Source organism: Lepisma saccharinum, chromosome 1, assembly GCF_977018435.1.
Source record: "Lepisma saccharinum chromosome 1, izLepSacc3.1, whole genome shotgun sequence".
NCBI lineage: Eukaryota > Metazoa > Arthropoda > Insecta > Zygentoma > Lepismatidae > Lepisma > Lepisma saccharinum.
Window position 1 is genome coordinate 22,036,820 of NC_139229.1, and position 72,089 is coordinate 22,108,908.

At 37.8% G+C, this 72,089-nt stretch overlaps 1 protein-coding gene across 2 annotated transcripts; it reads right to left on the bottom strand.

Annotated features, from left to right (window-relative positions):
* Positions 1-3,229: 3,229 nt before the first annotated feature.
* Positions 3,230-25,641, bottom strand: LOC145986926 (sodium channel protein Nach-like). 2 transcript variants are annotated; one of them, XM_083121451.1, is made up of 7 exons: positions 25,486-25,641; positions 23,389-23,488; positions 19,305-19,611; positions 17,377-17,430; positions 14,446-14,545; positions 13,058-13,149; positions 3,230-3,709 (listed from the first exon to the last, which is right to left on the bottom strand). In XM_083121451.1, the coding sequence occupies exons 1-7, from the start codon at positions 25,623-25,625 to the stop codon at positions 3,390-3,392; spliced, it is 1,113 nt and encodes a 370-aa protein (XP_082977577.1). In that variant the 5' UTR covers positions 25,626-25,641; the 3' UTR covers positions 3,230-3,389. The 2 variants fall into 2 exon arrangements, with proteins under 2 accessions (XP_082977577.1, XP_082977536.1); XM_083121410.1 differs by having other exon boundaries at positions 14,446-14,548.
* Positions 25,642-72,089: the final 46,448 nt, after the last annotated feature.

Sequence of the window (72,089 nt, forward strand, 5' to 3'; positions counted from 1 at the left end):
GTTGGTGTTAGTCCTGTTAAGAAACCATGGTCAGTGAAGTCAAGTCATAAGCTGTATGCATCAAGAAAACACAGAGAAATTACTGAAGCTGTGGGTGAGTTCATCAAAACAAAACTGACCAAACTATTCAAAGTAGAAATTTCATCTGCAGAAGGTTATGAACCAAAAGAAGCTTGTGCAACTTGCAGAGAATTTATATCAAACATCAATTCAGCCATTGAATCGTGTCAATCCTACAATGAAAAGGTGCAAGTTCTAACAATTATCTCAGTATCCCTTTCTAAGGTACAAATTTTGCACCACATTCCATCTGCAACAAAATACATGGTGGACAAAACAAGAAATGTGAGGTCTACAAGAGGAGTGTTTGGAAAACCGGATCCCTATTATGGTCATCCTGTGAATGAAGCACATGTTCAAATTGCACAGTCATTTTATCTGGAAGATAAATGGGACTGTTCTCGCCAGAGTGCCAACAAAAAAGACACTATCACTATAACAGTTCCATGAGAAAAAGTGGTGAAAGTGAAAAGAAACACGACCTGCAGTATTAATGAAACTTTTGCCATATATAAGAAGGAACATTCAGTATTCCACATTGGAAGATCAAAATTTTATGCACTATGACCTAAGTGGGTGGTTCCACTTGTGTGTGTACTGTGCTAATTTTGAACTATGCGTGGTAACTTTGAAGAACTTACTTGAAGGTGTGACATATGACACCTTAGTTGGACGTGTGATGTCGTCAGTAGTCTGTGATGTAGAGCGAGAGACCTGTTTGTTTCAGGAATGTGGTGACGGCTCTGGAAAGGGAGGACTTACCTTACAGACACTTGGTCTGGAAAACATAGCAGATGACTCTTCGGAAGTTACATATGCAACATGGGAGGAAAATAAACTCATTAACCTTCATTGACGAACTTTGGAAATAGACAGTGTAGGCAGTAACACACCAGCATCTGAAGAAATTGCGACAACAACACATTGCAGAAGTGAAGGGACGTGTAGAGGCTGAACAACTATGTTTAGTGTTTCACTGTGATTTTGCTGAGAACTGGTCTGTGATTCTGCCACAAGAAGTACAAGGGTATCACTTGAGTAATGACAAAGTTACAATTTTTGCAGGAGTCGCATATTTTCAAAACAAGACCACAAGTGTTGCAGTTATAAGTGATAACAGAGGACATGACTCAGCACATGCATTGTTGGCAATATGCAAAATTCAACAACAGCTGCAATCACAGGCAGAAAAAAATAATCATTATTTCTGATGGTGCCCTAGTCACTTCAAAAATCGGTACCAACTGTTTGAATTGACTAAGTCGCTTGTGCCAATGAAGTGGGTATACAGTGCTACTGGTGATGGGAAGGGGCCAAGCGATGGTGTAGGAAGTCTGTTGAAGCACCATGCTACAAAACATAATCTTTCCAGCCCAAGTACAGCTGCAATTCAGAATGCCGAGGATTTTACAAGAGTGGTGAAGTCATACACATCAACAGTCATCATCGTGTTGCCCAAAGAGGAAGTTGAAGAATTCCGCCAGCAGAAAATAGAGCAATGGTCCAACCAAACTATCGCTGTGAAAGGAATTCGGAAGACACATGTCTGGACTCACAGTGATGGGCGAACCTATATTGCACGAACTTTAAAGAGCAAGAAAGAAGAAATTTCATTTGTCCAACCAAGATCTCAGAAACGGCAGGAGAATATTCAGATTCACAACCTACAAAGAACGATGTTTGTGGCCTGTGTGTATGACTGTGACTGATGGATTGCAGAGGTTATAGATATCAGTTGTGAGTTAAATGAAATCGTCGTGAACTTTATGCTACCATATGGACCGGCTGCTGGATATAATTTCCAGCTGCAAGACAGCAACACCACCACCAGTGCTCACTTCCAATTCACGACGTTTTAAAGACTGTGGGTTCTCCAGTTCCTATTGGTTCAACAGGAAGGCATTACTCAATATCAAAGGAAGATACTGATGCAGTTAAACAAATTTTTAGTTCATTGAATTGCTAATTTCAGATCTAAGCAGAGAGCAGGGAAGTGGTATGCTTTGGAACCTGGTATATGTTTTGGAACTTGTACATATATTTTGGAAGCTTTAATATGTTCTGAAAGCGTGTCTGTTACTTATCTTTATGAAGAATTAAAATGCCATGTCAAATAAGACTAGATTTTGATTTTATGAGACCAATATGTGAGCATGTGGTAATGGAAACTGGTTTAATGTATGGCAAAATTTTCAATTATTTATAAAACCTGTTAAACTCAAAAGTGGAAGTCCTCCTTTTCAGGGAATGTAGTACTGATCAACAGTAAAAAAATATTTTTTTTTGGGAATGGCATTTTTGAAAAAACAACAAAAAAAAACAACATAAAAACCAAAAAAAAAACACAAGGCTACAGCAAGAGAACTTGGACATATATTTCCAAACGGAGGTTATGATTTTAATCAGAAAATTATTCTCTTTCAAATAATAATAATAAAAAAAAAAACTGCAACAAAATATCTTGAACCGTTCCAGAGATAGAGCATTTTAATATTTTGCAGAAAATCGCACGTGAGAAATGATGCCCGAGGTGCCATCTTTGGTGGTCTGTATCTCAGGCCAGGAATTTTTTTGGACAAAACAAAAAAATACGGGTTTCTTACTTTGTTCTGAATTTTAACATATGTTTAATTCAATAACATCTGAGACTATGAAGGTAAAATTTTATCTTTGCCTGCCTGAATTGATATGGACTAGGCCCTTAGTATATGGCAATGATTCATTCTACAAGCAACATATCACCAACATTTAAATTATAGAGTTTGTATATTCTGTTCAAAAGAAACACCTAAAGCTTCTTGCCCACGTAGAACCAACTGTGATGTATCATGTCATGATGTATTTACTTTACAGAAAATATTTTTGAGGTTTAATTTCAGAATTTTTGATGGGGCATTTTTGTATTTTTATTTACATGGCATGAGCGTATTAATATAACTTTGTACTATCTGAGCATTCAGGATTTGAGGCATTTCTTCTATGAGTGGTCCTACTCCATGTACTGTATATAACAAAATTCATCAGTCTTAAAATTATAATTTGAATGTTGCACGAACAAAAGTTATTGTCATCCTGAAGCCTATATTCTTCACAGACAAGTGAAGTCGATGGTAGTCAAAATTTAAATATTTGTAACAATTTTTTGTTAATGCTTTTCATGCATTCAGGCTATGACATCATGCTCTTTTTTTTTTTCCATTCGTTAGCAGACACCAGAAAGTTATTCATAATTCTATTCAAACAGTTCACTTCGAATACATACTTTAATCTAATTGTATGTCTAGAATCTTACAATTTATATGTGAATGCACCATTTGGAAAAAGAGTTTTTACATTTGTTGAAGGTAAGGATTGAACTCTGGAATCTGCATACTAGGCCACCAGTCTCTTCTCATTCCAATCGAGCGTCGTCTTGTGTTGTAGACCATTGGCATTTCTGGTTGTTGTGCATTATAGGGCATTGCTTGCACAGACCATGCAGTTTTTGGAAACTCCTTGCCCATCTCATAAGGTTCTACCTGGTTCTTGTTTTGTTTCTTTCTTTCCAGCCTTACAAGGCAGCATGCACGCATAGTAAAGTAGTAGATCATCTCAAAGCCATTAAGGAAGGTGAATCCAAGAAATAATCCAACAATACCACCAAATGCCACTGTGAATTAGAAAACAAAAAGTTTTTATTAGTTATTTTACTGTGTGTAGCTAGAACTTTGGCAATACCAGAGCTAGGGTGACCAACTTTCACATTGAATTTACGGAAGATTAGTTGCAACAAATTTTGCAAACTTTAGATGTGCAGCATCACTACAGTAGATGTTTATGGGATATATATATTAAGTTAGTCAAAAAGTAAATGCAATGTTTTTCTTTTCTTCCGTAAGTTGGCTGTACAGCTTTCTGCGCTCGCAAGCCGATATATAGTATCGTTGTCTTCGCCTGTGGCAGGTTACAGCATCATCACTTCAGTTCGCTCTGCAGTGTTGCCAAGTAAACATGGCTGCACCACTGTCCGTGTGCATCACAGAAGAACAGCATTCTGTAATCCATTTTTTGTGTTTTCTGAAGGTGTACCAGGAGCTGAAATCCATAGAAGACTTTCAGCATAATACGGTGACAATGTTTTACCGCTGCGAAGTGTTTACCAGTGGATTGAAAAGTTCAAAAGCAGTTGAACAAGTGTGAAGGACGAGAAAAGAGCAGGTCGTCCATCCACATCCACTACTGATGACTGTCTGTGAGCTGGTTCTGAATAACCGACGAGTAAATGTTGATGAAGTGGCAAATCATATGCACGTTAGTCATGGTTCTGCATATGAAATTATCCATAACAGGCTCAACTTTCATAAAGTGTGTGCGAGATGGATCCCTAAAGAACTCACTGACGAGAAGAAGCGAAATCGTGTGAGAATCTGTCAGCAATTATTGGACAGACGTGATAACGAAGGTGAATCCTTTTTGAACCTGAGAGCAAATGCCAGAGCATGGAATGGAAACACCCTGAATCTCGAGTGAAAAAAGTCAAGCGTCTCCACTCTGCAGGAAAAGTGATGCTCACACTTTTTTGGGACTCAGAAGGGGTAATTATGGAACATTATGTGGAAAAGGGGACAACAATAAACAGTGAACGATACAGTGATATGCTTTCGAACAAGTTAAAGCCTGCAATTCGAAGCAAATGACGAGGTCGATTGTCGGAAGGCATTCTTTTGATGCATGACAACGCTCGTCCCCATACCGCTTCCAACACGGCTCAAACTCTTCAGAATCTGGGCTTCAAGGTGTCAGAGCAGCATCCTGCATACAGTCCCGATCTCGCCCCATCAGATTACCATCTGTTCGGCCCACTTAAAGATTGTTTAAGAGGCCTTTGATTCGACACAGATCAACAGGCAAAGGAAGCGGTGCATATGTGGCTTGCTGCTCAACCGAAAACCTTTTTTCTCAGGGTATCAGAAAGCTTGTGGAACGTTGGACCAAGTGTATTGAAGTGCAGGGGGACTATGTTGGAAAATGATATCAATGTAAGTTTTCTATTGTTGCTGTGAAAAATAAAAGAAACATGATTGCATTTACTTTTTGACTGACCTAATAATATTAAACAAAATAATTCATATATATATTTTATATAATATACAGGTCACAATACAGAATAAATATTTAGAAATTTCCATGTTTCTTGGGCGTGACCTACATGTATTTATCCACTGATGCTGCAGAACCATGCATTTTTTAATCGTTTTGTGCCAATTTCAAAAACTCTTTGCAACTTCACTCATAAGTAATAGCTTTATTATATCTCATCAAACTCGTATTATATCAGGATGAATTTAAATTTTGTGATCTTGTTTGTTAATGAAATACAGTCTAAGGAAAAAATAGAATGTCAAGGAAGGATCCAAAAATAGATAGCCTTATTACATTATGGGAGTTCCCAGGAAATGCAGGTGAGTTGGTCACTAGCCAGGGCAGATGTTTTCGAATTTTCCTTCCTTTTGAAAAACCACTGAGATATTAGAAAATCTGAAAAATCTAGAGCAATCACGTGAATCTTCATGGTTTGATTTCACTGCTGCCTAGGTATTCTCAATAGTTTCATGGCTGCATAAGTCTATTGAGCTATTGATAATATCTAGACATCGTCAAAAGCAAGAATTCACATGAATGCTCTAGAAGGAATTCTAAGCACACATAATTTTTTAGATTTTGGAATATCATAGCTGTTTTTCAAAAGGAAAGGAAAGTACGAAAGCAGCTGCCCAGGTGTCAGTCAAATGTCCAGCCGAATAAAAGGTAACTGAAACATTTTGTTTTTAGTGATATTACACATTACAGAGTAGCATTTTTTGGGAATATATACTAGTTACAGACATAATCCTCCTCCTCTTACTATAACAGGGGGTGTCTACAGGCTGGGAATTTCATGAATTCCAATAATTATGGACCAACCTCCGTGGCAGAGGTCTTAGCACAGCACACTGTGATGCCAGGGCTTCTTGGTTTGAATCCCAGCTTAGGCGTGGGTGTTCTTTGTGAGTGTCACTTCATCATATCACCATTCATCCTCATTATCACAATTAGCCAAAAAGTGTTATAAAAGCGATGCTAAATAACAAAAATCAAATCAAATCAAACCAATAATGATGGGAGAATTTAATATTAGTAATGTCAATTAATAATATCACTTGTATTTGACTGCCTTAGGTTGCACCTGAAAAATTTAATTATACCTCAATGACATGGGTTTGGACACAGGATAGTTACAAATTTATCTGCAATAATACAAGATATAGCTGATAGTTTTAACCCTTAACGGGCGTGGCCTTCTTCTTGGGACCTTCGACTTAGAACAATGCTCTCATTCTCGGAAGCAATAACATGCACTTCCCTGTCCTTTTCGGTGGCTTCATATTTTGGTATATTACGTGATCCCCTGGCACCATTTCCTCATTGATTTTTAGTTTCAGAGCAATAGATACTCATGGGTCCCACGGACCACGCGATGCCCTTTGCGTAAGTGTTTCTGTACAGAACCTTGTGCGAGAATTTGAGTTGACGATCCATCTTCTATTGGAAATATCTTTGCCACACCTGAAAGTGATAATGAAGCACTTATTTCCAGTGACTACCGCTACGATCAATGAGCTTTTTTCCCTCATTTTGACATGTGCAGATTTTTTGTTCTGTGTGAATTTTTTATGTGATTTTGTTTTCTTTGGGTAACTGCATGTATCTTCTGTGATAATTGAACAACAAAGGCATTTTTGATACCTTACAGTCATATGAAAATAAATTTATAGATCCGTTTATGAGTATGTGACAGATTTGTGTACGTTAGATGAACTGAGTAATAATAACAGAAATAGTCGATGAAATATTTATCAATACCATGAAGAAAGTCCAAAACTCATGATAATTTGTGTAAAAGTTCCCTAATGTTCCGATAAATTTTGGAATTGGTAAATTCAATGATGGGAGAAACGTCGTGCCCTTTGAGTAAGGATCCATCATGATGCTTGTTATGGGTTAATAATAAACAACAAATGGATGATTCAAAAATCTGAGTAAGGTATTCTTATACAAAGGTTTTGTTCACTGGGTATATCAGATCAGCTTTTAGAATTGTTGACTAATTATATATCAACCTGCATGTAAACAGTTGTATTGAATAGTTTTTCATGTGCTGAAAGGGAGGTATCCTCTGGAGTGCCTCAAAGTTCTAACTTAGGTCTGTATTGGTTTTTATTGTTTGTAAATATTGAGCCCGCCAGAATACGAATGTAAAGTTGTATTACCAAATCAAGCCAGTAGAAGACCATATAAAACTGCAGGCTCATTTGATTGATTGGTTTGGTTTATTTTGCTTTTTTCATCGATTGATTTGGTTTATTTTACTTTGTGTCTGCTCCTTTTGGCTAATTGTAAAAATGAGAATAAAATTGATGAAATTGATGAAGGAACACTCACATGGAACATCCATGCTCAAACTAGGATTCAAACACAGGACGCCTGGCATTGTAGCCAAGTAGCAATTACTCCCCATGAAGTTTGGTACTGGCTGATTTGTATCACTTTGTTGAATGGGTCTAAACAAATAGGAATGGTCCTGAATGTAGATAAGTGTAAGATTGTATTAATTAGTAATAAGACGACAGTTGCTTTCTATTATTGGAACATAGATGATAAAATAGTTCAATGAACAATTATTCTAAGCATTACTTTTGCATCTAATTTATTATTAACAAATGATTGCTAAATAAAATCTGAAACTGTAATTTTTATTAGAAGATTTTTTTTTTTACATGTGGTGACTATTACTCTCACCAGGAAAATAGACGAGTCACGGTCATGCATTTTTGGAGCTTCCCCTTGCCTCCTCCACACCCCTGGCCCTCCAAGGTTGCCATGCTTCTAAGTTGCACAGTTGACAACATCGCGTGGTGCACGTATGTGGTTGATTTCATCCTCGCTGGTGTATTGTTTTGAATTCGAATTTGAATTGAAAAGTTTGGGTGCGTCAGCACTTAGGCTATTTTGCACCCGTCACAATATACGGTGTCCAGCCCCTTACCATAATTAAAATAGCATAATTGCAGTGTCGTGTTACTAAAATGTTAAAATATTCTGACTTTTGTTAAAAGCTTACTATCCGTGACAAAAATATTGAGCCCTCTGTTTGCGTGCTTGTAAAATTGTACTCCGTGGGTGGAAAAGAGTAAAATATACCTCATTGGAAAGCTTCAAGTATCTATTTTTTAATAAGCGTCATCTAAAAATTATTCTTCATTGCATTTTCGTATTATAATGAAAAATTCACTAAAAAGTGTAGTTTTTTCTACCAGTTTGCAAGAACAGGGAACTTAACATCATACAGTTCATAATCCACAATTGATATAATATTGAGATTTTTTTGTACGTGAAGACGGATTGTTTTTGCATCTCTGTGGAAGAAGTCAAATGCAGATCTTCATTAGATGCTTCAAAAATTGAAATTTTAGGCAAACATGCAAACTTGAAATGCGTAATTGCAAATTCAGTTAAATTGTAAGAAGCCGTTTATATGACACATTTGATCCAAATCCAGAAGTTTAACATGTGTATCTCAAGTATGACCACAGATATAAATTATTATTGACCACTCCTAATATGGTAAAAGTTGTGGATAACGTATGACGAGATGCGGCCAATCTCAGACTCGGCAGGCTGCAGGTGACTTGTACAGTGTTGCCGCTTCGCTGCAGCTACACGGTCTACGCTGCGGGAATACTGGAAGTGCATTCCGTTGGTCCAATCCAAAACATTGTGGCAGTGTAAAGTAATGAATAAACAATTTATCATATTATAAATGAAATACATTTTCTTTGTATACTTTAGTTGTTATTATATTTTCTAGCTTTTATCCAATTTTTATACGAACGTCGTTTTCTTTATATCATTTTATGTCGCTCATTTAAAGAGCGTATGTGCAACGATGAGCTTGATTTGGTGAAGGCAATGAAATATCTTACCAAATATTCGAACCCGTGACTGCTGGCTTCTCAGTCTCCTCTGTATAAAAAAATAACGTGCCTGCGATGTACAGCAACCAACTTCATAACAAAGGAACACAGGAAAGAAAAAAATGCATGTATGCCTTATGTATGTGTGCGAGTTCAGGCAATAATTCATGGTAGGAACACAAGAGTGATAAAATTTGCATTCGTCAATTACAGCATCTGAACAATGCTTCCCTGTGCATGACAATTCACTTTGTAACCAAAACTTTCAGCTTACTTTCCGTGTCAAAGCTGCTGGCTGAACGCAAAGTTTAAAGGGCTGCCGGCCGCTTGTGGCAACAAAGCACACTTCGTCGTAGCAACAAGATGAAAAACGAGCGAGCCAGTTGCCAAGAGAAACAATTCTGTCTGTCATTTTCAATTCGCAGAATATGAAAAGATAAGCCATAAAAAATTGATTTTTATTGTATGCTCATTATTTAGATATGCTTTGCATCTCCATTGGGCTGACCATTACCGAGATTGCAACACTGTTATTAAACATTAATATTAGCTGTTCCACAAGTGATAGCTACATTATATATGGCTGAGATATTTACACATAAGCAAACTTCAATTACAAGAAATTTCATATTTTTACGACTGGTTTTCAAGAAGCTACACACAATTGAATTGACTTACATAAAACACACACGAAAAAACTACATTTTTACGAACATTTTTGTTTGAATAGAGAACAGACAGAGCTAAAATCAATTTGTCTTGCTTTTTTCTAAAAGTAGACACTTGTAACTTTCCAATGAGGCATATTTGACTTTTTTCCTCCCACGGAGTACAATTTTACAAGCACATAAACAGAGGGTTCAATATTTCTGTCACGTATAGTAGGCTGTAAAGGGGTACTCAGCACACACAAGGACAAAAAACTGGACAACACACAAAATAATACTGGCCATAGTGCCAGTCGCCAGTGTCAGTTGCCCGACTGCAAATTGCAGTCCAGGGTGTTATGTGGAAGTGAAGTTGACAATTGGGTGTCTTATGTGGAAGGATCACCCCACTGGTGTATTGTGTAAGGATTATTTGTTGCTTATTGGCAACACACTGTAGGTGGGTGGCATGACCTTGACTGGACTACTTTCATGCCATTCGGTTTAGAATATACGCAGTGGAGGCTGAATCATCCAGAAAATATACCTGATAGTTCGTTGCTGTGCGATAGATGGCGGCAGAGAGGCAGCCGCAGATGTGAGGTCTGACCTGGATGTCCATTTGAAACAACGATGTGTGATTGAATTCCTTCACGTGGAAAAAGTTGCACCAATTGAAATCGATCGACACTTCCTGCAGTTTCATGGAGGCAAGACAGTGGATGTTAGCACAGTGAGGCGGTGGGTGGCACGTTTTAGCAATGGGGAAAGTGAAGTGAAAGACAAATTATGTTCTGGGTGGTCATGCACAGCTGTCACACCAGTAAATGAGATGCATCTTGATGAGCTTATCGGTTCGAATTGGTGAATAACGACCAGGGAACTGTGCATAGAGCTGAATATTGGCTTCATTACATTGAAAACAATGTTAAAGAGACTGGAATACTGCAAAGTTTGTGTGCGGTTGGTGCTGTGAATGCTCACACAGGACCAGAAGGAGATGATTTTGAATACCAAGGAACATATTGTCAAATTTGGCTGTAGTGTCCTTCCACATCCACCATAGAGTCCTGATTTGGCTCTGTCAGATTTCCATCTTTTCGGGCCAGTAGAAGATGCATTGCATGGGCAACATTTCCCAACAGATGATGCCGTCATCACAGTTGTGAAACAGTGGACTAAATCAGTTGGTGGTGATTTTTACAAGCATGGCATACAGGCTCTTGTTCATCGCTGGCAAGAATGTGTAGAGAAAGATGGTGATTACATAGGAAAATAGTGTCTTGCAGCTGAAACTGTGCTTTATTGAATGGTGTATTGTGATCTTTAGTATCTGATGTGGTTAGTCTGGGAAAAAAAACGGAGGTATTACATTCAGAGCCACCCTCGTAGTAATAACCGAAGTAACTCAAATCTTTTCTCCACATACCTTATTTTCGTCCTTTAGTACTGGCTTACTTGTGTGTAAAATTTTAACTTGATTGAAGCATATTTGGAGATCACCCCATTTTACACATTTTTCTTTCCTCTCAGGATAGATCGCATATTATTGTAGGAAAAATCAAAGTCATTCAAAACTTTTTTATATGCAGGTTATTTTTGTCTTCTAGTGCCAACTTACCTGTGTGTGTAAAAGTTTAACGTAATTGATGAATTCTTGGAGCTCCCACTATTTTAAACATCTTTATTTCTTGAGGATTTACTATGTCATCGTCTACTCTAAGATTTCATCAGCTAAATGCATCCGACGTTTCGAAAGTTAAAGCAAGTAGGTAAATTATTGCCACATGCTCTTGATGTCCAGCAAGGAAGGGATGATTATAAAGGAGTTCTGTTCCTCTATCTTTTGTTTCTTTGAAGAAGAAGTGGAAATGAGTCATTTCGAGCTGCTGGTGCAATTCAAAGTGCTCTGTGGATGAGTATGTTTGTATAAGTTTTTGTTTTAAGTCCATTTATGCATGCTGACCTCCATGGTGGAGTGGCTAGCACACCATGCTGTGACATCAGGGGTCCCATTTTCGAAAACTGGCCTGGGCATGGATGTTATTTTCCTTCATCAATTTCATCCCTCATCCTTATCCTCACAATTTGCCAATAGTGGCAGAAAAGTGTAGTAAAATAAACCAAACCAATCAATCAAAGTTATGCACACAAAGGCTAATTGTGACTGGACCTATAGTTTGAAATGGGATACAAACCACTCTGTGCCTCCACTGGGTATAGAATCCGGGACCCATTGAATTACAAGGTGACCATGTTACCACTACTCCATCAGGGAGGCCCCTTTGTGGATGAGCTAGGGTATCTATGTACAAAATGTATTCCTATTTCGACATCAATTGACCTTACTAGAAATCAGTAAGATAATTGACTTATCTTTGTTTGTGAGCTGGAATGAAACAATGGAATGAAGTTCCTTGTGCAATTTTAGCCCCCTTGAATGTCCTGACTGTTCTCACGACTTAAACAAATCAGATTATGTCAACCAAGATGTAACGATCATTTTGCAGACTTTGATTTCTTTCTGAACACCTGGTTGCACTTGCCCTTTTTGATGATCAAGTGACCACGGAAAATTAGAAAAATAATTCAGAATTTGCAAAGACCTAGATCTTCCATCCTGCTTGACGTCTGATGATCACAGATAAAGTGGATAATCAGTCTGTAGTTAATGAACCTTGTGATAGAAGGGCTCTCTTTATTATTTGATGTATTGATGAAGGAAGGCAAAGCAATATCTCAACATCACCCTAAACAATGCATGAACGATCCTGTTGTCAATTAACTTCATCATAAGGTCTCACGTATGAAAGTAGAGAACAGCACAGTGGAACGAGACATCATTCTAATCCAAAATTATAATGTAACTCTGATAAGAGATGAAGAACAGAAATAGTTTCTTCTTCTTATAGCAGCAAATCATAGGTACAAATTTTCAACTTAATCACAAGCAGATTTAATGTCGTAGGTTTCTAAATGTGCAGCTCTTAAATAAGAGATACAACTTAATTAGTTAAAAGTGTAAATTGGGGCAACCCCTAACTATTGTTCGTTTAAAAGGTAAAGTGTTCCCCTGTACATAGCACCATGCCATGAAGGCGTATAGGGGGTGTGGGGGTAACGCCCCACACTTTCTTGAAAATATCCATGTGGAGAATGGAAACACTCATATCTAGATTATTGGACCACCCTAATGTTCATGCTAATAAAATTGTTCATCTTTTAGAAAACAGTTTCAGTTCCTTCATAATGTTATATTGCTATAATGACTCATATTTAATATCTAAGTTTCACATTTGAAACTTTTCCATTAAGGCATCATTATGTTTATGTAAATGGGATAAATATTGAACTTACCTAAAAGGTCACTCCAGCTGAATATTACATCTCGCTTATATTGCATCATGGGTTTGCGGAGAAGTAGGGAAATTCCAGTGTGTGTTTTATTTCTGAAAATAAATGTGATGTAATCTAAACTTTCTAATGTTGTTTTTGTATTTATATTTTTGTTATTTAGCCAGTGGCATATCCTGAAAGTGTGACCTGGTTTATGGCAACAATTCTTATTTATTGTACCTAGGAATATACAGGGTGTCTCATAAGTAATAGCGCAAACTGACACAGGTGAAAGTACAAGATAATAGAAGCAAAAATTGCAGCACATCATGGACAATATTGTGTGCTGAACCAATACTAATATCCAAAATGATGATGGCTCCTTCACAGTAATACGCCTGTTTTACTTCACAAGCTCTACCACTGCAGTGATGTTTTAGTTTGTCACTATGTGGTGTGCCTAGCTCGGTCGCAGGGCATCCTCCACAGAAGTTATGCCACTTTTAAACTTTCTACACCACTCGTACACTTGCTGCAGGGCCACACACGAATCACCGTATTGCGCTTTCATCCTGCGATGAATTTCAACTTCACTACTCAAAAAATGCATCACAGATCGCTGCTCTAACACAGTGCATGTTGACAATGGGACAGCCATCTTTGCACTGACGCGGCTTCCTTCTTCAGTGTTGCAGCATCATGTTGCCACTTGTTGGTCATTCTTTCAACCACAAGGAGGGCCTCCCCGATGGTGCAGTGGTAGTGTCGTCGCCTTGTAATCAAGGGGTCCCGGGTTCGATACCCAGTGGAGGCACATAGTTGTTTGGATCCCACTTTAAACTGTAGGTCCAGTCCCGGTTAGCCTTACTGTGCATAATGTGCGTGCAAAATACCAAATCACTCAATCAATCAATTTCAACCACAAGGATAACTCCTGCGAACTTACAAATCAATCGTACAACTTTTTGGAATTTTATTGCACTTTTAAAGTTTTCATTTGAATCACCCTCGTAAAATCAGTGTAAAGACTATATCGATGTTCCTACAATAAATTATTGAAATCTTTAAAAACTACCCTATTTTCGTATGTTATTTCTTCACTAACTCCTTATCCCGTGACGAATGAGTATTATATCGAGGTATTCTCTAGAATCTAGTCCTTACATTGATTGTCAATACACATCATTTTTGTGTTTCTTATCTGCTGTCACTGTAATAAAAGTCACACCATTATGATCAATGCAGAAATTTTGACCACGTGAAAGTTTGTTGGAAAACACATTTGTGACACTGACTCTGGTGACATCATGCATAGCCAGTCCATTGAACATTTCATTTGCAACTTTCTCACAGTGAATAATTACAAACAATACAGAAATTATTATATTTACTATTATTAACATACTTACTCTTCAGTCTTTTCAACTTGGAATGCTGTGTTCTCACATGAATGAAGGCACATGCATGGGAGGCCAGTGGGAAGCATTTTATCCTTAAGCACTAGTAGGTCTGCTGGAAAGAAAGGAAAATAAATAGGCTAATGATTAAAAGTAGTCAGTGTAATCTAGGACAATCATGCATTTTTTTCCCAGTGGAGGCCCCTATCCCCTTCCCTTACACCTCTAAATCCAGGCCTGTGTGTGTGTGTAACTCATCTGTGGTTAATGCATTGAGTGCATCTAGGATTACTCAACGTTGGAGCAAACTGGGGTAGCAAGACACCTGGAGACATTACCCGGGTAATGTGAGGTTGCAATTGCTACTTCAGGCTGCAAGGATTTCATGCTCTACCTGTGGTCAACATAGTCATTTGCTAGTGGCAAGATGGCAGACAGGAACCATGACCAGAATAGCTTCAAGGTTATAGTACACAAAGAGATGACTTCTGATCAACATTTACATAATTGTAAATACCTTACATAACATTGTTCGTATAGTTATTGATATAAATGAATGAAAATAGTTTTCTTCTGACCCTTCAGTAAAGTTTGATGTCCAGTGTGAAAAGCACGGATCGTGAGATGATTGTCAATTGTTATCAGCTGTTGCTCCCTGCTACTCAACACTGCATCCAGGAAATGCCATAAAACAATCCCAACTTAGAAACCGTGCTTTGTTATCCAATCATAACTCACCCTCTTCATCCTCAGGATTAGCCAATAGTGGCATAAAATTGATGTAAGAAAAATACAAAATACAGTTCAACTTACGAGGGGCGATCAGGTTGCTCTGACCCTAACATAGAAGGAATGACGTTATGATTGATTTTTTATTTTGTTATTTTTAGTGATCCTTTATATGCTTTCATTCTGAATTGCAAGTTTGAGTAACGTACAGTTTTCTTTTTACAGGGGTTTAACTGAGTGAAGTTGTGTCAATGTGCCACAATGGAGAAAACTGAGGTGAGAGCGGTGATCAAATATTTTGTGAAGAAGAAATGGATGGTATCCGAAATTCATGAGGACTTGATGGATACACTAGGGGACACTGCTCCTTCATACAGTATGGTGAAGAGATGTGTCGTGAGTTTAATTGTGGGAGAGAGTCGTGTGAGGATGAACATGCAGGTGGAGCACCAAAAACTGCCATGACGACCGAAAACATTAACAAAGTCCACGATATCGTGCTGAAGGATCCATCATATTGCTGAGATGTGTGGGCTGTTATATGGCACTGTGCAAAACATAATTACCCAGGAATTGCAAATGAAAAAAATTGCTGCAAGATGTGTTCCTCGAAACCTCACCCCAGATCAGAAGCGCACCCGAGTGCTCATCAGTCAAGAACTACTTGACAAGTTTTGTGCTGATATAGACTATTTCATTGCCAGATTTGTAAGTATGGATGAAACATGGGTCCATGGGTCCAGAAACAAAATCACTAAGCATGTAGTGGAAACACCCACATTCTCCACCAACGAAGAAGTTCAAGGTGCAAACGTAAGCCAAGAAGATGATGGCCTCAATTTTCTGGGACTGCAAGGGTGTCCTTCTTGTGGACTATCTACAAAGAGGCAAAACCATCACTGGCACATATTACAGGGACCTCATCAAGAAAAAGAGGTGTGGGATGTTGACCCGTGGTGTGCTCCTTCACCAGGACAATGCACCTGTCCACACCTCACGCATTGCGAGGGCCGCTATCGCAGGTGCAAAGTTTGAATTGCTGCCCCACCCACCCTATTCCCCAGATTTGGCCCCCAGTGATTTCTATTTGTTCAAATATTTGAAGAATGACATTCGTGGGCAAAAATTTTCTGATGATTCTGAGGTGATAAGAGCTGTGGACTCATGGTTGGAGGACCAGTCAGAAGATTTTTTTTGCAAGGTATCCAGACGTTGGAGCAGCGATGGGAGAAGTGCATTGGAGTTGCAGGGGAGTATGTTGAAAAATAATAAAAAAAATTGAAACCCTGTTGTCGCTCTTTCTATGTTAGGGTCAGATCAACCTGATCGCCCCTCGTATTTATAGACTGATGTCAAAAGTGGAGTACACTTCAAAATTTACTGACTTAATCTTGACCTTTTCTACAGTCATGAACACTTGTGTTGTAACTATTGCATTGTATGTTAATTGGACTGAACAACCTACAAAAGTCGGTGACTGTAATTGTTATTAACCTTAGAAAGCTGACGCGTCCTGTGCCAAACATTAAAGCTAACCATTCGTCTGCTGGACTACTGATTACTTCCAAATCTTAACGTAGTATAAATATTTCAAAACATATTTCATGAACTACAAAAGTTAGTATTTACCTACAAAAGACATGAATAGCATGCAGGAATGCAAAATTGCATTTTTATAAGTCTTCCTTCCTTGTTGTTGAGCAACTGCATTAGTTTTTGCATTTCCACATTCAGGATGTTGGCAAAATCTTACCAAGGACACAAATAAAAACCCATTAAAAACACACTGAAGAAGTGCTTGTAAAAGGACACCACTAATTCCTCATCAGTCTTTTTGACCCAAATGAAGGTTAGATGAGACCGGAGACTACGAAACCCCACAGAAAAAAATCAAGCTAAGTAATGTCCATAGTAGTCTCCAGTGTACGAAACATGATTCCTTATCTACGACGTCTCATCCAGAATGTGATGCCAGTAATGCTCTACAACGCATGGACGGAGCTTGAATATAGATTGGACATCTGTCACGCAAATAATGATGTACATATCAAGGTAAATTAGGTGTGTATAAAAACGTTTTGAGTTACTCTATAGCTAGAAGAAAACTGTACGGAAATATCTTAATGAACTTACAAGTTATTATTGTTTGTTTTTTAATTATACTTCTAAGCCAGACACACTGTACATTGTATTAAGGGAAATAATGTTACTTACTTCTTTTTTCCACTATGCATTTCATACCATTTCCATCACACAATTTACGTTTTTCTGAAAACCATAAAAAGTATATTCTTAGAACATTTTTCATTTCATTATTTAAATTTAAAAAGGAATTGATATAACACTAATCATTGTGTTTAGTTTTACAAATAGGTTACCTAAGCATATTTAGTACAAAGTGGTCACAAAGTGGGTGTATCCCCTTTTATTTTCAACACTACAATGGATGTAGTTGAATCCTTGATATGGACACATACCTGATGGTTTAAGAGTCCATAACATTGGTGTGTAGACAGTCATTTTCGTAGCACAGTCAAATTCTGAGCCATGTTCTGGCAATGTTTTGTGGAGATAATCCGGGGTTATATACATTGAAGGCATCTTCCACAGCTGCTCGTAACTCTTGTATTGTGTGATAATTAGAGCTGAGCCAATATAAATGGTGATGTATCGGTATCGGAAAGTATCGGTTGAATTCATCTACTGATACCAGCTGATACTTTCTTTTACAGGGTCCACAAAACTGCTGAGTGAAATTTTTGCAGTCTTATTATCCTGAAAATTATGCAAAATTCAAACTTACTTTTTATGTTGCAGTATTTTTTTTAAATACATATATTTTAATATTCTGATGTAATTTGTGAATATTCTAAAGCAAATTTCTTGATATATTGATGATGCATATAATTGGAGAAGATTATTTACACCAATATTGATCAATATTTTGAACAAGTTTTAATTATTGCAATTTTCAAGTATCGGAATCGGAAAGAGTATCGGCATTGGTTCAAAGTGGAATCAGCTCAGCCCTAGTGACCATGGTTATTTCTGACTCTGTCATTGATGAACCCCCAGAGGTGAGGCTGAGGTAAGGGAGCTGGATAATCTTCAGAACCTCTTCCAATCCACTGTTCGGGAAGGGTCTTATTCAGGTACTGACACACTTGCAACACAAAGTGTGCCAGAATAAAGTGCAGAATTCAACTATGCTACGAAAATGACTGTCTCAATACCGATGTTCTGGGCTCTTAAACCATCAGGTATGCGTTCATAGCAAGCATTCAACCATAACCATCGTAGTGTTGAAAATAAAGGGAGTTACACCCACTTGGTGACCCCTCCCCCTGGATTTTCGTTATATATGTAACCTATGTACATGATGCACTGGAACTCAGAGGCTAGGTCAAATGCAACTCGACACTTACAGTAGAATGGAGTGTTGGAAGTGCAACTTTTCTGTGTCCTCTTGTATGAAGAGTTGACTCGACTTGACTGTTAGTTGAATATTGTACCATGTAGAAAGAGGTATGCTAAAGCATGTACCAGATCTTTTATTCATGTAATCACTGAAGTAACTAATTGTAATCCAGATTTATATTTATTTTACATATTGTATGCAGTAGTGGAAAGGAATACTTTTTCCACATGTCTTTGATACAAGTAGCCACAAACAGTGCAAAAGCATGTAACACATTAGTTATTTACAAACGTAATCACTATTTGATTCTCCCTCCACTCAAAAGTACGAGACTTTCTGCCCTGAGCAATGCCTTGTGGTAACAAAAGTTAACTAACAAATACTGTATCGAATGTTGTGTGAGACAAAAACTAGCAGGCAATTAAGTAAAGTCACGGACACTTCTGGTTTATAACGATCACATTGAAACTTAATGGGATTGTTACAACCCAGAAGTGTTCGTGACTGTACAACACCACTAGTGGAAGCCTATCTGGAAAATCCAGCAGGAGGTCTATCCTTGTCCAATTCAGCCTTAACATTTAACATTCTTAATTTGCATTAACAGTGGTCTTAATTTGAACTCATACTTGTGATACTGCTCATATCGACTGATAGGCTCACCCTAATAAAAACGTTTCTTTTTTTTTTTTTTCATTACGGTTAATAAGAAACCATTTCTCACCTGGATTTGGATAGAAATATGGAGAACATCCACATAATTTCTCTATATGTTGCAAACGACACTGCAGAAAGCAAGCATTATAGGTGTAGAAAGGAAAGATAAGATCTGAAGTTGTTCCATCGTCAAATATCTGAAACTTCTTTGTCTCACGTGCGTAGCGGCAGTTTCTCTGTTTTATTGACAACCATTTTACTGCACTTGTGGCATATGTTTCTACTCCAGTCAATATAATATCTTGTCCTATTTCTTTTAGCAAGGTCTTCTCAACAGTCAGCAAAGGAGTGTCGTCAATTTGATGTATTGCTACCTGTAAAGAAAGTTATTACTTTGATTCCACTTTAAAATTATAGTATTGAAACAATTGAGTGGTTTCTTAATAATTAAGAGAATGGACATTTCAGGCTATTTTTTCTTTATGCCTTGTGAAGAAACTTATTAAACTATTATACTGTTCACTATAAAAGACTTTCATAATGTGTTTACATAATTCCCAGTAAACATTTTTGTTGTTTTCAGTTACGTTAATAACATTTTGACTGATATATTCTGAATTCATTTACTAATGATAACTAATGGAATTGTTTTATTCTTTATTTTTAAAATTTGATTTGATTAATTTTACTTCGCTTTTTTTTTGTGCCATTTTTGGCTAATTTGCGAAGATGGGGATGAGTGATGATAAGATGAAATTGATGAATGGACACTCACAAACATCCATGCCCAGGTCGGGATTCAAACTTGGGACCCCTGACGCCATAGTGCGATTTGCCAACCACTCCGCTATGGGGGCCGGCTATTGGAATTGTATCTTGAAACCTATCATTGGGTGTGGATCTTTGATTAGGTCAAATGCATGAATATTTCTGGAGATACTAGTAGTTGAAACATCAACAAATGTGCAGAAAAGTCTTTCAAATATATTGTTGAAATATGAAAGCACAAAACTCGATGACAGCCCACTACCTTTCCAGGAAACTCTTACAACTATAAGGACCCAGATTCAGCCACGAGATTACATTAGTTCCTCTCTCAGGATCGTAGAAACACTTCTGTGCAAGTTTCGTCACATGCACGCTCATATGTTTTAGTTTGGTTTTTCAACATGTTATTTTTTCTTTTCTTTTGTCAATTGTGTAATACCAATCTTGAATTGTGGAGTAGAGCATGAGTTCTACTGATTTAAGACAAAACTGCTCTTAACTCGTCTTCAAACAATATACGGCATAGCTTTAAATCATGTTGATTCTACCTGTTTATTCACCTTGAAACAAAATTATTAAATTTATTTTTTGTTGTAATGCAAAATCACTTCCAGCAAATAACATGCTACTCCTAACTACAAGTAGATTCTCCAGTATGTAACACACCTCACCTAAGAAAACCTTTTCCTTTTGGCCATTACAAAATATTTTTATTTACTGTGCCTGGATTTTATAATTAATATACTGAAGAGTTATTTAACTTTTATTTAAAATAAGAGTGTGGAACAGTGGAGGCTGGTGACTGTGGACTTAAGTGAGGGGCTGGTAGGAAAAAATGTAATAATTTAAAACACACTGTTAAATATCCTTTTATATTTGTCTTTCCAATGATGAAATGGGATTTCAAACAAAACACTCACTAAATCCTTACCAGGATTCATATTTCTCTGAAAACTGCATGAAAGGAAACGACGCGGGTAACAATATGCATTCAGTTAGGGTGACCAGACACATACATTCCAAAAGAGGACAGAGCATGGTGAAAAAGGAGGAAAAAGTCATAAAAAAGAGGACGACGCAAAAAAATTGTGACTCATTTGCCATTAGTCATAATATCATTAATAAATAAAGTACCAACACTTTGCTGACATATAATTGTGAAGATTTTTTCAATAATTTGAAATTTCCTCTTGTCTTTAAGCAACAAAAGCAATCTCCTAATCTATTATTTAACACATGACAATCATAACTAAGATATCTATACTTTGAAGCACAGAATTTTACTCTTTTTCCAATTCTTGGATATTAGAATGCAATATACCCATAAGTGAATGCAAATGTAACAAGTAAGCTTCTCTTAAATGTATTTCCAAGAACCTAATTTACAATTTAGGTAGTTTAGATTGGGTCAAGAAATATGATTTTAATGCCACGAACATTTCTAGCACTCTTCAACAGCAGCGGAAACTGACAACCAGCCACCTTACACTTTACCTCTGGTGGAGGGTCCCAGAGGTCCCGGGTTCGAATCCCAGCCTGGGCATGGGTGTTCTTTGTGTTCCTTCATCAAAATCATCATATCATCGCTCATCCTCATCTTCGCGATTAGCCAAAAGTGTCAGAAATGCGAATTAAAATAAATCATATCAATCAACCGAAAAGGAACTGCTCAGATTACATGTGTTCCACAAGTTTCAGATTGCGAAGCAACGAGTTAATACGTACTAATGACTAGGGGTGTGCGGGACCGAACTTTGTTTGGTCGGGATGGGATATTGTTCGCAAATTCCCAATGAGGTCAGGAAATTTTCTGTATGGGAAAAAAAATTCCAACGCTGTGGGAATCACGAACTTTACACTTAATTTTGTCATAAGTTTTTTTTTAATATAATCTAACAGTTTAAATTTCCGAAGTGTCAAGACACTTACAATGCTGAAAACATCAAGAATGAACCACTTTTAAAAATTACCATTTGGAAGTTTCGGACTCCTCGGAATCCCGAAAAGTCTGGAAATCATTTCTAGAAGTCTGAATCGGGATGGTAGATTTTTTAAACCGATCCCGGTACCGACTTTTCTGGATCCCACACACCCTTACTAATGACTCGCTTATCAGTCGGGAAAGTGATTGTGTTCAGCTCCTACGCTAGGTGAGCATTGCGTGAATACTTAACGCGCCCCAAGTGATATGATGATCGTTATGTGTGGAAACATTCTCTGTGGAGCACATTTGTTACGGACGATTCTATACTCTTTCCAGAAAAGGAGGACATTTGATGGTTTCTAAAAAATCTGCTCAGACACCGGACAGACAATTAAAAAGGAGGACATGTCCGGATAAAAGAGGACGTCTGGTCACCCTACATTCAGTCCACTTCTCGAAGGCAAGTGCAGTAGGTTAGTTTGTCTTCTCGTAGCTCTGAAGCTCACAGCCCAAGCAGTGATGTCGTGGTAACCAACATAACACAGCTGCCGTGTGCATGTACCAGTCAAGAATGTCAAGAAATCAACAGGTAGGTCAAGAAAAGGTCAAGCAATTATGCTTTTGGACAAGATTTTTTAAAAAAATTTTATACAGTCGTGAACTTTCATTGTTATATACACATACTGGGATTTGATAAAATTGAATATTTGGATATCTAAAATGTTATTGAGTTGTGGTTAAGATTTGTTCACTTTATTATTTATATTATATTTATTATTTATACATTCTTGTATGCGTGAAGTTTTGTAAAATTATTAAATAATGTGGCCATTTTCCATCCACGATGAAGTTTGAAGCATTAATTTTTATGTGCATTAAAACAAGTCTAAATCTCGTGTTAAAGTACATCTTCAGTTTTAATCTTAACCAACCTTGTGGTAGGTTTTTTTTTTTTCATTGAATCAAATATCTATTTTCGGGGAGGTGGGGGATGAAATAAATGTTAAGAAAAAAGGGGAAAAAAGGTCAAGAAAAAGAAAGGTCTAGAAAAAGTCAAGAATTTTGGATTTGCTATTTTGGTAGAGACCCTGTGCAGAAACTGTTATCAAGAGCAGGCCGTAACATACTACAATGCAAATATACATATTTCTTTTAATACTATCATACATGATGATGATAGCTTAATAAAACCATTTTTGTAGATTAATATGTGAAGTGTGACTTCAACTACTTCACATGAATAGCTGCCAGCATTGTGGAGTTGTAGAACAACGTTAATTACCGGTACATGTTTTTCAGAGTCCTCTGGCTAAAAAAACTAAAATTCATTAACATTTAAAATGCAAGAAATTATATTTCTGCTAGGACTGAGAAATGTAAAATCCAGGAAAGTAAAAATTGGTATTCCAGTGCATTTATATTTATTAAAATTATGTTTAATAATTATTAATATATTTACCTTTGCATTAGTAGTCTTAAATCTAACATCCAGGTCTGTATTTTTATCCTTATACATAATATAATCCAAATCATCTTTGCTTCGGAGAACCGAAAAAGGCCTGTAGACATAAAACGTAATAGATGTAAATAGTGTGTATTTTTTTAGCATTGTCATATATACAAAGAAATAATGGAAAGGGTTAACATTCAGCACTCCAAGGACAGTAAAATTTTAATACCTGTATTACTAATAATAGTAACAGTTTTACTTGATGTTAATGTTTACAAAATATCTATTATTATTATTAAACAGTTTACAGTTAATCAATGGTATACTTCCTGTTAAACAAAATTACTATTCTTCATTATGTTTATTGTAGGAGTGCATTCATACTTCTATGAAATAGATACATGCTTATAATTCAACATAATCAACCTGTAGTTCAATGTTCAACAGTGGGAAACCAGGTATTGGATGTTAGAAAAAAATACCTTTTCTGGTCTCATGCACCACAGACCTAGCATCAGCACAATCAAATTTACCACTGTGTAAAGACTCTTACATTGACCCAAAGTGATTAAAACTAGGTCTAGCATGTAATGAGGGTGGTATGTAGATCAAATTTCATGTTTTGCAAAGATGTCATGATGGTATTTGTCATGAGGCCTGACATTGTCTTTGAACGGGACACTCCAATGTATGGTTTTGCAATAGGTAATAGTAGATTCAGCTGTTCACAGTTTGGCCCTTGAATAGATAATGATTACTAATTATCCCCCTTCTTGTTTCAAAAAAACTGTCAGTATCACATTTTCTGCATCTGCACTCTTTACAGCCTTGGGAAACCTGCATGGTCCAATTCCATATGGAGCTTTGATCACGGGTGTGAAACGGTGCACCTGGTTTTCACTACGACTCATGTATTGAGATATGCTAGTCCTTCAGTTTCATATCGATTCAGAAGCATCTGATAAGTAACCACACGATTTTCTTTCATCTTTGTTGTGAGAATCTGAGGCACTCGCCAGGCATGCACTTTTCAGTGGCTGATGCAGGACTCATGTTCATTGATGTAACCACTTCATCAAGAGTAAAACATAGTCTCTTCCAGGTCAGGCCCTCAATAACTTGAACCAGGGGTAGACAAAACTAAAAATGTTTCACTTGTCACCCCCATTTTCTCAGGAGCCAGCATTTTTTTAATACGCTAAGAAAGCCGTGAATCCAACTAAGATAAAGCTACACACTTTACAACGTGACCTTTTAACATTTAATGTATTAATTAACACAATACTGGATTAAAAGTAATTCATTCTTGCACTGAAATGTCCATCCTAAAGAAGGCTCTACCGGTAACAGTATAAATAACTGTACAATGCATTCTGATATATATGCCCAAATCTACCATATCTCTGCAGATTTTAATGTTCGGTTACCAACAGTGCAAAATTTATAATGCCATGTTTATTTCTCTGATTTAATTGTGCATGTGATACAGGACACACAAATATGAAAAAATAACATACCATACTGTTATTTAAAAAGATTAATGGAAATTTCCATAACTAAACTTGAATTATTAAAAAAAAATTAAGAACTAGATTTGAAAATTCAGAAGCCATGTATTTTTCTACACAAAGCTAACAGGTCAGTTAGGCCAGTCAGCATCTTCAAGGCACATGATGCTGTTTTTGAATTTTTCAACTCGCCCATACTCTGTTCCATGAGCATTATGATTCATTGCAGAAATTGAACAACTCCATGCAATTTAACTTTTGTGCAACACTCAGTTCGGCCTACCATGTTTGACACTCAATGGACAATGGACTTCTCAGAGGCGGTTGTCAAACCACATACCACAGTACCCACTAGATAGCAGAACACAATCTCCATGAAAACTATGTCTACTATTTGTTTTGTAGTAAACGTATAAGACATTTCAGTTTATTTTATGACTGTGCCTTGGATAAGCTACTTAAAGACCATGTGTACCAAAGCAAAACCTAACTGGTAATATTTGATCTACCACTTTTACATAACTAATGAAAATTCTCTGGTTATTTAATAGATTTTTGTAAACTAAATATACATATGGAACACATAAAATTAGCATACTTCATAATATTTCCAGACAGGAGGCTGTTGAATGTGAAGCACATCCCAATTTCAGTCAGTAATGGAAGGAATTTATCGCAGCATCTGAAATCTTCACCCTTCAAGGTGCACTCCGAAAACAAATCTTCACATTTCATCATTTTCTGTGAGGACAAAAGTAAGACACATAAATGTCATAGTAATAAAAGAAAAAAAGAACTGACATGATCATGATTTAATATAAGGAACTCTGCAACCATACAGTGAGGCAGCTGGATGGAAGTGGGAAGAACATTGCCAGCAAATGCCAAGTATCACTTGGTCCTGTACAAAATGTGTCCTGCTGGAAAATTCTGCTATTTTCAACTGTCTTCTACTGTGAACTAGGAATTGCACTCAGTGATTGATGAGAGCGTAAGGGGTGGCCTTCTGGTAAGGCACCCAAATGTCAACGTCAGTTCCATGTAGTACAACCTGTGGTAACTGCTTTTTGCAGGCCAATGAAGCTCTGGTGTCTGGACATAATCCTCTGTAGGGTTGTGTGTGTGTTGTCCTGTGTTTTGTCCTATGTGCTGAGTGCCCTTTTACAGCCTCAGCTTTAAAATCAGGTAGGGACATTTTATTCCACAGGCATGTGTTTAATTTATCTTGGCCCTGTATAATGTGACGGGTGCAAAATAGCCTAAGTGCTGGTGCACCCACAATTTTCAATTCAATCAGTCAGTGATGAATTCGATTTGTTAAATTACAAAGAAAAAGACCAATTTCGTAGATAAAATAAGTTTAATCAAACACTAAATTGTAATGAAACTTTTTATCATGTCAATAGGCTCAAAATTTTCCACACACTGTTGGATGAATACTATGCAATTTGCTTCAATGTCCATTTTTTGCCACCCTGGATAAGAATACAATCACATTGTACCCCTTGGTTCTTGCAGCAGATATACATAAAATAACTTATATGATAGTATATAATATGATATATGAACTCTTGCTTCAATATCTCATTAACCATCATGCAACATGAACAAGGAGAAGGGATTTTTTCAGTATATTAAGGATCAGAGTACATTGTATTTATATTTTGTATTTTTGTTATTTATTATCACTTCCCTGCGAGATTAGAATGTGACCCCATCCATTCCATTAAATCTCAATGTGAATAAAAATGCAAAATCTTCAGGCATACATCAGTAAATGTACTATCAAATTTGAATAATAATAAAAATTACTGATTATGATGATATTTAGTAATTTCCTGTGGTCTGAAACCCTTGGGTATAGTGGAACAGACCCACCACCTCTCAGTGGGGTATCCTGAAAATTTGACTTGTTTTACCGCAACAATTCTTATTTATTGTATGTATTAATTATACATCTCCCTATCTAGATGAATTAGATATAACAGAAATAAAACACCAATGCAGGCATGCAATTAAAACAAAAGCATATCTGACAACTTCAAAATTTTAATATTTTTCACAAAATTTCCTTTTTCACATGGATTTCCCTTCATATATAGTGGAACCACAAGCAAGAAAGCCTGCGCAGACCCGCGACTCCTGTGCACCGTACTCCCATGTCGAGGGGAGGGGCAAAGGGGAGAATGCTTCCTTATGGTCCAAGTTGAATGGGAGAAGGGGAAGGTGCACAGACACTTTTCGCCGAAGGTTCTTTTCCTTGTTGTCGCTCTATAGCAACACTTCGTCTGCCAAGCATGGCACAGAAATAGAAAGAAACGAGCTGTTTTCTCACGCCAACCCTGGCCACGCAGGTTGTGTGTCTGTCTGTAGCCACCCACCCACTTTTCCTCCAGCTCCCTTTCCCTCTTGACATACAATCTGGGAGAAAACCCCGTCATTAGATGGAGAACGTACATTCCCATATATCACCCATAGGCGTGCACACACGGAGGGGAGGAAGGGGGGCAAATGCCCCCCTAATCATGGACGTCTGCAGATTTTTGCCACGGAGGGACAAGCAAGGTATTTTTCCAATGGGCATATTACCCTGATAATAGTATTGCCCCTCAAAAAAACACCACTTGATTTTAAAACTATCGCATTAATGTAAATTGCTGTGACTGAAATCCAATTATACATGTGAAATATACACTTTTTAGGTTAACATTCGATTTCTAAGGGGGAGGTGTGGCCATCCTTGGCCCCCCCCTTCCAGGCATCCATATTCCTACATTATTATACTTTAACCTAGAAATTTAGTGTAGAGGAATCTTATCGTCGTTATTAAACGATATTATACTCTTAAAGAAAATTAAGTATTTTGAAGCCAATTAAAGTTCAAAGCACCTACGGAGCAAGGGGTGAGTGGCCCAACTGCAGTGGGGTAATGGGATTTGGCCCTCCCCAATCTTGGACGGAAATCAATTCTAGGGAGGACAAAGGGGGCAAACATTGAGGTAAAAGAAAGCAAGACAAGTGGAATCTAAGAGTAGCATGTCAAAAGGATACTCAAGATGGATTTAGTTTCCACGTATTTCTTGCATTATTTCTTCCAGATGGCCAGGAGCACCTGCAATAGGGCACAGAGGGACAAATGCCCACCTTGATATCAAATTTTATACAAATAAAAATACATTTCGTAAAATTTTCTTGCTAGCTTCGCTTGCAATTTTGGCTTTTCTTTCAGTCTTGTTAAATTCAGAGCTGTAGCTAGGGGGGCGGCAGGAGTTGCCCTGGATGCTGAACGATCTAAATGTAAAAAATTGTAAAAGAGAATGCCATTAGTTGTGCCATATTAAATCAATATTATTTTCAGTTTGCAAAAATTTGGATATGAAAGTTTTCTTGCTTGCTTCACTTGCAATTTTGTTGTTTTCTGCAATGCATTGTAAATTACCAGGGAGAGATGTTATAAGTGCTAAGTACTTCAGGCTCCTTCTGCTACAGTTTTGTGTTAAATGCATGAAGACAATTGTTTGGAGGGGAAAGGAGCGTGGCACATTTCAGAGACAATTTATTTATTCATTATGTTGCCTCTATGTTGCTGCATTATATATATACCAGCTGCGTAGTGCCCACGTAAGGCTTGTAAGTCCACCTTACAAGTTGAAATTATTGAAGAAAACGTATTTCATTTCCGTATTTATTGCTTGAACACACACAAAATTATCAGACTGCAAGTTAACAAAACAATTGAGGACTTGTTTTGATTCGAGTTGTTTCTCTGTAAGGCTTCTTCAGAGGACTTACGTGTAGGTGAATGGAAGAAATGATTTGGACTCGCCCATGGTGGGTGTGTTTGCTTACGTAGTATCTTCTGAGCCAATGACAGGGCACCCCGATTCTGAGCCAGATGTAAGGTGCATTACCAGTGGGTGCTAACTGGCGAGAATTTCTGTCTCCAGGCAGGCGAATCTTATGCTGGCATGGTTGCCGCTGCGTATGACTCATAGCTTGCCACGGTCGGAAGAGAACAAAGAAATTCGACTCCCACGTTGTTTCAACAATGCTTGACGGGAGGTGTAACAAAACGGGTGTCATTTTTAATGTGTAAACTAACTATTAAGTTCACAAACAAGATGGTTTAATGTTGGATATTACCTCCATTAGAAGCAGCGAAGTTAACGATAAAGGAGGAATGTCTGGCAATCCTAGATCCGGCAGCACCCGCAAAGTTTGGCGCGTGCATCCCAGTTGCCCGTAATGTTAAAGCATGCGCGTAATACTTAGCGTTATGATTTACAGAATTTTGTTTTACCTTTTCCTTTCACTAAGTAGCTTGATATGCTTTTCAAAATGTGCACAAATATTGTAACCGTGATAATGAGTAATATTCTGGAAAGCATTTGCATTTGCAAATTGTATTCTACGCATTTCCCACTTTCTAGTGAAAGGAAAAGACATATGACATGACCTTTTCAGAAGAAGAGTTTGTGTCCTTAACTAAGCTGTATGCAAAATTTTTCAATTGCTACCAGTTGAAAGTTGAGCTACAGGTAATTTATTCTGAAGCCGAATATCGAGTAAAGAGAGTGTTTGAACTTCATGAGTACTTCTGTACTACCCATTTGAATGAAGCTGTTGAACAAGTGTACAAACTAATAGAATTGTTCCTCACTGTTCCTGCCTCAAGCTCGTCGGTGGAAAGGTCGTTTTGTGCACTGAAGAGGATTCATACATTTCAACGCAGCACACAGACTCAGGCAAGGAAATCTAACTTGGGACTGATATCCATTGAAAATGAGCTGCTAAAGACATTGACCAGAAACTCCCGATTCTACGACGACGTGATTGAGGTGTTCAGACTAAAGTATCGTTACAGTATAAATGAGAATTTTCATTAAGTAATACATATACTATTATTGTTAACATAGAGTGTGTGCATTTTGTGTTTGAAATTGAGTATTCCCATACATGACTTAGATTCAAAGAGATTCTATTTAGTTAAAATGTTTTGGGGTTTTCTTTATCCAATATTCAGGTCAGGTTTATCTAAGGAAGCCTACACCTTTTATAGAATCACGCTACACCACTGATACACACACACACAAACACATCACTGCAATGAAACAAAAAACAGTGAGATAAAATGAGGTTTTTCTTTCCCGACTGAACTTTTGCCCCCCCCCCCCCTAATCTGGATATCCATAGGACATTATGCTGATATTTTTAGCACATACTTTGGATACGTAAAGAACATTCCTGGACAAGATTTACACATATCGAAGACCTCTGTTAAACATATGCTTATATCAAGTACTCCACTCTCACTCTCTCACACACACAAATTAACACACACACATCTGCACATCAGAAAAATGCTTTGTATTCGCATGCATATCAATGATATGCAGAGGTTATTTTTCACTTCCACAACCAAGCAAGGCAACATCCTCAATGCAAACTGGCATTATGTTCGAGACATAAAGAAAGCCTTGTGGCTAAGGAACTTTCGCCTGGCCTGGTGTGTATGCGTGACTTGCTGGAAAGACAATGGAATGCAGATGGTACAATTGTTTGGGAGATGTTTTTGAATTATGATTTATTACTGAACCACAGAGTTGAGTCCTAACATAATTAACTTCAGATTAGATACTATGAATGAATAATTACATAAAAAAAGGTAAAGCACCATGTGCTTAGCACCATGCCATGATGGCGTATAGGGGGTGTGGGGGTAACGCCCCACACTTTCTTGATCCGGTCATGAGTGGGGGTGATGTGATCAGCATCATGCCCCTGACCGCCTTTACCAGGTACCCATGTCATTCGACGCTGGGTGGGCACCGGGGCCGCTTCCAACATTAGAAAAGTTCCCAGATTTGAACCGGCCGGGGATCGAACCCGGGACCTTAAGCATGGTAGTCAGATGCGTTACCGACTGAGCCACCGTGGCCACTATGAATATTTACATGGATATCAAAATATTTATGTCAAATTCTTAAAAACACATGGACGTACCACATATCCCATGAATATCCAGGACAGGAGATCCTATGGATATCTAGATTGTGAGATTCTCTGAATATCCACAATATCCATGGACCTGAACCTGACATTCTGGATATCCTCTGGATGTCACTTGGAGATTTGTGCAGTATGTGCTGTTTGTGTTTAGGTTCTTTAAATAATTTACTTAAATTTGGGTTTAAATGCATGTTTTAATAGTTTGCATAATATATAATGAGAGATTTCCTATGTATTAAAGCTAAATGGATTACATATATACACGAGAAAAGTTATTTTACCAGGTGAAAGCATGGCATCTCCTATAAATTTGCACCTTGTAGGAGGACGACAAAAAAGATTGACTTAAAACACAGCCTATGTACTCTGCTAAAGTGTGAGAAAGCATATTAAAGAATTCAATGTTCTCTTTATTTACGTATTATACCTTTTCTAGTGTCAGCTTCAATTACCTGTGCAACAAGTTTATAATAATTTGCTCCCTTGGCGAAGTTTTTTCCATCATATTGCTTAAAAGGCTCAAGATTTTCCACTTCGTATGTTAAATTCACTAAGTCTCTGATCCATGTTTCCTTACTTACTGTAGTGCTGAAAAATTAAACATCAGTGAGATGTTGATATTTTGTTCACACTAGAGCAAATTTCTTAAAGGGAGTATATTATAAATACAAAAGTCAAAAGACTTGCACTTTATAGTAAAATAGTAATGAATTTTTATTGTAACATATAATGAATTTATTTTGGAACATTCAAAAGCATGCTATCATAAGTTTGACTTCCTTACATTTCTAGTACCATAAACATTTATAAAAAAATAAAAAAAATGATGTGGATCGGACTTGATAGAAATATTACCAACATTTATCCTGAGATATGAACCCAGTTATTGCAGACTCTGCTCATAACTCTCCAATTACATTAATATTTTACATTATTCTCTTTGTCATTAACATTAACAGAAAACTCGTCACATGAAAATTTGAAGAAAATGTTGAGATTTCCTTACTAACTGAACAGTTAAATTCAGAATAAAATTATGCAACCATATAGTGCTCAAATTGGAGATTCCGATCTGAGGAAAGGCTTGGCAGAGTTTGAAAATATTTGGTGGGGATGTGGATCAACATGGAGACAATGCACCGGATGGGGGAATCTAGCTGAGGGTTGGGTTGTTTTATGATTTTTTATCCTTAACTTGGGGATAACAACTCCCCCACTTCAAGTATTGTAACCATGAGAAAAACTCTCAGAAAAATTAAAAATATTTTGTGTATGTTAAGAGTATATTAGATAAATAACAATGTAAATACCATCATGACTTAGAACAATTCTTAAAATGCATCCTTATTATATTAAAGATCTTGTGTGTACATACTTTACATGTATTTGTAAATGTTGATTGATTGATTTTAAGTCCACTTTATACACAGTAAGGCTAATCGGGACTGGACATACAGTTTAAAGTGGGATCCGAAACACTATGTGCCTCCATTGGGTATCGAAGCCGGGACCCCTTAATTACAAGGAGACGACGCTACCACTGCACCATTGGGGAGGCCCTATTTGTAAATGTTGTTATTGGCATCTGAATAATTCATGACAAAGGTTGATTGTAAGAGCAACCCTAGAGGCTGAAACTTGCTTGCTCAATAAACAAAATGTCTAATCTAATTAATAAATTGTGATGGACATGTACAGAGTTTATACAGGAACACAAATATACATTATTGTACAGAGTGTCCGAAAAGTCACGCATCCCGGTGCTTACGACCGTATAATGGAATAGCGAAATGGAATGAGAAGAAACGCTTTCTGCCAAGAGAATGCCCTGTATATTGGGAAAATTTAAAGAGACAAAATATGTAAGAACATGCATGTTTTAATAACAAATAAGCAAAGTGTTGCCAAAGGCGGAAAAAAGTTTTTTTGCAAATCGTATGTATTGATGCACAGAACTCAGTGAGATGAATTATTGCAACATTTCACAATACCAACAAACAATTTGGATGGCCATCTATTGAATTTGACAGAAAAAAAACTTTGACGAAGTTTCAAAAACATTGCACAAGGGAACAAATGGGCTGTTCCAAAAATCGATGTTTTCACAATATTACGAGGGACACTGGCAACACTGTTGCTGTCACATGTCACTAACAGACGTGTTTCACCTAAGGCTATCACACTAAGGCACTTTTAACAACAAAGGAGAAAGTTGGTTAATCTCGAACAATAAATTACATACACCTTGCAACCCTGAAATGTGGGTATCCCTACAAATTAAAGTAAATGTTCGAAGTGTCCACCATTTTCTTGGATACATAAGTTGGTTCGCTTGATCATGTTCTCAGATACCTTCCTAAGGGTTGCAGCACCGATATTATCAATTTCCTGTGTAATGTTTCGTTTCAGCTCCTCCAATGTTCTGGGTCTCGTTTGGTATACTTTTCCCTTTAAGTAACCCCACAGAAAAAAAATTTGCAGATGTTAAATCGGGCGAGCGACTGGGCCATAAATCCTTGGATATTAGACGATCACCAAAAAATTCTCTCAGCATACGAAGAGATTCATTAGATGTATGACAAGTTGCTGCATGTTGTAGCCAAGCATCACGTTCGTCTTCTTTCAGGAGAGCAACAAATTGCATTATGAGATCCCCGTACACAGCGGTATCCACTATTTTCTCAAAGAATAACGGTCCCACAATACGACATCGCGATATTCCACACCATACACCGATTTTCGGAGAGTGCAAGGGTAGTTCACGCAACTGATGTGGATTTTCTGTCGCCCAATGCCTGGAATTTTGGTTGTTGACGTACCCATCCAATGGACATTTCCACTTTGACATGAAAAACGTTTTAAATCCATTCATTTTACAGATAATGACACAAACATGAGATGTGCAAAATATCTCGGCGATATTTGTTTCGGTTCTCGAGAAACACGCCTTCAAACACCGCTGAAATTCACCTACTACGTCACGGATTTGAAAACGTCCTCTCCACAGACAGGAGGTCTTCTGACGTCATCACTTAGAAATGCGTGGAGGCGGGGCTTCTGCTCGTCCCGTCAACTTAGCATGAGCCACGGAAGCGACAGTAAATTCACTTGCTACTGTGTAAAACAAGTATCTTACAACTTCCAGTGCAAAAATCCGTGCTCCATTTCTTGGAGATGAATTATGCCCTAGCAGTATAGTAGTATTTACTACTAATTCAGCCACTCGGTAAAGGGTTTTCCCATTAGGGTGACAAAGCAAACCTTGTAACAGTCAATGGCTGAACACGTGAACAGCCTTGTTCATTGTGAATACATAGGTTAGTTCTGACTGGCAATGTTATAGGAATGCCTTTTCTGGAATTACAAATATTTTCGTCATAATATTTTTTTCACAAATTTTAAGATAATACTTTTAGGACACACTGGTTTACACGCCAATTTCTGCAATATAAGAGGTGATACGGTATAAAAAGGTACAGTGAGTTTTTAAATTTCCTGCAGTAAATGAGTTTTCTTCAGTTAATATATATATATATATATATTGCAAATTTTTGTATTTAGCCTACTTTTACGTTGCTTTTCCGTTCACTTTGTTTAACCGCAACGATGAGAACGCATGGTTAATTTATTATGTATCATCTCTAACATCACATTTCTTCCCACTTTTGGCTAATCGCTACAATGAAGATGAATAACTACAAGCAGTATTCGAAGTCGGGGTGCAGGAATACACCCCCCCCCCCCAGACACACTACCACCAACTGCACAATCTAAGTATCACCCAACCTGCCATGATAAGAGACGAACTTTTTCTTCTGTCCCATCTCATTTCGAAATCATTCACTTGTCCCATCTCCTTTTATGAGACGAGACGGAACATGTCTCGTCTCGTGAGCAACACTAACATTAACAATAGCAGCATCCCCCTAGCTGTCCCCAGAGTCTCGAGCAAACATCCTCCCATGTAACAATTTCCAGTTCAATGAAATGTCACTCATAAGGAAACAGTCATGCCCAGGTCGAGAGTCAAACCTGGAACATGCGACTTCCTCAGATAAATCATGAATTTTGTGTATAATAATTACAACGCCAGTTCATTCCTGGTAATTCTGAATCTGCAGTTTGGTTTGCATATATAAGCAGGATAATATTTAGTTTTTGAGGACTGTACCGTCGAAACGAGGAGTCAAAAAAATAATAATAAAAAATATTAAGAAAGTTTTTTTTTGTATTTATAATGATAAGCCTTTGCATACGTTGTTAATTCTATATTTTTCTAGGCTTGAGACGAGAACGAGAATTGCCCTCCCAAACCGAGACGGATGTTTATAAATTGAGACGAGACTGTCAATGAGACATTTACAAATAAACACGAGACAGACATTTACAACTCTCAACGAGAACGAGACCAAGGCTGCCATGTCTCGTCTCGATAGGATCCTTAGTGGTGAAGTTGTGAACCAACCAATTAATGCGTTCGGGGTAACGAGATGAGGCGGCTTTTTTCGCAGTATAAAATTCAAAATAATTATATATCGTACCATTTCAGTATGGGATATTGTTATACACATGGGCGTATATATAGTTCACGGGGGGGGGAGGGATGGATCAACTTTTGGTATGATTAGGGTTGCTTTATTTCGTAAGTGAAAATCCAGGACACTGCTGGCCGGAAGCTTGTTGGGGAGCATGGGGGGAGGGGATGTTGGACTCGACAAAGTTGTGTGTTTGTAGTCACAAAGTATTGATACTTTTCTGTTCATCTTGTGTCACTACGTTTATAAGAACCAAATTTCTTTAATATGATTCGAGAGGGAAAAAATAACTGATTTGACAGTTTCAATGCAGTTTCTTATCGCAGAAATTCCGAAACTATCAGGAAATTGCAGATATTGGTCTGCAGTCCCATCTGGTGTGTAGAATTATGAAATTTCCTTCCCATCCGTATCCAGTCCTATACGTTTCTAATTTAAGAGAATGAAATAAGTCCGAAGGAATTTTTTATGAACAAGGGGATAGAACAAGCAAACTGGTAATTTTAGTGAACCAAAAAAAGAGGGGGTTGGACCGTTGAATCCCCCTTAAATACGCCCATGCTTATACACATTATTTCCTTGTAATAATTATACATAAACTAAGTATAGATATGTACTGTGCAACTAATGTAAACTTCTCAGTGTATTTTCTCTTATCTGCACAAAAATATTTGATCATAATTTGCGCAACAGAAATGGAACACAAACTGAAATTGCTTTATGGAAAAGAAAGTTAAATAGGCTTTATAAATAAAGTGAAGAATGTGAAAATTCCTATTTTGCACTACATAGGTTACGCTAAATATCGATAAATATAAGTTTAAAAAATATTTTTGAGTGTCTGGTCAGCAACCAATTTTATAAGCAATATTTTTCACATGGCCTGAGAACACACACGCAGCTGAACCCTTTCATTTATCTTGCACGTGAGCAGCACGGATATTTTATAGAAGAATGATCATTACAAAGCATAGCTTTCCTTTCTCCTATCGCTCCTTCTTCCATTATTTAAATCGGTACAGATTTGTAAAACTGCTGCACGTGTTCGCTCACTGTGGGCTACCCATCCGGAACTGGACGCTCGAAGCAGACGACAAACGAGCTCTCCCTAAGGAGTGACGTAGTAACATGGCGGCGGCGTGTTTTCAGCGCAACGCTAGCCCCGCAACTTTGAAAGTCTCGTTTCTGCCTTAAACTGGACGCAGAGAAACGCGAGAACTTGCAGGGGTCATTTTTCCAGGGTGTAGTTTTTAAAATTGTTGTAAAAAAAATTGAGTGGAAATGTCCATTGAAACCAGGCTTCGTCGATAAAAAAAAAAGACCTTTATTCAGTACATTGACACCATTTTGGCGAACGAATAATTGAAACCAATGACAGTAACGCAACCGTGCCAGGACATCCACCGCTTTCAACTCATGAACAACACGAACTCTATACGAGTAAAATATCAATTTCCGTATAGCCTTGTGAGCAGTTGACTTGCGTAAGTCTAATTCTGAGGCGAGCTTTCGAACAGACTTTAGTGGTGACGTTACCATTCTTTGTTCAACACGCTGCAGAACATCAGCTCTAACACAGAAGGGCGCCCTGAACGTTGCCTGTCATGTACTGACCCAGCTTGACGATGTTCGGATATATTCTTCAACAATAAACACTCTTTCCTGTGTAGATTATGGCATTTTGAAAACACACACACGACGTCAGCATAAGTAGACACAATTTGGAATGCCGTTCGTGGCAAACAGCAACCACCTAAGGCACAGAAAACATAACAATTGATACACGTTCTTCTGTAACCACATTTCAGGGTTGCAAGGTGTATGTAAATATTGCATATGTTCGAGAATAACCAACTTTCTCCTTTGTCGTTAAAAGTGCCTTAGTGTGATAGCCTGAGGTGAAACACGTCTGTTAGAGACACGTGACAGCAACAGCGTTGCCAGTGTCCCTCGTAATATTGTGAAAACGATTTTTGGAACAGCCCATTTATTCCCTTGTGCAATGTTTTTGAAACTTCGTCAAAGTTCGTTTTTCTGTCAAATTCAATAGATGGCCATCCAAATTTGTTCGTTGGTATTGTGAAGTGTTGTAATAATTTACAACAGTGAGTTCTGTGCATCAATACACACGATTTGAAAAAAAAATCCGTTTTTGGCAACACTTTGCTTATTTGTTATTAAAACATGCATGTTCTTACATATGTTTGTCTCTCTAAATTTTCTCAGTATACAGGGTATTGTCTTGGCAGAAAGCGTTTCTTCTCATTCCGTTTCGCTATTCCGTTATACGCTCGTAAACACCGGGTTGCGTGACTTTTCGGACACTGTATATTAAACTTGTACCCCCCCCCCCAACTTTCTCTCCGATTAGCTTTCCCGGGGTTCCTGCACAACCAAATGGTTGGCACTCTCACCTTTAGTGCGATTGGTCCCAGGTTCGATTCCCAGTGGGGGAGCAAACTTTCTGTATATACCAGGCGCGGTTGGCTGTATAGCGCAAATGTGCAGTGAACCCCCAGTAATATACAAAATAAACAATAACTGAGATGTTCATAAGCGTAGAGTGCCAAATGCTCTTAGTGAGAAGGAGAAACCGCAGGCCAGAGCCACTCAGCTCCCCTCTAGTTCCGTTTCGTGCAAAGCCTCCGCTGAACCTCCGCAAGCCAACCCCTACCATGCTAAAAGCTTAGGACGGCTAGCAGAAGCTCGACGCGTACATATGGCGAAAATACATGCAGTCTGATACTCCAGGAAGGTCGTCTCGTCAAAACGGACATGCGCAGTTCGTAGGATCACCAGCGAGCTGGAGTGAATCACGCTCTTCTCTCTTCCAGTGTTGCACTGTGTGTTTCAATTTGAATTTATTTGGTATTGTCTTTGTATTATTTATATTTTACAAGACTTATTAGATTAATGAAGAGGGTGTAATATAAATGTAGAGGTGACCCCAAACGAAAGCTAGAAGTAAAGATGATGGGACAAATAAGATAAATATGATAGAAAACAACTTGCCTACACATTCAGAGTTTTCTTCCTTAAGATGGAAACACTTCAGGTGGAAGGAGCCGAAAAGTCAAAAATAGCGCGGGGGCGAGTGGTCGCTTATCGGACAAGACTTAAACAACCTTTTGGTCTTCTTATGTCAGACTAAATGCTTTCGTTGACATGTTCGGCTTTTTAGGTTTAGTTGTCTTAGAATATATACACTGCAATTTTCGGGACTTTACCGTGCTTGACCAAAAATGTAGTATTTGCTATTTATTCAAGCCTAACCTAACAATGAAGGCATTTCGCACTTACGTCAGAAGACGACCAAAAAGTTGTTTTGGTTTCGTGCGATCAGTTATACGCTAGAACGAGAGTACTTTAAGGAGAGGGACGCGCGCGATTGACTTTGTTACGTGTCATTGTCTCCATACTTGTTAGTTTGTTTTGAAGTGCGTGGCTGGTGATTGAAATATATTTGGCGTGATGATACGTTGAGTGGAGGGAGGTGGATTGTGTACTGGAAGGAGTGTATTTGTTGCTGTGTGTGAAGTTAACATATTGCATAGATTAGAATCGAATCGCTTTGATTTAACGATATATTTTCGAATAGTTATATAAGAATTATCTTGTAATCAAGGGGTCTTGGGTTCGGTTACTGATACATACTCATTTTAGCAGGCAGAGATTTGTATTTTTAACTGTAGGTTCAGGATCCAGTTCCAATAATATAGTCTATTTGACAGTGGTGCGACCAGAAAAGAGTTGGCAAGAGTGGAAGAGGCAAAATTGAGGCGAGAATATTTTCTGAATTCAGATACCCCTAAATACAATACCATACGAAAATCTTAAATTAAAATGATCGCCCCCTACACACACACTTCTTGGTGCTGTCACTGTTATCTGAACATAAAGCAAATTAACTTTGTCAGTAATCTACCGGCCAAAATTTGATAATTTTCCCAGTACTATCTCTACGAACCAAAGCGTGTAGTGTCTCAAAAGGTTTAGATAAGTCCACTTTGCATAATTTTGGTGAACCCCCAGGAAAATTATGCACGAGCCGCGCCTGGTATATACAGCACCATGAGATCAATTGGGGAGTTACTTGAAATAGAAAAAGTAGTGGGCTCCAGTTTGGAAAGCCAGAAAACAGATACAATGAGACTTGATGCGCTGAACACTCGCCACCCAATGAGAAAAACCTCTCTGGTAAGCTATGGATCTTGGAGGGGTGTGGCACCATGGATTTTAGTTAGTTTTAATTAGGAGAGCACATGGCTTTGTGCGAAGGAGAATACATTGCTTCAACTTGTTCAAGAATTATACTACTGGAAATGAACTCACCTGTCGTCCTCACTTTCATTTATAGGTGCCAAAAATGGACAGACTGAAACAGCAGGATACACAGTTTCAAACACCTTGTATTCTGTGTCAACTGACGTTAGTGTTGGCCTTGTCTGAAATCTTTCCCAGAAGAGTGACACCAGATAAACAGATATTACGGTACCAGCAGCAACCAAAATAAACCACACTAATCTGAAAAGAAAATAAGTGGAAATTAATTGTCATTATTCTTAAAATTCATTTCTTTTAGAAGATAACTAGGTCCTATTTAGTACAGTGGTCACATCTTAGCTTGTATTTATGTAGAATAAAATAATGCATGCAAGATTCAAAACTAAAAAGCAACCTTATTAACAAGTTTCATTACTTATAAAGCAACAGCAATAATATTAAATTGTGTGATAGAAGAATTTATGATGTCTGCTAAACTTTATTCATGAACCATGAATGCAGACTGCTTATCATCATGAATGTTTGTTGTAATATTCAGTGCTCGAAGTGAGGGGGATCTGGAGGAATAAAAAAATTCCGCAACCCCCCCACCCTCCTCCTCCTGTAGCTGTTTCTCTGCCACTGCATTAAACCATAGGATCATCCTTCAAGCTAACACCAAAGCTCGACCAAACATTCTTCTAGCTAATATTTCCACTTCAAGCACTGGTAATATTAGACCCTGGATTATATTACTATGATATTTTGATTGATTGGGTTTAATTTACGTCGCTTTTCTGCCACATTTGACTAATCGTGAAGACGATGGTGAATGATTATGATGAAGGGACACACAAAGAACAACCATGCCACTTTCAACTAATCGCGAAGATGTGGATGATTGGTGATATGATGAAATTGATGAAGGAATACTCACAAAGAACAACTATGCCCAGGGCGGGATTCGAACCCCTAGCGTTGTAACGCACTGTACTAAGTACTCCACCATGGACCTTCCCGTTGGTGTAGTGTAGTGGTAACATCATCACCTTGTATTCAAGTTGTCCCAGGTTTGATACTCTGTGTGTACACATAGTGTTTCGGAGCCCACTTTAAACCAGAGATGGCCATTTGACTTCGGCCTCGCGAGGCCCGGCCTCCGAGCTGAAGGTCGGCCTCCTCCCTCACACAGCCTCAGCCTCCGAACTCGAACTCGGCATCCGGCCCCAGCCTTGCAAGGCTCCTGGAGGCTGAGGCTGAGGGCCGGCTTCCGGAGGTTGGGCATCTCTGGTGTGAACTGGCAAAAAGTTGGCCAATTTCTTCTAGAGTCCATGGGAAATCCTGTGTGTGCGTGTGTGTGTTAGTAGAAGGGGCTAATGATTACACAATATTAATAATCATGTTAGATTTATCATAGAATTTTTCGAGGTATGGAACATGTCTATTTTTTCACTCTTTTCAGAACATAAGCACCTCAGGTACTAGTCTGCTGTCCTCGCGTTTCCTAACAGGGGTGGTGAACAGGAGTATACTTTCCTTCTCAGGAGGTACGCTACAACGACTGTACAATTTATGGATGTGGTTTCTAGATAGTCCAAAGTTACTGACTTTCTATCCAGAATACACTCGACAACATCTGACAAAAGTAAAACCGAAAAGAAGGAACAGACTGCACCCTACGCCACAGAGAGCCAAGCGAGATGTCAAATAAAGGAATGCAACCTACCCTCGAGGCCAAAATCACTTCTGGTATGGCTCATACCGTGCGTTCATTTCGATCTTCAGCCGAGAGATCGGGAGAAGCGTGGCGGGCGGCGCTGACGGAGATGCCGACATTTGCGACCTGTAATGCCCGCTTATTTTTATGGACATATGCAGACATTTATATAAATATTGCAAAACGAGCACGAACCTGTGTTATATCGGGAGTAGTAGGATTGACTGTATTACTGGGACCACTTATAAGTGTAGAAAAGGAGAGGCTATTTGATTGAATAATCCGATTTGCCTATACTTAAAACAAAGGCAAAAGGGGCTTATACCCCAATTCTTTAGGTGTGATATGCTCTGAATTTTTAAGAATTTTGAATTCTAGTGTAGAAAGGGAAAAGCCTCTCAGATAGACTTGCCTACACTTAAAATAAAGGCAAAAGGGGCTTATACCCCAATTTTTTAGGTGTGATATGCTCTGAAGAAGTGTAGAAAAGATGAAGCCTCTCAGATAGATTTGCCTATACTTAAAACAAAGGCAAAAGGGGCTTATACCCCAATTTTTTAGGTGTGATATGCTCTGAAGAAGTATAGAAAAGATGAAGCCCCTCAGACAGATTTGCCTATACTTAAAACAATAGCAAGTTCCCATATCATCTTATTGTTCACAGTGTATTTTTCTGTCAAAATCCCAAGAATCTTGAATCCCCCCCCCCCCTCAGACAGATTCGGCCATGTGTGTAAAAGCTATATCTGTGTGATTGTTGTTCATAAACTTGTCAAAAATATGGCTTTTTTGTATGAAAACATGCAATCCTGAATACAATTCTGGTTTTGCCTTGTTCTGTTAATATAAACACAAGTGAGACTTACAGAATATTTATTGCACAGTTCAAAATCCAATTTTGAATTGTATTTAGTTGATATAGAGATGAGGTTTTAAACCTGGTGAAGTGTGTTGTACATCAGCATAATAGAGCAAAACTATCACCAAAACCTAGTTACTGCTGTTGTTTGGGTATAAAAGCACCAGCTCACCCACTAACTGCTGAACCCAACTGATATTTTGTATAGAATTTTGATTTGAACCCCAAGAAATTTTATATAATAAACAACAACAAAAATGCCAAAACAAAAATATTGCAATCAGTGTAATAAAAATATATCTAGTTCTCATTGGTCTAGGCACCGGCATATTTGTGACTCTAAGAAATGCAGAAAAGCTACTAAATTGTGCCCAAGATGCCATAAAATATTAAGCAAGGCATATTACAAATGGCATAAGTGTAATTCTTATGTACAGTCATCAACATTGCCCCCACAACCATCTACATCTGGTCTGAAAAGAAAGCATGAAGCACCTGTTAATGCTGGACCGGCAAAACAGCCACGCTATGAACCACCTATCCATAGCAGTTTTAATGGCCAATTAAGGGATTAACGGGTTTGTATCAGAGCCAAGATGTGGTATTAAGAATTTTTTGAACAGTATAAATCCTGATGTGCAGCCAATTCTAAATGCACAAAATGGCTCTTATAAGCTGTCCCTCAAATTGTTTGCACAATATAAGAAACCAAATGGCACAAAATTTACACAGCCCCACATAACAGAAACTGTACCTGTATATTCAAATGCAAATTCAGACAAAATAATAAGCAGTTTGATAGAACAATTGAATATTAAACACTCTGAATTTGCAGCAAAAGAGTCTGGATGGAGCCTATGCGGATCTCCACACAAGTTATATGTTAATATTTCTGAATTCAGCCCATTACAAGGATCTACATATCTGCCATTACCTGCCAATATTAAAAACAAAAAAGCCGTGGTTAATATAAAAAATAATGATGATAAATGCTTTTTGTGGTGTATTTTAGCTGCTTTGTATCCAGTTTCAAGGCATCCTGAGAGAATAACTTATTACAAACGACATGAGCACGATTTTGATGAAGCAATGAAGGGTTTAGAATATCCAATATCTGTTCAGAATATTGATAAATTTGAAAAAAAGGCCAGGGATATCAATGGTAAACAATTATCTATTAATGTATTTATTTGTTCCACTGGCCGTGGCAATTGCTTGATAGAACCTCTCAGAATCAGTACATTTGATGATGAATCTGCTGTTCCGATTGATTTGCTCTTAATTGAAGGGGATGGCACATATCATTACACTCTGATACATAATCTTGAAGCTTTAGTGAGAACACAACTAGACAAATCCAATACAATATTCAAGTTGTGCAGAAGATGTTTAACTGTATTTTATGGTCAAAAAATGGTGAATGGGGTTCGGGAAGAGAATGCAGAAATTGCCAAAAACAAGTTAATTGAGCATCTGAAATACTGTGGCAACTATAAACCTGTTCATATGGTGATGCCAATGCCAAGTGAAAATGCAGAATTCAAAAAGTTTGAAGCCTTGTCGGAACACCCAGCATATATAGTCTGTGATTTTGAATCAAATCTCAAACCTCTTGCATTTTGTAGCCCAGATCCTGAAAAATCTTCAATTACACCATACCAGTTACATGAACCTTCCAGCTTTTATTATGATGGTGTTGTTAGTAAAAAATATTCATACATGGGACCAGATGCCATCAAAGAATTTGCACATAAAATAGAAAATGAGTGCTGTGACATAGCATCTAATATCTTATTAAAATCAAAACCTATGTTGCCTTTAACAGAGAAACAGATTGAAGATTTCAACAATGCAGAAAAATGCCCGGTATGTAATTCTGAATTTTCAGATACAAAAATTAAGGTGAAACACCATTCTCATACAGATGGTAAATTCAAAATAGCCCTGTGTAATAGCTGTAATATTAAGATCCAGAGACCAAAATTTATCCCTATATTTTGCCATGGAGCATCCAATTATGATTTCCATCATCTGATCAGATACGAGGGGTTTGACAAGCAGAATTTAAATATTTTAGCTGAAAATGATGAGAAATATATTGCTATTAGCAAAATAATTAAAGTTAATGGTGTTCCTATTCACATAAGATTTCTTGATTCTTACAGAATTTTATCTGCTAGCCTGGCTACACTGGCCACTCAATTATCTGATGATCAATTCAAAATCACATGTGCCTTGTTTCCAAATCAGGACCTGAAATTAATTAGGCGAAAGGGTGTATATCCATATGATTATGTTACAGATTTTTCTAAATTTGATGAGTGTGCTCTGCCACCACAAGAAGAGTTTTACAGCAAAATCAGAGGATCTGGAATCACTGATGATGATTATCACCATGCCCAATTGATGTGGAACAATTTAAAATGCCAGACATTTGGTGATTATCACATGGCATATTTAAAACTTGATGTGACCCTCTTAGCTGATATATTGCAGGCATTCAGAAAATCTTCAATGCAAAATTATGAACTGGATCCAATATATTTTTACAGTGCCCCGGGCCTAGCATGGTCTGCAATGTTTTTAAACACTAACATGCATTTGGATCTTATTCAAGAACAAGATATGTATTTGTTTATGGAACAGTGTATAAGAGGGGGCATGGTGCAGTGCTCTCAGAGATATGCCAGAGCAAATAACAAATATATTCCTGATTATGATCCAGCACTGCAATCAAATTATATACTGTATGTGGATGCAAACAGCCTATATGCAGGGCTTGAATGGGTTGAAGATTTCAATATTGAAGATCTTCAGGACTTTGATGACAGTAACTATGGCCTCTTCTTAGAAGTTGATCTGACAATGCCAGATAATTTACACAACAAATTTTCTGATCTGCCCCCAATTCCCGAGGTTCAGTGCTCACCTGGCTCTAAACAGAAGAAATTGATGATGACTGGAGCCAAAACAGGGTTATGTCATATATTACAAAAATCTCCAGTTCCTGATGCATCATGGTGTTCAAGTGACCAAACTTGGCAAAGTTTTGAGGTTCAGGCACTCAGAATGGTTGAAGCCATATATTAATACAAACACAGAGCTTTGAACATCTGCAATAAGCCAATTTGATAAGGCCTTGTTTAAATTGATGGTCAATTCTGTGTATGGCAAAACTATTGAAAATGTCAGAAAACATACCGATGTTAAAATAATTACTGACCCCAGCCTGAGCAAAAAATTGGTTGCAAAGCCTAATTTCAATTATAGAAGAATTTATGATGAAAATATGGCACTTTTCAACATGAAAAAAACAAAAATTAAGTTTGATAAACCTATTTATGTAGGGGCTGTGATATTGGAATTGGCCAAATTACACATGTTAAAATTGTATAATGATGTGCTGAAACCTTTTTATAAGGATCATATAAAATTGATGTACATGGATACAGATAGTTTTGTTCTTGATATTCACACAGAAGATGTTTATCAAGATATGTCCCAGCCTGAATTGTTTAAATATTTTGATACCAGTGAACATACAAAGATTCAACACCACAACAAAAAGGTGCCTGGCAAGTTAAAAGATGAGACACTTGGTGATGTTATTGTGGCATTTGCTGGGTTAAGGGCCAAGATGTATAGTTTTGAGACATGTAGTGGTGCTGTTGCCAAAAAAGCCAAGGGCATTGACAAAGAGCTTGAATTTGAGGATTACAAAAATTGCCTCAAATCATGTAGCACAATCAGAACATCAGAATCCAGAATTCAGAGTGTGGATCACTTATTGACTAGCAATATTGTAAGAAAAGAGGCTCTGGACCCACATGATGATAAGAGATGCATTTTATCATGTGGCATACATACTTTACCATGGGGTCATTGTGATTTGAAAAGTGGGAATCAATGCCCAAGCACAGAGCATGATTTGAAATAAATAAACATGCCTATGAACTTATTTGGGTTCAAAAAACAGGCTATTATGGAGCTGCCAACATCACAACCCTCTTCTGATATAATATCTAAACTAAGTGCTTTGTTAATTATTCATCTGAACAGCATACTTACAGATATTGATGATAAAACAGGTAAAACATTGTACATATTTAACAATAATTTAAATCATTACCAATTACCTGTAGGTGGGCAATTGCAATTTATTACAACCCCTGAGGGTGATGTTAAAATTTCAATAGGGAAAAATATTTATAGAATTAAGCACTCAAACATGATTTCTGGCACTGTTTATACTGTTTCTGCTGGTGACTGTTTATATATTGAAGTCCCGGGATCATATGATAAGCTTATACCCTTTTTTATAGAATTAAGAATCAAATACTCTATAATAAATAACCACTAAATCAAAAATGCCTAATGATATATTTGGCCATACAAGGCATGAAGATCACAGTGATGAGATTTTGATGCTTGATGTCAGAGTCAAGAAATTAAGAAGTGATTTACAAGCTTTACAAACCACACTCAATGCCAGTCTTCAATTAGAAATTACAAATTTGCAATCACAATGCATGGACCCTCTTCTTAAAATTGATTCTGAACTCAAATTGCTGCTTCAGAAATATACTGATTTGGCCACATTGGATAATTTTCAAAGTTTAGAAGAAGCTGTAGCAGCTCTTCAAGCCAAATTTAAGACCCAGGCCACCAATTCTGAGCAATTGAAACAACAATTGGAAGAGCAAATAAATAATGTCCAGGCACAGCTCCAAACAATTGTCAAAAGCATAAAATCACAAGAAGATTTTGATCTAGTGATTTCCACTCTAAAAGAACAGATTCAGTCACTCCAAATACCTAATCTGGACCCTCTGAACAATGCCATAGCCGAGGTTAAAGAAAAAATTGAGACACTTGAAAATTTTATGAACAATTTGCCATCTTCTGATGCTTTGAATGCAATAACTCGGAGTGTTGCAAATATTAAGCTGCAACTTGAAACATATGAAGATTTTGGAAAAATTCAAAGTTCCATAACCCATCTTGAAGGTACAATAGCAGCAGTGCAAAGTGATTTGGCAAATGTACTAGAATCCCGATTGCCTGGGATTGTAGATACCCTTGTTAGTGTCCAGCAACAAATCACAAAGCTTGAAAACGTCAACACTGAATCTGAACAATCTCATTTTCATCACTTGATAGATGTTATCCAAACAAAACTTGAAATTTTACAACAATCAACACCCTCTCAGGCAGATATAGCCCTGCTCCAAAATGCTATGCAAAATGTGGCTGATGCTTCTGAATTAAACAATGTGAAATTGGCACTTGAATTTTTACAAAATACTGTGTCAAATCTGCCTACATCACACGAACTTAAAAATATTAAGAGAGCTGTGAATCGCATATTGAAATCAGAAGATATCAAGAATATCCAGACAGAGATCAAACAACTCACTCAGACAGTGAGCACTCTTCCAACCAATCAACATATTAATGAACTGCATGCCCTGTTTGAGGATATCAGAAGACAGGTCCATGATCTTACTGCTCAAAATTCAAAATTGGCAGTTGTTGAAAATTTACAGCAAATTGTTGCTAATATCAAGCAACAGCTAGGGACCATGGAATCCAATCAAGCAAATGCTCTGTCTGTTTTTGCCACCCAGCTTCAAGAAATTGTGCAACAATACAAGAAACTTGTTGTGGACATAAAAATCAAGCCAGGCCATGATGATGTTGTTAGGACCATCAATGAGCACCTTGAATCTGTAACAAGTAGATTGCTCACAGCAGAAAAAGAAATAACAGGCATAATCGAGAATCCAAAACATACAGTAATTCTTGAATTGTACAGCATCCCCAACAAAGAATATGATTCTCCATTTACACCAGGTGGCAAAATATATATGCTGTCCCCTGCACAATTTCATTACCAATTTTTTGTTGGGGGCACATTGAGACCAATCAAGATCAAATATTGGCTTCAACCACAGGCACACCACTACCCCACCTTATCAATAACAAATTCTGACAACAAAGCAAAAATCACCAGTGTAGAATTAGAGGATTTTACAGACCCCAATACATTAGAAACAGCATATGTTGAAGATGATGGCTCTCTGGAATTTAAAATACAAATAGGGGACAAATTATATTTAGAAAATCCTGCAGTATCAGCTGCTGAACACCCCATAGTTGCAATATTCTTGTTTACATATTATGTCTAGACAAATTATTGTTGATGAATTACACAGACAAGCCAGACATAATTTTAAGAGACTGCCAGTAGTCACAAAGGGCATAGATGATTTATGGCAGAGCGACTTGATTGAAATGGCAAGTGGACAGTTGAAAAACTTAGACAAAATCAACAAGGGCTACAAGTATCTACTCACTGTCATAGACACATTTTCAAAATTTGCCTGGGCTGTGCCACTCAAATCCAAGACTGGGGCATGTGTTACAGAAGCCATCAGGACAATCATCAATCAGAGTGGAAGATCACCGCGCTATTTGCAAACAGATAATGGCAAAGAATTTTATAATTCAGTGTTTCAACAATTTATTAAAAGCCAGTCAATAAAACATTACTCGAGTTACAGTGATCTCAAGGCCTCAATTGTAGAGAGATTCAACAAAACTCTAAAAAATCTTATGTATAAGCAATTTACACTTCAAGGTAATTATAAATGGATTAATATTCTTCCAGAACTTATACATAAAGATAACAACTCGGTCCATTCCACAATCAACATGAAACCCTCTGAAGTAACTTCATCTGATGAGCAAAAATTGATCAGCACTGTTTATTATCCTAAATATCAGCCAACAACAAGAAAGGCCAAATACAGGGTGGGTGATCAAGTAAGAATCAGTAAATATAAGCACTTATTCAAAAGAGGCTTTACAAGAAACTGGAGCACTGAATTATTTACAGTGGTTCAAGTTAAACCTGGGACCCTTAACACATATATAATAAAAGACCACCGAGGAGAAATTCTCAAAGGCAGGTTCTATGATGAAGAGCTCAGCAAAACTAAACAGCCTGACACATATCTCATAGAAAAAATCATCCGCAGAAAAGGCAACAAGTTATTTGTCAAATGGCTAGGACTCCCAGAACACAGCTGGATCGATGCAAACAAAATAATAATATGAGCACCTGGGATGTTATAAAGAGGCTGCCAGAACCTGAACAACAGAATAAGAGAAATGGGAAGTTGCTACCTGATAATATTAGATGTCTTATTGTTGGGCCATCTGCTTGTGGTAAAACTACACTAATAGTTGATAATTTTTTATTGGCACCCAACTGGTTAGACTGGAAAAACAGGCACTGTATATCTTCTCTAAGAGCTTGGAACAATTAAAATATCAGCAGCTGATGAAGCTATATGATGGATTGGATATAGCCACTTTTGAACCAGATGTTAAGCCACTTCATGAATGCCTCGATAATTCTGTTGTTGTGTTTGATGACATTATACTGGATAATCAAAACAAGGTTAGAAATTTCTTTACACAGGGCCGGCACAAAAACATTGATTGCTTCTACCTGGCACAGACTTTTTCAAAAATACCCAAGCAGCTGATCCGAGACAACAGCAATTTTATATGTGTGTTTCATCAAGACCATACGAACCTCAAACACATACATGATGAATATGTAGGTGGGGACTTGAGCTACAATGATTTTTCTAAGTTTTGCAGCAGGTGCTGGAATCAGGACAGTTATGGGTTTGTCACAATTGATATGACAAGAACACCCAATAGTGGCAAATACAGAAATAAAATCAACAATTTTCTAGACATTGAAACATATATAAATAAACATGAAAAGGCCAATCATTGATGATCTTAAATTAAGAGATTATCTTGTAAAAAGATTTAAGGGATGGAAATCAGAGAACCGTGGAATCTATGAAAAACACAAACAAACAGAACAGCCTGTAATTGATGCTATTAGTGAATTAGGTAAAAATATCAAAACTGTTACAGAGCAAAATCAAAATTTGATCACAGAGCTTGTACCTGTAGCTGCAAGGAACATATTAGATTATCCATTCACCCCACTTTCCAGTATTCATACACCTAGTCCTATTGCTCCTCGAAGAATTGAGGCTAGTCAGGATCCTATTGAATTGGGTCTTCTTCCTCAAAAATATTTAACCACACCTAAAGACAATAAAGATGAGGTTTTTGGCTTATATGCTGACACAGAGCGTGATGGTAGCATCATACATAGAATTGGCAATTTCAGAGTAACATTTATGGGAGATGATCTAATTGTTTATTCAGAATCTCATCTTGGAGAAAAAGGTGCTTTTGTTAAGTACACCTGGATTCTGGGAACTGATGACTAGGAAAAGGCCTGGCAGCTATACAGATCAAGATTATGAATATTACAAAGAAATATTAATAAAATCAGATGCTCTATACCAGAACAATGATCCCACACAAAAAAGAGTCAAGTCGAGCATTGGAGCAAAATACAATAATTTAATCAAGCCCATATGGTCACAGATCAAGACTGGCAGTGGAATCAAACAATACAACACCCTGCCTAAAGAATTTGTATGGGTTGATGATGTCAGGAAACTTGTAGATAGGTTATTGGTGATAGCTGGGGAGGAAAATGCTGGGAACCACAATTTTTACAATGAAAAGGTTGGGATTATGGACATGATAAGCACAAAATTGTCTAATTTTATAGTGAATGACACTAAGGGGATTGGATATCTTATAAAAATTATTAATACTCTACCCCCCAAATTTTGGAATATTTCTGAGGGTCGGGGCTTGGTTAATGACATTATAAACAAGCTGCCATTTGAACTACATATTCCAGGCTATCAGTATTGTGGTCCAGGCATAAAATTGGACCATAGATTAAACAGAGGTGATCCTGGTGTTAATCCCCTAGATGCTGCTTGTAGAGACCATGACATAGCATACAACACATATTCTGATCTTGACAAGAGACATGTTGCAGACAAGAAATTAGAAGAGGCTGCATTTGGTAGATTTGTAAGCAAAGATGCTTCTTTAAGTGAAAAAATAGCAGCATTGGGGACCACCATAGCTATGAACACTAAACAAAAACTGGGGTGGGGGTTGTGAATATATATATAATAAACCTACAATGAAGGCCAAGGGTTTTATGTATCAAATACCTTATGCAGGTCTTAAATCTCTTAAAACTATTGATAGCCTTTTGACCAAAAAGCAGCGCAAGAAAAAAAATTCTTGTCTTGCAAAGGGACATGGTATGAAATTGTTGCTTAGTACCCCCCAATTAAAAAAATTACAGCAATCAAGAAAAAAATCACATGTGGGGGGATTTATATTTACCATCCCCGCCATCTTAGCTGCTCTCGGGGCTGTTGGGAGCTTGGCCGGGGGATCAGCTGCCATAGCAAAAACAGTAATAGATGCCAAGAAAAATAAGGCAGAATTAGATGAATTGAAGCGCCATAACCTGGCCATTGAGAAACAAGGCAAAGGTATTAAGAGAGCCATGAATAAGTTTAAAAAAAACAAGAGCCCCTTACAAACCAAGATATTGAAGCTTTAATCAAGCCACTGGGCATCAAACATTTTAGAGGCGTGTACATGTCTGATTCTTTGCCAGAACAACCACTCAACAAAGAGTGTGGCATTGTTAATTTGGATAAGTACAAAAATCAGGGCACTCACTGGATCTGCTATCTTAAATATTTAAAAAATGAGGCATTTGTGTTTGATTCATTTGGAGGTGTTCCACCTGAAAATTTAATAAAATATCTAAATTCAGCTAATCTTTATTACAATAATGCCCGTGTTCAAAACTTCAAAGATGTTAATTGTGGACATTTGTGTTTATCTGTTCTTAGATATATGTCTCAAATAAATAAACCATCAATTGAAAATTTTCAAAAGGCCTTGTGGTATCTGAAACATCATGGGGGTATTCCATCTCACCAGCCAAAATTCAATATTGAAACTCAAATTACATGATGACATAGTGTATCCCAAAACAATAGCTCTCAGGGCATTTTATGGCATGTACTTGATCCCTAATATTACACACCACAACAACAAAATTGCAGTTGGTGATGAAAAAATTGTCATCACTCCAGGGCAATATAATCTGTCCACTCTAAATGCTCAATTACCCAGAGGTATAGTATTAACTCAAAATTCTGTCACTCACAGAGTAGAGATTGTATCTGCTACAGAAACAGTGGATCTGGGTACTATAGGAGAGCTGTTAGGCTTTGAGAACAACACAAAACTTGAACCGGCCATCAAACACACTGCTATGAATATACCTAAATTCTTAGCCATAGAGACTCTAAATATTCACTGTAATGTGGCAGAGGGTATGATCACCAAATCAAATGGCATAGGCACTCACAAACAAACTGGCATCATTGCAACATTCAAACCTAATTCTGAATTTATGGAGCCAATCATCTACAATCCATCCCCAACATTATATTTTCCTGTGTGCCATAATAGAATAGATTATATTGAATTGATGGTCACTAATGAAAAAGAAGAATTAGTTGATTTTGCTGGAGCCACAACAACTGCAATCATAGAGATTAATATTTAAATAAAAATACATACGAGAAAAAAAATGGAAAATATTGAGAGTTATGAGCTACAATCATTCCCTCCAAACAGGAGGACATTTGCAAATTTAAATCAATCCAACACAGAGATTGAGGTTGATCTTGATGTAGGGGATGGATTTATACACCCTCACAGAGCAGATCTATACATCAAATTTGATGTTGTAAAGCTCGATGGTACAGATTATCCGGCAAATTCAAATATAAGATTGGTGGACAATTTTGTGCCACATCTATTCTCTGAAATTGAGGTCAGAAAACATGGCGTTGTTATAAACAGAGTGGATTATCCCGGCATTACCTCCACAGCTTTGGCCACACTAAAATTATCCAAAACCGAGGCTTCTTACTACAAAATAGGTGGATTTGAGGCTGGTGATAAGATATTATCTAAAAACCACACAGTGCTGTTCCCCATGCGCCTGTTGCCAGGATTCTTCTCAGATTACAAATATATTATGTGGAAGGGTGGTTTAACACATTGACTGCCACCGTGTAACTGAAAATGTATCTCTTCTGGGCCAATCCGATTTTCTTGTTACTGACCGACTGTGAATGAAATGTGTATGCATAATATCTCAATACAATTGAAATTAATAGCATTGTTGAGGTTTTTGTGGTGTGTATGCATTTCTATACACACGGCGTAGGTTTTCAATTTGACGTTGTATGCCACGTGTATATGATTTCATACACGTAATTATTCGCTTTGTGATACCACATTTTGTCTTGTTCTTTCCGAATATCACGCTGTTTTAAAATTTTGTGGTGATCAAAGTACCAAAATTATCAGATTACTGGAGCACTAGTGCTTTGTTTGATTTTCCTCTTCCCCGAAGTATAATGAGTAGAAACAGATTTGAACTGCTTCTACGAATGTGGAATTTTGCAGACAATTCACGTGCTGTCCCTAATGATAGATTACATAAAATTACGAACATCACCAACAAACTCATTTCACAATTCCAAGAAATATACACACCAGGGGAAAGAAATTGTGTCGTCGAAAGTATGATACCATGGCGGGGAAGACTTTCATGTCGGCAGTACATCCCTTCCAAAAGGAATAAATACGGAGTGAAAGTTTTCAAGTTGTGTGTCAGCAGGGGCTATACATGGAACATTGATCTTTATGTTGGAAATATAAACGGCTGGTAACATGTCAGTTCCTGAAACTGTTGTGTTACAGCTTGTAAGAGATCTTCTCGGTGAAGGCCGGCGTCTTTACACAGATAATTATTACACCAGCGTTCCTCTTGCTTACCTTGCCATTGACAATAATACCCAGCTGATCGGTACAATTAGGTCTAACCGTAAATATTTGCCAGCAGATGTTGTTCAAGATAAATTGAGGAAAGGTGATATTGTAGGAATGGAAACTCAGGAAGGTGTGACTATTCTGAAGTGGAAAGATAAGAAAGATGTGTTAGTCCTATCTACAGTTCACTCTGCTGAAGAGGTAACTGTAACAGAAAGATGTGGTTCAGAAATTAGAAAGCCTACCGCAATTATTGATTACCCTACTAGCAAGTCCTTCATTGACGTAAGTGATCAATTCGCTTCATATGGGAATGCTCTGCGAAAGACTACAAAATGGTACAAGAAAGTTATTATTGAATTTATATGGGGAACGGCTCTCGTGAATGCCTACATTCTCTACAGTGACTGCATCCAGTCCAGTAACATACACATAAATGAATTCAGGAAACTTGTAATCCTAAATATTCTTTCTGTACAATTACCCCCTGGACAGCAAACTCACTTTACCTGTGCAACAAGGCAGAAAAACTCAAACTCATCACTTGATAAACAAAGTAGGGGATAATGGAAGAAAGAAGCAAGGACGCTGTGAACATTGCTACAAAATCTATGGCAGAAGTGGAAATTCTGACTCGACAGGGAGGAAGTTTGCCAGGTGGGTGAAGACAGTATTTGACAAATGTCCCAAAAATCCTTTTATGTGCCGGGAGTGTTTCAACAAAAATCATTGAACTTCCAAAGTGTTCGGTATAAAATATGTCATCCTTATATCTATCTATATATCTACAAGGAACATAAGTTTACAAAACAATATTATATAACGAATCGTTTTTTTAAGAATTATGATGTACTAGCAATGTATTCCATAATGTATAATCGTTTGCTGTGAATTCCAACCAGAAAAAAAATGTATTTACACATTTACCCTTCTTTTTTAGTTGTCAATACATTTGTACTAGTGAAAAGGATACGTAAGCGTAATTAAAATTTTGAAGACTTTTTTACTCTTGTAAGACATGACAGAAATTAAAATTATTACTGCCCCATCTAAGCTGTACGCCACGGCTATTTAACAGTCATATAGTTTTGCTTGAACTGTGTATGCGTTTCCATACACGCGGCCAAGAATCAGGTTCTTGTTTGTGTATGGAGTAGCATACACGTGGCCCAGAAGCAAGAAGCCATGTGTATGACATATCATTCTTGGGATTTTGACAGAAAAATACACTGTGATCAATAAGATGATATGGGAACTTGCTATTGTTTTAAGTATAGGCAAATCTGTCTGAGGGGCTTCATCTTTTCTATACTTCTTCAGAGCATATCACACCTAAAAAATTGGGGTATAAGCCCCTTTTGCCTTTGTTTTAAGTATAGGCAAATCTATCTGAGAGGCTTCATCTTTTCTACACTTCTTCAGAGCATATCACACCTAAAAAATTGGAGTATAAGCCCCTTTTGCCTTTATTTTAAGTGTAGGCAAATCTATCTGAGAGGCTTCTCCCTTTCTACACTAGAATTCAAAATTCTTAAAAATTCAGAGCATATCACACCTAAAGAATTGGGGTATAAGCCCCTTTTGCCTTTGTTTTAAGTATAGGCAAATCGGATTATTCAATCAAATAGCCTCTCCTTTTCTACACTTATAAGTGGTCCCAGTAATACAGTCAATCCTACTACTATCGGGTGGGCTGAAAAGTTCGTAGGCTGACTCATAGATGGCGTTACTAGAATTAAATCCATGTGATTTTTACTTAGTACTAACCTTCAAAAGATACGTGTATAAATTTCACAGCTGCCGGATAATTAGTTCGTGAGATATAGCATTGTGAGTGAAGCAGCTTTTGTTATTGTGAAAAAATGGATAAAAAAGAATTTCGTGTGTTAATAAAGCATTGCTTTTTGGCGAAAAAAATACTGTTGAAGCCAAGGCTTGGCTTGATAAACATTATTCGGACTCTGCACCAGGAAAATCAACTGTTGAGAAGTGGTTTGCTAAATTTAAACGAGGCGAAATGAGCATCGAAGACGATGCACGCAGTGGACGCCCCAAAGAGGCTGTTACCGACGAAAACATCAAAAAAGTCCACAAAATAATTTTAAATGATCGTAAAGTGAAGTTGATCGAGATAGCTGAGACTTTAAAAATATCAAAGGAACGTGTTGGACATATTGTGCATGAATATTTGAACATGCGAAAGCTGTGTGTAAAATGGGTGCCGCGCGTGCTCACAATCGATCAAAAGCAACAACGTTTTGATGATTCGGAGCAATGTTTAGCGATATTCAACCGTAATAAACACGAATTTTTCCGTCGATATATTACAATGGATGAAACATGGCTCCAGAACTACACTCCAGAGTCCAATCGACAGTCAGCCGAGTGGACTGCACGTGATGAACCGAATCCAAAGCGTGGAAAGACGCAACAATCGGCTGGCAAGTTTATGGCATCAGTATTCTGGGATGCGCATGGTATTATATTCATCGATTACCTCAAAAAGGGCCAGACCATCAACAGCGATTATTACATAGCATTGTTGGAGCGTTTAAAGGATGAAATCACGAAAAAACGGCCCCATTTGAAGAAGAAAAAAGTGCTGTTTCATCAAGACAATGCACCGTGTCACAAATCAATGAAAACGATGGCAAAATTATATGAATTAGACTACGAATTGCTTCCCCATCCACCATATTCTCCAGATCTGGCCCCCAGTGACTTTTTCCTGTTTGCAGACCTTAAAAGAATGCTCGCTGGAAAGAAATTTAGCACTGATGAAGAGGTAATCGCCGAAACTGTGGCCTATTTTGAGGCTAAAGAGAAATCGTACTATAAAAATGGCATCGAAAAATTGTATGACCGCTATAATCGTTGTATCGCCCTCAAAGGCAACTATATTGAATAATAAAATCGAATTTTGTCAAAGAATATTTTTTACATGTTAGCCTACGAACTTTTCAGCCCAACTGTTACGAGTACGGTTTTAATTTTAGTAGCTTAGTGGCTGTATATGCTGATGATTTTGACACGCCCATCTCGTGTGAAACACGGCGTAGAGGTTTGTTTAGAGATCGTTCTAACGCTGCACCAATTTCATCGAGTTTTGCTTCTGTTAGAATCCATCGTTTTTGCTTAGGTGTTTTAAAATGTAACGATCCAGTTTCTCGTAATTTAAGGACAAGATGTCTAACCGTATCTCTATGTGGAGGTGAAACGCCTGGGAATTTCTGTACAAATTGCCTACACACGTCTCGACACGAGTCTGTTTTCACGTAAGTGTCATACATAAAAAAAATTGTTCTAACGTGAACCTTGCGGCTGGAATTCCAATCATCTCACTGACACAACACACATACACACTGCAATAACACAAACAAGTATCGGCAAGTAACCAAGAATAACACTCTTGCGCACAGTAAATTAACACGCTCTTGGTTTACGTCTGCTCGCCACTATATTCACAGCTCTGTATTAATCTAGTCGCGAAGGAACAAAAAACTCGAGCTCGGAGATTTCGGATTGCAAGGAAGCTCACGAAAACCATTGACTTTTAACAGTTTCGTCTGCAGCATAATCTTGATACAGTGTTGCACATTCGAAACCTCCAAACGATCCACATCGACACAAAACTCTTTCAAGGATATAAACATAAGCAGGATGTTACTGGTCAAAACTATGATTAAAATGTTTTATTATCTGTGGCTCTTAACATAGTTTCTAAAGCGTATTTATTTGTGTATATAAGGACAGAACTTGGATGAATTACATAAGAACTTTTGCGTGTTATAACACAAATTAGTGCTCGTTTTGCAATATTTATATAAATGTCTGCATATGTCCATAAAAATAAGCGGGCATTACAGGCCGCAAATGTCGGCATCTCCGTCAGCGCCGCTCGCCACTCTTCTCCCGATCTCTCGGCTGAAAATCGAAATGAACGCTCGGTATTAACAACTGGTCGAAGGCGGACTTTCTTTCTGAAGGACAAAGACAGTTTCACAAAGTCTGAACTTCATAATAATTCCCGTAGTACAATCCGTTGGAAGTGAGATCGGATTCTGCTATTGTGTATGGAGAGTTGTCCATTTGATATGCTTGCGAGGTCCAGCCTCCATTCTCACACGGCCTCAGCCGCCGAACTCCATCTCGGCTTCACATGGCCTCAGCCTCCGAATTTCATCTCGGTCTCCGGCCTCACACGGCCTCAGCCTCCGAACTCCAACTCGGCCTCGGCCTCCAAGCTCAAGGTCGGCCTCCGGTCTCACACGGCCTCAGCCTCCGAACTCCAACTCGGCCTCCGGCCTCACACGATCTCAGCCTCCTGACACCATCTTGGCCTCCGGCCTCACACGGCCTCAGCCTCCGAACTCGAACTCGGCCTCAGCCTCGCAATGCTCCTGAAGGCCGAGGCTGATGCTGAGGACATCTCTGCTTTAAACTGTAGGTCCAGTTTCAATTTGTCTATCTGTATCTACATACTGTATATTTCAAAGATAATTTGGAAGAATCAAATTTGTCAATCAAATGCGAACCTTTAAAGAGCTACAAAAATAACATTGACGATTTTCAAATCTATAAAAAATTACGACTTTGTCCTTTAATGTTTGTTGTGGAGAGATGCAGGATCCAGAAGTCTGCAGTCTGCAAAATTGGGTAGTTTTATTTTTACAGCGATTGTTGTAAGCTTACCAGATGGCTCGATTCAGTTGGGACAGTCCATTCCTTTTAATACCTGTCCTGACTTTTTTCGAAGCGGTCGTGATGATAAAATGTCTTGCATTTTTATTAACTCAAATTTAGATGTGATCCTTATTATAACAATAATTATAAATATTGTATTCTAAACACAGCCTTTGTCTGTAAGCGACTGTGTTGCTAGTTTTGTGTCGGGGGAAGGGGGGGGGTAGGGTTGGCGTGCATTGGTGAGTTGAATTTTTTCCGTTTCTTTGGTCCATGATAATATTTCAGCTTTACAATTGTACGTTTAGCTCTAGCTGTAATATTACCATACAAGCAGTGGCGTCTAGTCCCTTAGGGCTTGCGGGGCTTAGCCCCTAAAGAAAAACGGACGTATTCACGTAATTATCAATCACCATAACGCATAACTATCACACAGTCTTTTAAAAGGCGATTTTTACCCACGTAAATTCATCGTCTGTTGCAATGGATACGACAGCGCTCCTAGCGGCATTGATGTTAATTATCGTTTTCCCGGGCACGTTGCAAAGGAAGGCGTGGCCTACACCCACCTACGCTACAGTGAAGGTCACATGCTAGCAGAGAGAGGAGGGGAGAGTGCAATGGATTTGAGTGCTGATTCGGGGCTACTTCCGTTGTGTCGCGTTCGATCTCGCGTGTTGTTCTGTAGTGTTTTGGTGGCTTTCATTCGCTCTGTTTGAGTGAGTTCGGCAGGTTTGATGTTCGAACACAAATTGATGAAGGACATAGGCTGTCAATTACAAGACACAATGAATTTGTCCGGAAAAATAGGCATATATTAAATAGAATTATCGATTGCTTAAAATTCTGTGGTCGACATGAACTTGCTCTACGAGGACATAATGAAAGAGGACAATCTTTAAACAGAGGCATCTTCCCAGATTTATTATCCCTTCATAGAAGAGGGAAAACTAAAGAGGGAACTTCGTGTTTTTATTGTAGTGAAGAGTTGAAAACATAAACTCTATCAGTAGATTGCATTCATTTTTTATTTAAAATTATTTAGAGGATACCTTTTCAGAAACAGTAAAAATGACAAACATAGTTTTAATAACTCCAGTGGCAACAGCTGAATCTGAACGATGTTTCAGCACATGGAAGCGTATTAAAACCTGCTTAAGAAATGCAATGGGACAAGACAGACCAAATGCCTTGGCACTTGCTTGCAATAGAGATAGAATACATTTCAAACATAGAGGGCTTCAACGAAAAAGTAATAACAAAATTTGCTGAGCAGAAGAACAGGAGTCGACGTTCGTAGAAAGGTATGTTTCACAACAATACCTGTTTCTTTTGTAATCATGTGAATTGTCATTATATTTTAAATTCTTTAAAAAATAAGTCCAGTTTTGTAGTTTAGAAGAAGATAAATACCCGTTTTTTGTAATTCATGTAATTTGTCATTACATTTTAAATTCTTTCAAAAATGTAAGTCCAGTTTTGTAGTCTAGAAGAAAAAAATACCTATTTTTTGTAATTCATGTGAATTGTCATTATATTTTAAATTCTTTAAAAAATAAGCCCCGGCCAAATTTGAGGCCACGAGACGCCACTGCATACAAGTGATGGCCATATACTCCCAACAGCCTCTCACTGACCACCTTCGTGAATTAGCCGAGTCAAGGAAGGACAAGAAACGTCGAATGTCGGGAATAATTCCGTAAAAACTGAATTTTGGTCAGTTGTTAAAACATCACTAGTAGTGCAAAATACGAAAAGTTCCACCCCTCCCCGCGGTGCCCCTCCCAGCATCCCCCAAACATTAATTTCGCAGAGTCTCAGTTATTGACCGATATCTCCGTAACCAATGGTCGTACGCAGGTAATATTTTTTTAGTCTTAATCCTCGTTAAATGGGCTACAAAAAAAAATATGTTTACATTTTCGATAATGTCGGTCGTTTTGCCGTAATTTAAAAATAATCTTCGAAAACTGAAATTTTTCTAGTACTTTTTCAAGTTTTTGCCTTGTAACTTTTGAAGAAATTAAATTATAAGAAATTGTTTCGGATAAAAGTTGTAGCCTAATTTATAAGCTTTAAAACGATATAACGTTTAATGTATTTTAATGAAAGATACATCATAAAATGTGTCTCCAAATGGAGGATACTTCCATCTTTATCACAGTCCGGCGGTTATGTCCGGAATCATAGACTTTTTTATAAAAGCAAGAGACTTGATAGAATTAATTGTTATACTACTTAAGATGTGTTCAGTCGAGTAGCCAATCGCCATATACGTGCTGACGGACACCATTTTGAAAAGAGTCCGCTATATTGAATATTTTTGATTTGATATATCTCCGGAACGATGGCACCTATCAACTTCAGGTGTTTGTTTTTCAGAAATGTTCCAGATAGTGTAAACTTTCATAATATATCAATAAATCTATTTTTGAAACATGAAAATAGTAGTTTTGTAGAAAAACTCGCTGTTTATAATATTTTATGTGAATATTTGACAGTTGAAAGTCTTAATAATTCTCAAACGAAACAATAGTATTTTACAAAGTTCTTTTTCTGTCAAATTCAATAGATGGCCATCCAAATTGTTCGTTGGTATTGTGAAGTGTTGCAATAATTTACCTCAGTGAGTTCTGTGCATCAATACACACGATTTGAAAGAAAAAAAAAACGCCTTTGGCAACACTTTGCTTATTAAAACATGCATGTTCTTACATATGTTTGTCTCTAAATTTTCCCAATATACAGGGCATTCTCTTGGCAGAAAGCGTTTCTTCTCATTCCGTTTCGCTATTCCGTTATACGGTCGTAAACACCGAGTTGCGTGACTTTTCGGAGTAAGGTTACGAAATGTTTGTTAGAAGACTTTAGACGAACTGAACCCTTAAAATACTATTATTTATATTTATAAATTTACCTTAAGAAACATTTTTAAGATAAGTACAATTTATATACAATCAAATTTGATGTCTGAAAGTAGGAGTTATTTTAAATTTAGTATAAAATTGTTTTATTATTTCAAGCAAAAAACACATTCATTGTAAGTGATGATACGAAAATACTGAAATTTGTTTAAAAAAAATATTTTGTTATGAACTTATCATTATATCGCTTCCCTTTTAGATCAGGTCTTCAATTCAAATCCTTCACATTTTTATAATATATGTAACAATACAGGAAACACCTATACTCTATCCCGGAAATCTCTGGATCAAGGTCGCACATATCTGTAGAGAAGGGGAGAAAGCGAGTGGGTGGATCAAAGTAGTAAACGCTGATGGAAACAGCTAGTAACTGCAGTCCATTTTCCCCCTCTCTGCAATCCTGTTTCCTGGCAAGTTTTCATTGGTCGAGACCTCTCGGGTTACTACTTTCGCAGAGACTTACTTTCGTTCCCTTGCTCCATAGATTCCCGGGACAGAGTGTAGTACCTCGTGCTTGGTTGTAATTGTCTTGAGCGTGTAAATCCACTGCAGATTGCGCAGAGATTTGATGTATAAGAGAGGTTTATTTCATAAAGGCTCTTTCCCAGGTGAACAATGTGAAGTTCTGTCTCATTTAAGTTGTCACACTGAGACTTTTGGGCTTTTCCAGTTCCTTGCTTCCACTAGTCTTCAAAATTGAGATATCTTGAGTCGGCTTCTGTTACAATTGACAAGGTATACATCCTTATGCAGTTTGTAAAGTACACACGTTGTAGTGTGATGCGCCTGCTGTTTTCCTCACGTGTGTTAAGCTTTACGAAATGAATCTCTTGTATCAAATAAGAAGGAATTTTAGTTTGCTCTAGAGTTTATATCTAGCCCCTTCCAGCAAGAACACTACCATGCATTTTAAGACGGTCCCAACATGACTCTCTTATCGTCTCCATAAAGTTCTGGTCAGAACCACTGAATCTAGTTCGATATTTTGAATCGTGGTTGGTGGCATGCAATAATTGGAACTGTCCTGGTTTCAGAAGATTTACAATTTTTTGAGTGACGTCAAACCAATGTCACATCATTGCGACATATTTAGTCAACAAGAAACAAAAGCGGCAGTGCTGGTACTTCACGTGGATGAGTTGAAGTTTGAAGTGGTATCCAAATTATGTTCTAGATGTGAATGCTATGAACTTATCTGAGCTAATGCAGTTAATTATATGTCAACACCAGGCGGTTTCTTTACTTGCCAGTTTTTAACTCATCCGATGTTGAAGGCTGAAAGGTTCTGAGATTAAGTCACACTCTAGCTTCTTAAACCCGAAGGTTTATGACTGCAGCAATATAAACCTTCCATCTGGCCCTCTTCTGGGCAAGATAAGTCCAATTATTTCCATCTTTACCCATTTCCTTACGAATCAACAATAAATTATTTCATTATAATATTTGGAAGAATGTTAAAAAATTACAATAATGTTATTTTATTCATGTTTCATGAATTTGTTATGGAAAAATATACCGAAATTGGCAATTAATAATTGCATGTACTTCCAAAAAGTGAAAATACAGACATATTATATATATTTTTCAAAATATGAATGTACTCCTACAATAAACATAATGAAGAATAGTAACTTTGTTTGTAATATGTAATATATACACAATGGGATTGTTTAAAATGAAATACATTTTTCATTAATTGTAAACTGTTTAATACTACTACTACTGCTGATGCTGTTACTTTCACCACCATTACTACTACTAATAAAAATATAACATAACCCGTGGCTCTACAGCCCTGGAAGGGCCTTGGCCTATCTCCAGGCTGGTATATTAATGAGCCAGGGGTCCCGGGTTCGAATCCCGGCCTGGACATGGGTGTTTTTGTGAGTGTCCCTTCTCAATTTCATCATATCATCATCACCCATACTTACCGTCGCGATTAGCCTAAAGTATTAGAAGACAGACGCTAAATAACAAAAATCAAGAAATATCAATAAAATAATTAGTAACCAGTTTGCAAATATAATAATTAACCTCAAGCAATAATCCCCTCCACTCATCCGTTACTGCACCACTGTCCAGATGATGTGGTTCATACGAAATTCTGAAAATGAAAGCCGGAAAGTCGATAATGAGTGGAAAACTTGAGTGCCACGCCCACATCATATTCATAAATGACACCAAGCCGATCGAATCATTGACGATACCTTTAAGTAACAGAAATATGACTGCAAGATGATACAACTTATCGACCTGCATGCCATTATATTAATTTACTCTGACCTTCAGTAGCAATTTCATTTCTTCTCTACTGTGCATGTGCGAACCACTTTCATACAGTCAATAAATGACCAAGTCATACATGGACGTGCGCAGGATATTTGCCAGGGAGGGGCAAGCAAAGTATTTTTTCCAGGGGGGCAAAGGAGGCATATTTTTCACCATAATAGTGATGCCCCACCCCAAAAAGCACTATTTCAGTCTGAAATTATCATGTTTCTTCAACGAATTTATAATAATTAACATAAATTACTGTGACTGAAAAGAAATTATGTGTAAAATATATAATTTTTAGGTGGACACTCATTTTTGAGGGGGTCGTGGCCCCCCCTTGCCTACCCTTCTGGGCGTTCATGAAGTCATAGACGTTCAAGGGGGGGCAAGAGGGGCACTCGCCTCAGGTTTATTAAGATTTGCAAGTTAAGGACATTTTTAGTTTTTGTTAAACTTCTGTGACTTGAGCTTCGTGGTCTGACCCCCCCCCCCCCAAAGTTAGGCCCCAAGTGTGTGTGCTGTGTATGTATGTATGTATGTATATCACGGTTAGGGAGCAGTCAGACCAAAGCGACACGCGGCAGGCGAAAGCAACTAGCAATGCGTGTCGCTTGGAAGAGATCCTTCGTAATCAATGCAACCTTTCGAAGGGCAGTATAAGTTGCACTTGACGCTTGTCGCTTGCGTGTCGCTCAGAGTGGGCCGTTTTCTGAATGGCGTGGATCGTGTAGCCTTGGTCTGTTGTTCACGTATTCGTGAATGCATGTTTGTACAGTGAAGGGTGTGTCGCCTCTCGCTTCAGTGTGAATTTTCTCTAATGCTTAGCGCACTCTGAGACACGGGAAAACGCGGCAACATAACTTCTGTTGTCGGCTTCTATTGAATTCAAATTGTGTAACACCCGCTACAAGGAAACTCGCGTAACCGAAGCGGGAATTTTCGTGCCAGAGGTCTGCCAGGTTCTCAACCACTGACACGTCGGAAACGAGTATTTTGCGTTCTGTTTCCGCGTTGCTTCGCGTCTCAAAGGGCGCGTCACTTCAATCTGAAAGCCGCTTCAATCCACCTACCTCTCTGCCCAGTGCCTGCCACGTTCACCTATGTAGCGGACGCCGTGAAGAGTGGTTCCCTCAAAGAACTCAAACGCATGTTCTCTCCAGTTCAGCTTGTACTTCTGCTTCTTCTGGAATGTCTGCTGAGGGTGCTGATTTGCCCAGGCATTCCCCCTCATCGGCACCACCGGATCCCTCCACATCCCTGACCGAAGAGTATTCACACCAAAATACGACATTGCTATCTCAACAATGCTCACAATAATGGCACGGGAGAGACTGATCCAACGGCCTCAGTGTCAGCTGCAACAATGGCAGATCGAAGTACACTCTTGACCAAATTGGTTCATTACAGTAATGTGCAATCATTTCGAGATTGTGTATGTTTGATCATGCAGATAGTCGAGAAAGAAAAACGTCATTTCGTTTGGCGTTTACGTATTATTACTGATTGAAACTGGCGCCAGTAGTCTCCTAGTCTCCCTCTAGATAAAAATGTATTACATGTATTATGTCTTATGTGTTTAAATAATTGGTACTTTATACATAATGTACAGCTCACCGCTCACGAGAAGATCCCAAAACGAGGGGTGACGGGCAGCGGGTGTGAAGGAAAGGACCGGTTCATTTGCAGATTTTAGGGAGAATTCACACCGAAGAAACACGCGACAAGCAACACGAAACACGTGTCGCTTGGAAGCCAACACTCAGTATCAATGCAACCTTTCGAACCGAAGAGACACGGCAAGATGCACGTGTCACGTGTCGCTTACGTGCCTCTCGGACTGTGCCGTTTTCTCAATACCGTGCATCGTGTTGCTTCAGTTTGTTTTTCGCGCATGCGCAGCGAATGCTTCATTCCAACAAGTTGTATTTAGACTCTAGAAGAGAGCACAACCGGCATTATGTTTGAACCTCTAATTTGTTGATATAATAAAGTATCGATATGTACAATGTTTTAACAATGTTTTAAGATTTAAATACATCGTTCATTTCGCTTTATCAAGTTTTTTGATGCAGTTATCTATCGGCTGTAATTTGCCTTCAACATCGTGAAAAGAGGCCGTGTTTTGGCCATTTACCTGACTGCTTTTATTTGAAAAAGTCAGCTTATGAGGCACTTTAGTCCAAAATATATTAGTCAACATGGTAAAGTACTCTAGTGCATTGTTTTTCAACCACCGGGTCGCGACCCGATGCCGTGCCCTCGTATCAAATATACTGAGCACGGAAATGTTCTGCTGAAACTGGTTGACAACTATCATAATCCCAATATCATATTTGAGTTGTGAGTTTTCATTTTTTAAGTCCATTTTATGCACAAATAGACTTATCAGAACTGGATCTGCCCGGTGTCTCCCCGGTTATCGAACCCGGGATCACTTAATTACAAGGAGACGACGTTACCACTTTGTCTTCCATATTTTTATATTTGTCAACAATCCTACACACGTAATCAAACTATTATTACTCTTATGATTATGCTAGAATTTATTTATCAATATTTAATTTCATAGGTACATGTTAATTCATGCATAAAATCTTAAATATTGTAAAGATTTACGAGGAAAATTCTTCGGCTAAGGGCATTGACTTAAAAAAATACCGTGACATAGTTTCACTAAGGTTGAGAACCATTTCTCTAGTGTTTAGGTATTCGCTTTATTCAGACTGAAAAGTCTATCGTATACAGTTTGAGGTCAGTGCATATTATTTCTCAGTTTTCTCGTGCACAACATGCCTCTCCCAAGTTTCAATAACTTGCACAAATTTTACAACGCAATTTACATGTCACAATGTCTCTTGTTACGTTATTTTCGGGTGACTAATAAACTGATTAATGCAATTATATCGGTACCATCATGCAAACTGAGCAAAGAAACCAGTGTCGCTTGCCGCGTGCATCTTGTCTCTTCGGTGTGGAATACTCGTGTCGCGTGTTGCATGTCGCGTGTCGCGTGTTGCGTGTTTCTTCGGTGTGAATTATCCCTTAGGGGTAACAGAAAGCCTTCCGCTGCGACTTTTCGAAGTGCGTGGTAGTTGATTTGCGTCAATCACGCAGAGCGTGTGTCCGGAGCAACAGTTGAAGCTTTTGTTTCAATGGCCAGAATACTTTTGTATTGCTTATCCTGTGCATTATTTAGACTGTATTTCAAAGAATTTTAAAAGAATATACAACAACTACTATAGGGTTACCAGATGACAAACTTTTAAAAAAGAAGACATTTTTAGATTGCAAAATGTTGTTAACTCTAGACAAAGACACACGTTTTGTGCTTAGTGGTGTTTTGGTGGGCTTATAGATCACACACCCCTGTAAAATAATTTTACACCGTTTCCGTATAACTAATAATAGGCCTCATTGTAGGCAAATGTCTGAATATTCTAATATTTATTCACTATGCTCCTAATATTATACGGTTGTGAAGCTTGGTCTATTACTTTAAAATAATAACATAAATTGACATTCTGCCTCGGAGTTTTTTCTTCCAGGCCTAAAGTCAGGAAACCGTTTTGTAAGTCGTCACTAAAAACACATTTGCATTTTGGCATGGTTCAGATCGCTGATCGACAGAACTTCAAATTTACAAATAATATTATTTTGTTACTAATCTTGAAGTTAAGCAGTTGTCTACACCCCAAAAAATCGGATATTTCCAAATTTTCCTAAAAACCCACCCGGAGCATTTTTAGTACCCGAAAAACAGGATTTGTCCGGGTAAAAGAGAACTTCTGGTGACCCTAAACGACTTGCGTCGTTGCACCAGTTACAGCGAGCCCACATGTGTTTTTCACTCAGGGTGCACACCCCCGACCCTAATAGTGGATTCGCCTGCCGCTACGTCACTTCACTTCCGTCAGGGATCTTCTCCTGAGCGGTCAGCTGTACTCCCCTCCCCCAATCAGTATACTGATAAGTAAATCTATGACAAATGGAACCGAAATGCCAAATTCCCGAGTATACGAGTATGTATATACAGGGTTGATTCATAAATTCGTAGCGTTTTTGTTCGTCATCACAACACCGCGTTGCTAAGACATTGTTTGTCGTTTCACCTGTCATTCTTTAATTGGAGTGTTGTGCTTGTAAATGCGCCTTGCATTTTGCTGATTTGAAGAAAGTTTGTGCTATTTGTGAGCTAAAGAAGATGGAGTGTCAAGTGGAAAGAAACGACATATTCTTCTTTTTGAGTTTAACGGAGGAGCAAAGGCAGCGGAGGTGGCTCGAAACATTTGTGTCGTCTACGGGGAGAATGCCATTGGAGAAAGCACGGCAAGAAAATTGTTCTGTCGTTTCAAAGAGGGCCACTTTGACGTGAGCGTGCAAGTAAGACTATCGGGCTTTGATGAAGAACTTGTGAACTCTTCAAATCCATGACGATCCACGTCAGTCAACTCGAGAATTAGTAGATGTGATGAATTGTGACCAGTCAACCATGGTGCGATACTTGCATTCCATGGGCAAGGTTAAAAAAATCCGGTGTATGTATACCGCACGCTTTAATTGAAAACAACAAATATCAGCGGGTGGCCATTTGTGCATCTCTGCTTGCTCGTGACCAACGTCGACCATTCCTATCCAAGATTATTACTGGTGACGAAAAATGGTGCCTTTATGTCAACATCAGAAAAAAGAAAAGAATGACTGAGCCGTAACAAAAAAGCAACATCCCGTACAAAAGTTTTTGTCCATCCACAGAAGATGATGTTATGCGTCTGGTGGGATAAAGAAGGCGTCGTGTACTACGAATTGCTTCCCAAGAAGGTAACCATAACTTCTGACATTTATTGCCAAAAACTCATACACCTTGCGGCCGCAGTTGAAGGAAAACGGCCGCGAAGACTGCATCAAGTGCTGCTTCAACAAGATAATGCACGGCCGCACTCCGCTAACATGATGGAAGCAGCTATCCTTGAGTTTGGTTGGGTGGTGATTCCACATCCCCCATATTCTCCCGATGTTGCGCCTTCAGACTTCCACCTTGTCCGTTCTCTATCCAACAATTTTCGAGGGCCTCCTTCGATAACGAAGATGTTTTACAAATTTGCCTTGAAGACTTCATCAACTCCAAACCAGCAGATTTCTCCAGGTGTGGAATCGAAAAACTACCACAGCGTCGGGAGAGAATCATAAATAATGGAGGAGAATATACTATTACTAATATAGTATTACTGATTAATTTCTGTATGCATCTCAAATAAAAACTTTTATCACAGCCAAAAATCGCTACGAACTATTGCATCAACCCAATATACAAGAAAATAAAATATCTTGTATATTGATATATATATATATATATACATATATACATGTGATGAATATATATATATATATATATATATATATATATATATATATATATATATATATATATATATATATATATATGGGAGAAGGGGGACGATGGTGTGTGACTGACTCAGCAGAGTGTTTTTTGTGTATGTGTGAAGTACGTGAAACAACAGTGCTAAACATTTACCATCTTGTAACCTATTGAATGCGTTCTTTACAATTCACGAAACATACGGCGCTTCCGAGCATTCAACAACATGCATTACCAAGTAAAGACAAAAACAATCTAAAAATTGGAGATATTATAATAAGGATAATAAAATGAAACCAAATTTGATTAAATTTCGAAAGAGTCTTACTGAAACATATGAAGACTAGCTTCGGAAAGCTCACGCATATTCGCATTATATCAGAAAAAAGTCAGTGATAGCAAGCAAATCTTACAAGATATTTTATGAATATCATATGTTCTCAAGTAGCGATATAAGTACAAATTTAAATGACATCCTTTGCAAATATATCGAATTTTTTTTTGTTATTTTTTAGCCTCTTGTGTGCTGCGTGCCATTTTTACAGTTTCATATTTTAACTAGCGTATGAATAGTTTATCATCGGAGATAGTGTAGTTCTAGTTCTTAACTTGTTAAAGGATCTTTGACTGTTTTAGTTTTAAAAATTAAGTGAGAAAGTTTTTAACAGACATATGTATTTTATTTCCTTCTTAGGGTCCTCCTGTCCTCACTCCGTATTGTGTGACGTACGAGAAAAAATAGATTATGCGCTGATATAAAATATCCTAAATGACTATGTATGTATGTATGTAATATATATATACACGTATATGTATGTATGTATATATATATATATATATATATATATATATATATATATATATATATATACATAAGATTATCCAACTCAATTTAAATTTTTATGTTTGGCCAAAAAGTATATATCAGCATCTTGCTGATCTAAAGATTAAAGTATGAAATGTTGAATCAGTCGAGAAAGGACCGCCGTGGCTTGACCTTGAAACTCAAAGGGTTCCTAGTGCTCATAAGCTGTAATTTTTACAGTTTATATATTTCCAATCAATTTATAAAGTCTAGCATGACGTACTTCAATCCTACAGGTAAAAGTAACCGTAATGTTTCAAGTTTTTTTTTCTCAAAATATGTGTTTTACTGCAAATTATCTGAATATCAGTGCAGATTTTTGTAAACACGAAACGTGACAGTGTTATGTTTTATCGTAGTACATTAGACAAATTCTGTGATTTTTTGACTGCAACTACTAGCTTGACAACTCCATACTTTATGCGACTAAGGAATCTAAACAGATGCTCAACAAAGAATTTCCATGAATAGAATCATACTTTTCGCCGAAAAATCAATAGTGTAGGTAAAACTTCTGCAAGCGACACTCAATCAATATGGCTAGAAGAACGCAGGCGTAGTGTGCTAACTTATATACATAATTTAAGAGGGACTTTACCGTCTTGCAACACTGCCAGTGTTGCCAAATACGTTACTTTTTCAGTTTTATTATTATTATAGTATAATAAAACATGGCGTGGAAGATAGAATAAGCATATATATATATCCATGTCTTAAACTGGGATTCAAACCCAGGTTTTCCTGCTTCCGTGCTTTAAAGATTAACTGAAATATTCACGAATAGCTACTGATGAGTCTAAAGTCCTTCCGAAACTGTGAGGAAATCAACATTTCGGGATCAATAACAACAAAAACGAAAGTTGTGAATGCAAACCCCCTTAAATGACTCGCGATTACAATTTTTGTCTTTCAAGAACTTTTAAAACGAAGGTTACAAGCGGTAATTACGGAATATTTTATTGTGTACCCCGCCCCCCCCCCAAGAACTCAGCTATGTAATACAAACCTTTACAATTCCGGCCCCCTCCGGAAGAAAGTCTTGTGTACACTAGTGAGAATAGCGGTGAGTAGAGATGGTCATTATAAAGATGGGAACGAGCGACATTGAAACTCTTCAAGACTTGAGACATAGCATCCTAGACTCTCAGTCTAGTCCGAGTCTTTGGTTCAATAATTACTATGACTCAGTGGCGTAGAGGCCGCCCCTGCAACCCCCGCATTGCGGGAGGGCCCCGAGGTGTAGGGGTCCCGGAGTGTTTTCTCCGCGCTCCTGAAATTTTATATAATTTCAGAAATCCAACACATAGTGTTTGTTATTTTATAAATATTCGAAGGAGACAAAATGTAGGTCAACAATAACAAAAATGGAAATTGAAATTTACTGAGGTGAGCACTTAATAGAAACGCCCGATCGGTGAACTTAGAATACGTATCAACAGAATTACTGTAATTTTCGAGTCGGTGGACATCACAAATAACTTCACGACTGTTTGATTTATTTTCATGTTGAAGGTGGTCGAGTGGGTTCCCAGTAACATATCATAAGACAATGTCTCCGATAATAAGCTGGGGCGTACCGTCTCAATCAAAAGGGCCCTGATAACTTAACCTGTGGCGCCTCAGAAATGCCGTATTAATTTACATGTTTGCAGATCGCCTAAAAAAGGTAAAATAAAATCTTTCATCTCACACCTTGTAATGATGCGATCATTACTGGATCCTTTTTTATGTTATAAATTGTGTATGTCTATGTATTCCTGTACGTTTGAGTTCTTGGCAGTGTTGCCACAATCTGTAAGCACAATTTCCCTTTCGAAGGTGTAAAATTTCCCTTTTTCGCCCATTTTTTCCCTTCATCTAA

Bases quoted from the DNA above. Each gene is read 5' to 3' on its own strand.
- LOC145986926 (XM_083121410.1), bottom strand. From the start codon at position 25,625: ATGATGAAATGTGAAGATTTGTTTTCGGAGTGCACCTTGAAGGGTGAA. The intron at 14,549-17,376 runs GTAAGTAACATT...CTTTCTTTCCAG, and splicing joins ATGCATAGTGGAAAAAAGAA to CAGACCTACTAGTGCTTAAG. The intron at 13,150-14,445 runs GTAAGTATGTTA...ATTTATTTTCAG, and splicing joins CAAGTTGAAAAGACTGAAGA to AAATAAAACACACACTGGAA.